Source organism: Polyergus mexicanus, unplaced genomic scaffold, assembly GCF_030449975.1.
Source record: "Polyergus mexicanus isolate NDT 795.1 unplaced genomic scaffold, iyPolMexi1.0 SCAF_16, whole genome shotgun sequence".
NCBI lineage: Eukaryota > Metazoa > Arthropoda > Insecta > Hymenoptera > Formicidae > Polyergus > Polyergus mexicanus.
The window spans coordinates 2,994,505-3,051,520 of NW_027223336.1; the positions used below are offsets into that span (position 1 = coordinate 2,994,505).

General features: G+C 33.8%; 4 protein-coding genes across 5 annotated transcripts; 2 read left to right on the top strand and 2 right to left on the bottom strand.

Annotated features, from left to right (window-relative positions):
• Window positions 1-10,324: 10,324 nt before the first annotated feature.
• Window positions 10,325-44,701, bottom strand: Hbn (aristaless related homeobox homeobrain). Of its 2 annotated transcripts, XM_070308657.1 has the most exons (5): window positions 44,624-44,701; window positions 44,271-44,318; window positions 16,957-17,222; window positions 12,798-12,885; window positions 10,325-11,601 (listed from the first exon to the last, which is right to left on the bottom strand). In XM_070308657.1, the coding sequence occupies exons 1-5, from the start codon at window positions 44,625-44,627 to the stop codon at window positions 11,135-11,137; spliced, it is 873 nt and encodes a 290-aa protein (XP_070164758.1). In that variant the 5' UTR covers window positions 44,628-44,701; the 3' UTR covers window positions 10,325-11,134. The 2 variants fall into 2 exon arrangements, with proteins under 2 accessions (XP_070164758.1, XP_070164757.1); XM_070308656.1 differs by lacking the exons at window positions 44,271-44,318; window positions 44,624-44,701 and adding an exon at window positions 26,547-26,961.
• Window positions 44,702-49,823: 5,122 nt separating this feature from the next.
• On the top strand, window positions 49,824-51,827 carry LOC138940087 (proline-rich protein PRCC). Its single transcript, XM_070308620.1, has 4 exons — window positions 49,824-50,023; window positions 50,105-50,311; window positions 50,393-50,452; window positions 50,531-51,827. Exons 1-4 carry the CDS (start codon window positions 49,970-49,972, stop codon window positions 51,398-51,400), a joined length of 1,191 nt encoding a protein of 396 aa, XP_070164721.1. The 5' UTR covers window positions 49,824-49,969; the 3' UTR covers window positions 51,401-51,827.
• LOC138940088 (putative vacuolar protein sorting-associated protein 60) lies at window positions 51,484-52,607 on the bottom strand. Its single transcript, XM_070308621.1, has 2 exons — window positions 52,484-52,607; window positions 51,484-52,327 (listed from the first exon to the last, which is right to left on the bottom strand). Exons 1-2 carry the CDS (start codon window positions 52,538-52,540, stop codon window positions 51,566-51,568), a joined length of 819 nt encoding a protein of 272 aa, XP_070164722.1. The 5' UTR covers window positions 52,541-52,607; the 3' UTR covers window positions 51,484-51,565.
• A 403-nt stretch (window positions 52,608-53,010) lies between these two features.
• Nup107 (nuclear pore complex protein Nup107) lies at window positions 53,011-56,548 on the top strand. The gene is given in 8 exon segments (XM_070308801.1): window positions 53,011-53,310; window positions 53,452-53,855; window positions 53,858-53,938; window positions 54,112-54,319; window positions 54,594-55,447; window positions 55,582-55,899; window positions 55,962-56,213; window positions 56,307-56,548. Coding segments are annotated over 8 exon segments (2,445 nt in total). The 5' UTR covers window positions 53,011-53,084; the 3' UTR covers window positions 56,409-56,548.
• Window positions 56,549-57,016: the final 468 nt, after the last annotated feature.

Below are 57,016 nucleotides of genomic sequence, written 5' to 3' on the forward strand. Positions count from 1 at the left end.
AAGCAGTGGTATCAACGCAGAGTACTATCCGTTTCTAAGACTCGTGATTCAGAGTGATAGATTTCACTCGTCCGTCAAATTGGCAGGAAGCGGAGCGTCGACTAATACGCGCGACGGGTCTCATAAAGTCGTGCTAATTAAATAAAAGGACGAGGCCGACGTGGAAAACGGAGGAGAGCGCCGTCCGCAGCCACGTGTCGCCACGTGCTTTCGTCGGGCCGGCCCACGTTCCGGCAATGCTTTAGCATAATGTATTATTAGCTCGTGGAAAGCATCATATTAGTCCAATGCCGTGAACGGGATTCGGGAATCAATTAAATAACAATGCCAGCTCGTTAATCTATCCGCGAGACCGCAGGCTGCGGCTCCGAACGATTCGACCAATTCTCGCGGGGTTCCTCCGTGTTTTCCGACGAGCATTGCACATCGTAAACTATTTTGAAGCATAATTACAATGTTTCTTGTTGGATCGAAAAAAATTAATATTAATAAAATTTACAAATTTATATAATATCACGATATACAATTAACAACTAATTAATAAATAAATTATCCATGGATTATGCATATATTCAAATATCTAATATTAAAAATATAAAAGTGAAAAGTATAAAATATATAATTGTCTATGAGATAGATATGTAAATGCATAGATGATGATGCAATTATATAGAGTGATCATATATATATATATATATATATATATATATATATATTATATATATAATATATATGGTAAGTAATTATATAAACAAATTTAATTTTTGTGCAATTAATGCAGTATAATTATCACTTTCTCTGCAGTTTTTTTTTTTTTTAAATTTCTCTTAATTTAGCTTTATATAAATCTTCGTCGAAAGATCAAATAATGCTCACTCCCATTTAAAATATTGAAATGTTGTTGTGTGCGTGTGTATGTTTCGGAACCAGTTTTGACAGATACAAAAAAAAAAACGTAAGAGAGATAATAATTGTGCTGATAGACCAGCGTGATTCGAATTGGATCCTCTCTCATTCTTCCTCTCTCTCTAGACTACACACTAGGCGGATAAGCAGGATTTGAGGATCGTAGACTTCTATTGTTTCATTCGATTTACACCCGTGCTCTGTACCCGTAATACAGAACCTGCAATTTACAGGAGAATGAAAAGTTAAGCCCGTGCAGGGAGGCTCAGGGGTGGCGTGCAGACAATAGGCCCTGGCTTTAAAATCTCTACGGCAAACAAATGGGAAAGCCCGGATCAAAACGTAATTGAGATATTGAGATCTGATTAAGATGAAATCAATAACACATCCGATGCCGTCGTGCAGTTTTCCTCGTCTCGTATAATTCAGTCCTTGGCGCGAAAGAGATACGATCGCGTTTAAAACTGTCACGACAGAATTATTTAAGTATATCTAACTAAATCATAAAAGTCGATAATTAAAAGTAAATATCATGATTATAAGTTAATATAAAATTTTAAAAAAAGAAATAGATATTATAAAGATTATATTGATTGTAAATATAAATCATGCTTTTAAAGCTGACATAAATGATAATAATTTGCTATTAAATATATTGCTATTTCTAGAATCTAATATTATTGGAATTTCCATCTATTTTTACTACATTTGATTAAACGCGTTATATATATATACATCTATATAATAATAAAATATTATTATCGATAAAATTAAATTAAATTCGTACTTTCAAGAGAAAAAAAAGAGTTTAGAATGCAATTACATGAGAACAATATTTCACAATATTAAATTTGCTATTCGCGCTACAAGCTCAACCGTAATCAATTGATCCGAATATTGATTTTTATCTCCACGTTTCGAGCCTGTCAGACACGTCGAGTGTCCAGAAGCACTGGATAGCCTGGTAGCGTGTGGCCCGCGCACCAGAAGCAGTCTCGTAAACTTGTAAGCTTACACCTCTCTCTCTTTCTCTTTCTTTCTATCTCTCTGGGACACCCGCCCTCCATGGGACCGGAGAAAAAAATCACAATAAAAGATACTTCTGTGGCCAAACATGGCCACGAGATTATTATTCGGCGCGGCGCTATATAAATGGTGTATACCGGGTGTCCGCATCTGCCTGCGGTCACCGCGGGAGGTCGGCGGAGACTATTCTCGATGGAAAAACCGGGGACCCTCGAGAAAGAGAGAGAGAGAGAGAGAGAGAAAGAGTCTCTCCTTCGGGGTCCCCGGGACCGCTTCCGTGCGGCCGAATTCGTTGTGTAGCCATATCCGGGATAGGTATTGCATCGAGCCCGAATACGTAGCCAATGGGCTATTCGGTCTCGCCCTTAGACGACCAATAGTCTGGTCGTTACTGTCGGCGTATACCGCGCATACCCCATCGCGTTTAATCGTGTAACCGACCCCCTTTGTCGCGGCTTTTCACACCGAGAGACGCGCGCGTTACACACTGCGACGACGGCGACGAGGCGGCGACGGGCTTCTCCTTTTTTTCCGTACCGACCCGCTAATTATCCACCGAAATCCCCTTAAACGGCCATTAAACCCACCCTTCCGAATGCCGGCCGTGAAAGCACTTTAGGGCTAAACGGATACGACGGCGGTGGCGACGGCTGGCATCAACTCCTTGCCTTTTTTCGGATTGCGAGAACGGTTTGATAATCACCTTCTTCAGCCTTCACCGCCCGAGATTCCTTTGTGACGTGCGATGACGTGATTTCCGAATCTGAAATTAATGACCGGGATAAGTAGTACGTGGACACAAATGCAGTAACCTTAGCTGCAAATTTAAAACATGATCACATTATTTTTCCGATTGAAAAAAATATCTCATCAAATGTAAGGAGATGTGCGATATATATTTTATATAAACATTCATGAAAATTTAAGTTTATTGTTTATTTTCTTAGATAAGTTAATTAATCTCTTATAAGATAAGCTTTATTTTATTTTATTATATATATATATATATATATATATATATATATATATATATATATATATTATAATATAAAATTATTCTTATATAAAGAGATTATATATAATTATTAGGAAATTATATTTTACATTCATGCACGTTTATCTGAATGTTATTTAGCTAAATATAAAATATAATTTTTTAAATGACACTTTACTTCTGACTTTCTAAATTGCTAGAAGAAGATGTACACAGGTGGCTAGTTTCCAGAACTGAAAGAGTACACAAGCACGCGAGATATAGATAATCAGCTTAATATAATGTAATATTAGACGAGGCAAAGCATATGGAAAGAGGCCGGCTGGTTGTGTTTTATCAAAGGCGGTTACAGTCTTTCATGTCTCACGCTTTATTAGATTATATCGATAGAACAAAATTAATTGTATGTTTAATTTATGATCAGTTCGTTCAAGTGAAACTGATCACGATCGAAACTTTTTCGCTTAAGGAAAGAAATTAAATATTTACGATCTACGTCATCATTAACATTTAGAACAAGTTCTATCATCTCTAATCTTTTGTTAATTTTTCCTTTAACGTTATTTTAGAGCTCGTATACATATATATGTATATATATTAAATTAATTCTTCTAATTTTATTTTATACAAGTATTTAGTCTTATACGCGAATGCGTATCAGAAAAATACAAAATAAAATTAATAGGTAGATAAAATTGCTTTAAAAGTATAATTTGCAAAATATATAATGTATATATATATATAATAGCAAATGTCAGGTAATAAAACTGACGCTTAAAATTGAAACAATTAAATATATATACAATATCAAAACCAAAAAAGTTCAATCTGCCAGCAACCAGACATATTAATCAATAAATATACAGGAAAAATTTTACATTTATTAATTGTTAATAAAGTTATCATTGTGATGTTAAAACTTTTACATATTTTTAAATTCTATAATATATATTGGTTGCAAATAAAAATTATAAATATTTCTGAGATGTAAAAAAATGACGATGGTGACAATTTAATCTCTTTCATCTAATCGTATTTGATATTTTCATAAATGATACATATGAGTGATATTACAATAGTTATTTCATAATTATAGAAAAGAATACTGTGTATTTATTTCTTGACCAGAAAAAGAAGACTTTTCTCTTTCTATAAAAAATTGAGGAATATCAGTTTTTATCTCCCGTTTACAAAATTTTCTCTTGAGGGGACTCTTGACCTCGCGCAAAATCACACTCCCGATGCCCGTCATATACGCGAAATACACCTTAATGCATCTTTTATCCCACGAAAACCGCTTCATTCGAGAAAATTGATCGAGTGTGAAAGGCCTCGTTCTATGATCCATTAGAATTCCATGCGCTTTGATCTTTTCAACGAGCCGGAGTGTATCCGATCGCTCCCCGCTATCCTTCTTTTTTTATGAAAAGAGCTTTTTGCGGGAATCAATCAAACGCGAGTACAATAAAATTAAATCGCCAAACAACGGTTTGACACGGCTTCATTCTTCCAAACGCGTTTTTGGATTAATTTGCGCGCGATATTGCGTTATCAATTTATAAAGCGTCATCCTATCCGTGAAAGGTTTGTTAAAATTTAATTCTACGTGATTCGTTACATCTCAGCGTTATTTGTCGGTTTAATACCGATTCTTTTTTAACAATTTAGATTAATAGGCAACACAAATTGAAAAACATATATATATATGAATATATATCGTCTCACGTCAATTTTTCTCCCAACACGAGAAAATTATTTCATTTTTCGTGATCCGCATATGTTCTATATATATGTGTGTTTGTGTGTATATGTGTATGTGTGTGTGTGTGTGTGTCACAGATCGCTGTAATACGAATCCGACGAAATCGGCAAGCTGCAGGTATATCACTTTTCAAGAGAGCCGGGACTCAGAAAACCTGAGCGTAAGCCTATCAGCCTAGAAACCATTATTGTCGGTCACCCCTCGAACGGGGGGGGGGGGGGTGCTGAAAAGACGACGACGAGTAGAAAGAGATCGGTTCGAGACCGCCGATCGTCGTCTTGCTGAGCGCGCTTCTGGATGCTCTGATGCCCCCTAATAGCCTTAATGAAGTGTGTACACCTAATGTGTATATGGTATGTAGAGCCGGGCGCGGCGTGTCATAACGACACTAATTTTTAAGCATAACCGTACACCCAGCTTCACAACGTGTGAACAAGTGAGGTTCTCAAAGGTCCATGCAAGAATCGCAGAACGTATCCCTTTGCGCGGGATCCCTCCCGACTCGCAGCGGGACATTTCACGTTTTTTTTCGCTGCAAATTAGGGTGATCTTGAAATCGGGCGTCCGAACCGGTTAATTTCGAGTAGCGCAATTTCTGATGTTATAAATACGAAAGATAAAAATTATTACGTTGTCACATTTTCACGAATAAGCAAACTGTTTGTTAATGCACTAAAGCACAGAATTATTTTAACTCTATTTAATTTACATAATTATTATACATCCATTCTTCTGGATTTAAGCGAAAATTTTTTTTGAAGAGATACTCGACTCTCGCAGCACAAATAACATTATATAAAATAGTTAATTTTTTTTTTAAATCCTTCAAGTATAATCTTCTATTCTGAATACTTGTTCGAGAAATTTTTTAAAAGCGAAATCCCGCGCGTGCAAAAAATACTGTTACTAAATCAAAAGCTAGATAAGTATAATATTGTAGATATATCTGAAATGATATAATACTTATACGATTCGAGCCGAATTATTTGTTATAAGTAGTACACTTATCGATTAATTACATCGTGAATTAACTGAACATTAAATAGATAAATGTTGTTAAATGCGGCGCAGCAAAGTAAAATAAATAAACTGTAATAGACATGTACTTTGTACGTTTGTTTTATTATACAATATTTCAAATGAGTTTCAGAAAATCAAGCATGCTCGCACGAGAGCGATTATTATTTCGCGGAGGCAATATTAATCTCGAATAATGACACTCGATGAATTATTAGCGTTGAAAAAAAATCACAACGCGTTTCGTCCACGCGTTTCTAAGCATTATAATATATTCTCCGCGTATACGTAAAACCATTGCGGTAAACGCGAGCTATTACGGTTGTATTACATGCGTGCTTAGGAATATTTCGACTGCGCACTCAAAGTAATCTATGGTTTTACATGAATCGTTTTACGCGAAGTTCATGTAGAAACCGTAATAATGTTTTGCTGCGACGTTTACGTGAGCGAAATGTCGGATGAAAAGAGATATTGAGTTACGCATAAATTCTATAATTATAAATTGATATGCAGATTTGTAACTCTAATATTAATGTTTAAATACTCGCGCGTAATCTCGTTTCATATATTATATCATAAAATTGGGAACAAGCAAAATTAACATTTATTTCAATCTATCTGATTTTGATCGTACAGAATTTTATCGCGCTTATCACACGTTTTAAATTTAAATTAGACAAATGAGACTGCAGATTTTTTAATAGTAGCATTTAATTGGTGAATGCGTAGAAAAATTGCGGACGATCTCGGGAGAAAGATAAGCATCAATGATAACGGATATAAATGATGGCGGTCGTTATCTCGGCAGATGGACTAATAGACGTCGATTTGGACTGTATCATTAACGATAGTTTTCGTACGTGTATTACCGCGAGTAATTTTTGCAAGCGAAAGAGATCTTTTTAAACGACATCACACAACGTTTGTGATATTTCTATGCGAATAAATGTAGAAGAAGAAGGGAAAGGAAAAGAGGGAGAGACTTCATCGAGAGACGCAGACGGAAGCGTCGAAGAACGACGAAGAGGTAAAAGTATAAAGTGAGCATATTACTATTGAGAATAAGTACCTGGCTTCGAGACGGATACTCTACTCCGGAGAAGAGGGCGGACTGGGAATGGACGGCGGGGGTGCAAATGGGGTGGTACAATGGGCGCTAATGGATCTCAAGCCGCCGCGAGAGACGCTGCTTTTAATCTAATTGTTCTTCATAGCAACCGCGCGATCGCGATCAGTGGTATTCAACTGTGATCCTTCGTCTATGCTGCAGCATCTTGCAAAGAAAAAAAAAAAAAAAGAAACGGCCCGCGATATCCGTTGGGGCACACTTGCGCTTAAAGCCGGAAACTCCCTTTCTATTCTACCTCGGAAAATGTGGGTGTAATTTGTGTCTCGTGCAGATGAGAAATATTTCCGAGAAACATCGACTCTCCACGACTATTTTAAGATAAATATGCAAAACTCGATAATTGGCTTCTAATTTTGTCTTAATACATATACAACATATATTGATTAATTATAACAAATATATTTTAAAATAGAATAGGTAATTTAGGGAAACATCTCGACATATTGATGTAAAAATTACAGAAAATTATATATATATTGATGAAAAATAATATAATTTTATATTAACTAATAAATATTTTAATATTTTACAAACTGAAATAGATATACTTTTTTTTTTTTAATTTTTATTTTATATGTGTATACTGAAGATCAATGAAACATTAAAAATAAATGTGCTTGATGATCATTTTCTACTTTATCTCATCTTATTACATTAAGGAATTATATGACATTGTGAGAAAAATTCAGGCATTTTGTATAACATTGAAATAATATAGATAATATCCCTCTTTAAAAATAAAAAATGAAATAAAAATATTATTGTATGAATAAATAATAAATAAAATTATCAATGAATGAAAAACCATTTAAATACAATTATCATACTTAATGTACGTTATACTTTTTGTCAAACTTTTCCTTAAAATTATTTTTAACATTCTCTACAATATGCATTCAATTTTGTCATAATAATAATAACACTTTACAATAATTATTAATATATTTTTGAAATCCAAGCTTTTGCAACCATGCAAAATTATATAAAAAGTATCATCCTAATTTACGAAATAAAAAGATATTTGAAAGAGATAGACATTTTTGTTATAAATTATTCTAATAACGTTCGTCTTCTAAACATCTTCTTTATTCTGCCTTCTCCTCTGAAAACGATGTCAAAAGATTATAGGACCGAAATCGAAATTTAGCAATACGGTGAAACGAACGAAATCGGAGCGAAGTGGACGACGAGCGTTTCTTTCTACATCTAATGGTTCCATTTAGCACGGCGTCTACTTTGCGGCATTATGCGATACGGTCGTTGAGCTAAAACGCAAGCGTTTCGAAAGCGTACGCGTACTTGTCCTAATGTGGCAATGCGAAATGTCTGCGCCCCAACTCTGACTTTCTTTGCCTAAAAACTCACGAAAATATATACACCCGTTCCGTAGGTTGGCATTCGCGTCTCTGTCGGTCTCTCTCCCTCTCTCTCCCTTTCTATATATATATATTCTCCTTTGTTTTTAGCTCCGTATAAATTATTAAAAAGCAGCGTTCGAATAAACGCGTCAATAAAATTTCACCTGTAAGACTCCATGAATTGCTTTGTGAAATGAAATATCATTCGTCCGGTCTATACGTTATCCGTGCGTTTTATCGAGACCGCCAAGCACAGGTGGTGCAATAATTACCTTCCCGCGCGATAACGTCAACGATAACGATAATTCTCGCGTTCGCTGTGCGGCCTTCGCCCTTCGCGCGACAGATAAATTTCTGATAACGCGGATAAATTGGCCGGATTGTAATTGCCGTTGTGCGTGTTACCGGCGTTCACGCCGGGATGCGCCTGGTCCCGGGCAACACCCTCTCTCCCGCTCCCCCCCTCCTTCCCTCTCACCCTTCACTCTTCCCGAACGAAATTCACTTTCGTCGACGGAAAATGCGTGCAGTCCGGTGGGAAGAAGGAGAGGAGGGGGGGGGGGAAGGGGCGCGCGATTAAACGCGCGGGCGTTTAGGATCCGTGGGAATTCGGGGTCCGTGCGGGTGCACTGCCAGCTGTGCGCAGAATTCAGGAAATCGTCGTAATGACGCGGCCGATACGCCAAATCTTTTCATGATTAATGACGCGGAAGCGATTTTGTAGTACGCCCTCTACCCCCTCTACCCCTTGTGAATTGCCTTCGAATTAGGGTAGCTCGTGCACGGGTGCGAAAATAGCACCTGCGGCTTATTAACCGTGATACGTAAGCAAAGACCACTAATATGCTACGAAATATTTAGATATCGAAAAATGATCGCGTGCATGTGTTAGTGGCGTTTCCTGATGATTCCCGAGCTCTTTTTACACTTTACTTGCTCATTTGTCAAAATCGTTTTTTAATTAATTTCAAATATTTAATGTATCAACTAATCTTTTTGTTTTATTTTATTTAAAAGAGATTACGTTAATAATTATCCGAGATTCTTATGTGTTAACTTTTTAAGATTTATTTTAAGAGAACTGTCAGTGTTTGTGCTGGCAAGCAGTATTAGTTTCGGAAAAAATACAGTTCCGCATGATTCTTCGTAAGTGCAATATATTTCTTTAACTTAATGAATAGCCTACATATTTACACAAAGTCTATAGCTGATATATATGGTACATATGTATATATAACATGCCTAATGTTAATATAATACATATATTTTACAAAAGTTTCTCTCGCGCGTGGTACACTTCACCTGATACAATACATACACAGGCGAGATTCTGTATAACATTTGGAAGGAATTCTACATGGTTGTATTCGCGTCTACCTTTTTACATCGAGGATAAAGAAAATTGTGACACAGGATAAATATGACATTTCGTAATATTTTCCTAATCAAATCAAATTAAATTGAATATATTAATCTCTTATTGATTTCTATTAATAAATAATAACGCACTTAATTAAATAGCGTTTAATTAAATAAGTAGGAAAAGTTGTCTCACTTTTAAAATTTTATAAATTATTTATTACACATTAAATAATATATATTCTAGTGTCATATTTTTAGCCCAGCGTAACAATTAGCCTGATTCATCTAGAGGAACGAGTTTTTGATATCGATGAAACAGATTGTTATATCATCGTCGAGTAACAACGTGAGCAGTATTAAATAATTAGAATAACGATGTACAATATCATATAACGTTACGCTATATGTGCGACACTATATTTCTGAAATTTCATTTCAATGTTTCGCGGAAACGCTGACGGAATCAATGAATTAATTTTATCGAAAACTGACGATGTTTTCGATAAAATTAACAGCTGGCCGAATAGCGAGAAAAAGTGATAGATGCATATGTGTTTAATTAGAATTACAAATTTTAAAAGGAAAAAAACCTAGATACTTTTTCTTCGTAAACTGCTTGTGGTTTCTGTAATTCCTCAATTTTATTAATCGCATTTATTCTCTGAAGAGAGTATAAATAATATTATACGTAATATAATAAAGTTTCTAATTTATTTTTGTAAATTATAACTTGCAAATCAAATGGATATTCTCTTTTTTGTGCTTAATTAAAAATTATACTGACATAAGTTATTTTATTATCAAGATTTGAATTTAATTTTCAAGGAGGAGATATTATTTATTTTCCTGTTTCAGATTTATTTAAGATCTGTTTTATCACACATTATTGATATTATTCAAGATTATATATTTTTGTTTTGAGATTGGTACATTAAATAATAATTTTGAATCATACGATGAACAAGATGATCGGGTTCCTCGACTCGTTTCATCTTTAGATCCGCAAAGCACGTGTATTTGATCAGCAGCTAATTAAAATATTGATATTAATATATTATATATATAATAAACTTATGATTTCGTCTTACACAGATTGCTAATTAAAATTGAAGCGTACAAATCGATCAACAATATCCAGCTATGCTGATCAAATATGTTTAAAATTAACATCATCAAATCGTTTACCTTCTCGTTTACCTTCTGCTCGAACATGTGCTACTCGATTCCTAGATGTTGCGATCGTACAGAGAATTCCGAATGCGAGTGCAAACATAAATTATTGATAAATTCTTTGTCAAAGTACCAAAAGTCTTGATGTTCTTTTTTTCACAATTTACTTTAAAATCGAAAGTAAATGCGTTTTCTTCGGGAACATTTTGTATATTAGCCTGATAATAACGAAGAGAATTCTTTTCGCGCAGGCCGCAGGTATTTATGCCGCGTGCGAAACATTTACGTTGGTATCAAATACGTGGGTGAGATTCCCGGGAACACACACGCGCGCACACACACACACACACACATACACACACGGACAAGTTCCTCATATTTACAAAAGTCTGTAAGAGCTCTCACAGTTAATTGTCCGCCTTGCGTAGCGCCTCCTCCGCCTTCACTCTCAGCACTTCCGCGCTCTGCTTCCTGATCTCGTCGTCGGACGACACCGAGTCCTCGTCCTTGTCGTTCTTCGAGCTCAGGTTCTGCGGTATGCTCTGCACCCCCAGATTCAGGGGATGCCCGCCGTGTAGATGGCCGCCCAGCGAGTGGCCGTTCACGTTATTGTGGTTCAACGACGAGCTCGGATTCAGGCAGTTAACCGGCAGTATGGTACCGAGCGATGCCAGATTCTGCGACAACGGCATGATGTATTGCGACAGGATGGCGTGTAACGGCGGCAACTTGGGAGCGCTCGTGGGCCAGTGTGGCGGGAAAACCGGCGGGATGAACCAGGGAAATGCGCCGGTCGGCGGACCGGAGGAATCCGCGCCCGAAACACCGCCAGCCGTTTGTAGGAGCCGCGCGTGAAGGGACAATTCGTTTACACCTGCGAACATAACTTTGTGACGGATATTGCATCGGATTCTTCTGCGGATAAAATTGCTTTAACCCTCTGCACTCCCAGTATTTTTGCCAAACGTTGATAAATTATATTCATTTTTATATTCAATATAATATTAAAGATATAATTTATTTATTTACATTTATATATTTGTGAAAAACGTTATATTTTAATAATCTAATTATCACTGCACATTTTAATTTTTTCTCTCTTTTATATATTAAATATAAATCAATTAAATTACTAAAACTCCGAAACTTTTTAAAGAAACTCCAAAGTACATTCATTAATAACACAAAGAGTTCACTTATTTCTTTTAAGTATACCTATGTTTATTTTTAATTTTAAACAAATTAATTATCTGCCTTTCCATCTTCTTTCTAATTCTTTTCCTTTTTTATCAAAATAATATGAATGCGACATATACATTGTCCCTTTCTTTTTTATTTAAGCATTCGATTAACATCGCAAACATACGAATTAACACAAGGAAAAAAATTCTGGAATTTTTGCGGTTAAATATAATTAATGAAATTGATTAAAGATGTCATATAGGGTCGCGAAGTCATTAGTAGAGTTTTTTTTTCGTCACCAATCCGGCTCACCGTGTACAAGCTTTATATCCACAGAGCGTTTCATGAAAAATTAATCAGCCAGGTTTCTATTCTATATCATTCGCGCGTGATGGCTGCGACGGCCGACACTGAAATTAGACGTAATTGTCGCCGATTGCATCTACCCTTCGTAATTCCGGGCTTCGTCGCCCTTCTCTTGCACGTATTAGCGACGTAACACGCGCGTTACTACGTTACACCGAACGGAGCAAGCAAATGGATGAAAACGAGCCTTCGCGATTGATCCGCCAAAAATCAGTCCATTATCGTAGATACTAAACAGTTTTTTATATATACGAATAATCCAAAGAAATAAATTTTTTTTTATCTAAAGCTCGGCACATATCATGCCTAAATTACAAAATAACGAACGATGTTACAAACCATATCTTACCCGCAATAATTTTGTCAAATAAAATATCTAATATAATCAACAATTGCGTATAAAATTGTTTGTTCTATTAAAATTTCTTTTCTTTTTTATTTGTATAGGAAGCAAAATTCATTTATTCCACAATGTAAATTATTCAATTAATCAATCTAAATTATTATTCTTCATAAACTCACCGCCTTGCTCGACGTGCATGAAACTGGTATCTCTGCCCAACGCTTTTTCCTTCTTGCGCCACTTTGCGCGTCGATTTTGAAACCAGACCTGAAACAAGAAAAGACATTTCACACGATCAACACAATTTCATTATGTGTGTTTATTGACATTAAAAAAATATTATATAGCCATTGCAAAATAATCTATTACGATACTGCATAAAAAATTATAATCGTTAGTATATTAGTTCAATTAGTCTGTTGAGAGACTAAAGTTTGTCATCATTGTTAATGAGAAATTATCGGAATATCAAGACATTCATCACAAAAATTTGTAATCGACAGAAAAGGGACGCGCATGAGAACCCCAGGCGCGCGTATCAGAGCGGCCAACAAAAGCTTGCTCTCGAGGTTGATTAAGCTAATTGTTAACAATTATCCTGATTTCCTTCGTACCCCTGAGTGCCAGCAACCCCTGCCTTCGATTCTATCCTCATCTACCCCCGGCGACCCTATCGCTGGTCCGGTTGCCGTATAAATGCTTTCGCTTTCCGCTCGAGCTGTTCCGATTTTTCGTGGGTACCAGGAGAAGCAGCGGAACAGAAAAAAAGAGAGAGAAAGATGAAGGGAGAAAAAGAGATTTTTTTATTACATCTTGGTCGATAAAGATTTGATAATAGATATGTTTAAAAAATATAAAAGAGAACAAATATTTAAAGAAAACATTGAAAGATATATATATATATATATAGATTTGCATAAATATACAATATAATAATATTCGAACATAGTATTGAATAATTAATATTATAATTAAATAAAAAAGCCGTATATACAAAAATAGACTTATTAATAATAAAAAGGAGAATAAAATTTTGATATTATTTTCTCTATATCTGCATAATTTATTAGTTTTTTTTTTTTTATAAAAGACGCAAAAGATTACGATTCATTGTATACGAAAACATTAACTATAATTGACTTAAAAAATCGAATGAAGCTGTGACTTACAGCCAATTTGAACGAAACAGATTAGCAAGTTAGTTGGATCGGATAGCAGAATAAAATCAAGCGACGTGGGAAAATCGAGAATGTAAGCTGAGAGAAGCAAATGGCATCGAGGAGAAAGAGAGGAATAACTTGAAGCGAGGGAAAGGGGTCAACGTTGCGAGACGAAGGCGGGAAATTTAATTGCCTAATTGCTGTTAATTATTTAATCGCTTCTGAATAGCCTTTAACGCCTAAGTGCTCGCAAACCTTGCGCTATTTAAGCGACCCACCGCGAACTCGAAAGTTTGCAATGCCGACGCGTTTCCATAACTGCTCTATTAATCTCTTCAATCACGATCGGCATTTACCATGACGATCGATAAAGCTTCCACATTTTACACATCGATCTGAGAATTCTTTAAATCGTCAAATTTAGAATTCCCAAGTATAAATATGCTTTTTTTAAATTAAAACCCTTTAAATTGTAATTTGCTTTTATTTGTCTCTGAATTAATATATTATCTTTCAGATATAAATTCTTTTACTGTAATGAGAAGAATGAATGCATCGTTTAATAAAAAAGATATCCGATTAATAATGCTTAGAAAGGATCACGAAAAATATATATTTCCTGAACCTTTCGAATCGTGATAAATTAATATGTATTGTTTGATAAAAGCCAATCCGCCCTCCTAGTTTGATTCAAAAATATTAAATAACAGAAAAGTAAATTTTTTCCACAGTATATTGCGGAGTGTATAGATATAACGTACAGCGAAAAGTAATTCGTAAAAATTTCATAAAATCGCGCCGCGATGTTCATAAAAGCTCGTGAAAATTCCCTCAGAACGTCCGATCGCGAATCGCCTGTCAGGGTATAGGAAACGTCAGAAACGACTCGCGATTGCATTACCATACGTGCGATCGTCGATATATCGGCCAGCGGAGTTAATACCGAAAAATGGGGTAATTTTGCATCTAGAATCGACGCGAGGGAGAAAGAGAGATAGGGGGAGGACGGAGGGAAAGGGGGAGGGAAACAGTAGGATTTCCTAGATTGAAATAAAGTGGCCGTGGCACACCGGCTGCGCCGCGGCGGATCATTTAGCGGTTTTGTCGAGCGACGGCCAATTGCCGGCATTGTCGCTTCGCTGTACCACAATGGGCCAATCGGAATGCTCTCTATCTCTTTTCAGCATCATCGCCACCCTTCCGCTAGCAGCCCCACGCACAACCCTTCGCACTCTCTCTTTCTCTCTCGCTCTCTCTTTTATCCATATGGATATATATATATACAATATATATGGATGGATACATATATACAATATATATATATATATATATATATATATATATATATATATATATATAAAATATACATCATATACACACGTGCAGAAATGCGTATGAACAAGTGTGCGCCTCCTCTCAAAATTGTGTGTCGACAGTTTCTTTGTCGCACATGAGAATCAAACAATTGAATCGGGCGATTCCAAGGACGCACTGATTCGAGGATATTGGTTCTTTGAGGAAATCAATAAGAGGTTCTTTTCTTATCCAACATCTGTCAAGAATCGTTACCGCATCATATAATGTACGCTCATTTCTCTTTATGTAGATACTATTCTCCAATATGATTAATAATTTAACTCAAACAAATTATGGTTATTACGTTGAAAATATAATAATTATTATATATGGTATATAATTTATTTATTAAACTCTTTCAGTGATTTCTATTTGCAAACAAGAATGTTTCTTGCATAATTATTTATATCCATACGTATGTAATCACGAAAATTAATTTATTTTTAAGATAATATATATTCGAAAAAAAAATAGAGAGAGAGAGAGAGAGGGAGAGAGAAAGAATGTAATTCTCTGCGCATATATATAGAAAAGATGTCTACCAGTTATTGTGAATTGTAATACACCCCAGCGCTGCGATGTACTTGAATTTTCAAGGATGCTGCTTTAAAGTAATTCCAAAGCAGATTACACTGCTTTCTATATGCGGAGTAACCCCCCTTTCTGTGGAATTAATCATTGATGGATTCGAAGCGTAGCGTGTGTTTCGCAAAATTACAGATGAAAAACGGTAACGGGAAATTTTGTGATACAATAGTCGCTAATTAGTTAAGCGACTCGCGCCTTGAAGCTGAGTCGTCCAATCACAATCCTACAAATATTCGAGGATGCTCGACGCTCGTCAGAATCCTTCTTGCTTCGTAATATCCGTACAGGAATTAATTCGCATAACGATTACTGCATGCGAAAATCAGTTTATCAGATATGTTTACTGCATTATATCTATATAACTAATCGCGATATAATGTTAGGATAATATTATATTTATTCATACAAAGCAAATTTATATCTATAATTATAAATAATAACATATTAACAATGGCTATTCAAATAAGTTTTGTTATAAATATTATTGATATACATTAGCACATTAAATATTATTGAGACACTTAGCACATTATATTGCGCTTCGCCGATTTTTCTTTTTCAGTATTCTCTATATTTAACACGAAATTTATGTACGAGCTCGCGCAAATAGCCTTTTAAAGTGTATACGTGCTGGCCGAATCTAAATCTCGTCATTCAAACTCCTTACAAAACTTGCCAATACCACTATCAAATGCGTGAGATTCAGCGACACACGCGTGCCTTTGGGGCTTTGTGAAATTCGTCGAGCCAAAGCGGTGAAAGGTTAATTATGCTTCTGCAACTGTCTCGTCGTTTGGCAAAATCTGGCCTGACTTCTTTCCCTCTTTCTCTTCAAGCCGCATTTGAAATATTCAAGCCGATCATTGCGCGGAAATGTAAGCTAATCTTTTGAAAGTACTCGGCGATCGGGAATATCGAGACTATATATTTTACTCTCATAAAACAGGATATTTAATAAGGACAAAAAAAAGATAATATGGATACAGATATTCGTTGTTCTAATATTAGACAATCTGATATTATATTGCACATTTATTATATTTTTTATGGCTCCTATAATTTATTTAAATATTTTTATTATATTTTATTTGAAAAATATTAAAACTGCCGCGTAAGCCACGAATCTCTGACTTACTTTATGTTTCGAAACATTTGTAAGAACTTTTCTCATTTCTACAAAATATCTTCTTTTACGCATTCCTTCTACAATAATTAAATAGCTCATCAAAAATACCTGTACTCTCGCCTCCGAGAGATCCAATCTCATTGCCAATTCTTCCCTGGTGAACACGTCCGGGTACTGCGTGTTTCCGAAAGCCTTCTCGAGTTCGTGTAATTGATAGGTCGTGAAAGTCGTGCGGGATCTTCGCACCTTGCGCGGTCGATCGGATTCACCCAGGTTCAAGGGATCGTGCAATCCATCGTTGATCTGATGATCGCTCAAATGACCGAGCTCCGTGTCACCGCCATCAACGACGGCGTCAGATGATGTCGCGTGATCTAAAATTAATGATACACAACTTTGAAAGTGCGATATCATCCACTTATTTTATTTGATACGATTTTCCCAAAATACAATCTAAAAAATTAATTATTATCATCTAATCATAATAAATAGTAACTTGAAGTAAACAAGCATTAATAAAAGCTTTACATTAAATTTGTGTGTGTTCGTTTGAATAGACTTAGATTAATTTAATAAAATAATTAAAAGATTTATGCCACGTAAACTTTGCTTTATTTTACAAAAATCCAATTAATATGGATATACCATACAATAGATCTTATTTCATAATAAGTAAATGCGATTTTCTTGCGTATGTGTTTGTTACCTTTATTAGTTTTCTTTCTATTAATGGAATCTGTTTGCATTTGATTTTTTATAATTTATATCATTGCGTTGAAATATAATTATGTACTATGTAATAATAATTTTCGATTCGCAAGAATTGAATAACGTACATAAAAGAAAATTTTATTGCTATTTTTCTATCAATTCAATTCCCTCATAAGCTATCCAGGGGAGCTATTATTTATTTGTCTAAAATTATTTTGAGTTGGAGCGACTCCGATTTTCGTCACTTAAGCTATTATAAACACGCGAATGATATCCGAAACGATCGGAATATTTCCAACATCTCGTAAACGAATAGAAACTCAATTCCAACTAGAATAAGATTACGAAAATTATCGTTGGCAACCGAAGTGTGATTGGCTCGGATTCGTTCGAATCTCGACAAGATTCATTCATTCGCCTCAAGAAACGAACAAAATCGCGATGGAATTTGTCAGAAAATTCGAAAACTCACGTTTTCTCATCGAAATCATAAATAGTTACATATGGTAATAGTTCCCCAGGATAGAATTTCTAAAACGCGCATTTTTTCTGTACTATAGATTCATATGTCAAACGCGATTAATATAAGCTTTTAAGATCGTTTTTGTGATAAAAGCGAAGAATCATTCATAACTGACTCAAACTTTTCGCCTCGTAAGACGCGAGAAAATTTCCAATCCTTTACATTTATCGGCGCATTTCCACTTGTTAAATACGTCAAATACGTCAAACAGTACCTTCGATACTTAAGCGCGCGGGGAGACGATCGAGGCGATTAAACCATATCGTTTCGCGTTGCCAAAACGAAATTGTCGTTTTGCCTGATATACCGATTCTGGCGGCGGCGGCGGCGGCGGCGGCAACAGCGGGGAGATACGGGCGCAATTTCATTTTTAAGCCGCACAACGACCGGTACCGATATAACCGATACGCCGATGACGTCCGATCGGCGGATTTGCCAATTTTTAAGCCTCGCTTCATCTTTTTTCTCTTTTTTTTTTTTTTTTTTTGTTTCACCGCTCCATACATCCACCCGCGCGTACACGCGTGTACACGCCCGCGAAATACCCTACAAATGTAAGTGCGCACATTATACGTATGTGCTCGACAGTACTTAAAAGCCGTCGCTGTCAGTGATTAGCAAATATCACGAGTGCACACACTCTGCCCACCCTTCTTCCACCTTCTCCTCCTCTTTTCCCTGTCACGATACAGCAACAACTTTGCTGTATAACCCCTGTGCAACACATGCCCTTCCAGGCGATCGCATCCCACCTAGTCCTCCCTCAGTCATATTTTTTACCATGACCACTCGTTCTGCCCTTGCGCGAACATCGACGAGGGCTTAAAGCCCTATTAGAGTAAACTGTACGTAGAAAAGATATGTATTTCGTTCGATTCGTGTTAGGCGAGAAATGAAATCTCGCCGTATGTCGATTTCATAACGGGAATCTTTCGCGATCATCGTCAATTAATCGCACATAAAATGGCTTAAAAATTTGTGAATAAGACGATGGAATGAGTAATCTCGCAATAAGACAATAGAATCTTTGCGGAGAAGCGATTATTGACGAGTTATATATTGTAGTTTATATAACATTTTTATTTATATACTTATTATTGTGTATTTATTGTATGTATTTTTTTACATTCATTTTAAAAATTTAAATAATTGACGATTAATGTGTGGCGATTATTCTTCAACAACTTTGTTATAAAACTGACGACTCTACAACATCGGATCGATACGCGCAAAAATGTTTGAAAAATCGCTCGTGCAATTCGTGCGAGATATTGTGCGAACGTACAAATAATAACAATTCGGTTGATCTGCATGTAATTTCAAAAGGCACTTGACGCGTTAAAAATAAATCCATCGAGTTTAACGAGTTTAAAACGAAACAAAAAAAAAGACGCAGCAAGAACGAACCATCACACTTGATGCGCTTAACGAGATGTCGCAAGGATGTCACCGATTTGCGCGAGCGAAAAGTAGCAGAAATACCTCTCGGATTTCATAAAAATGCATTGCGGTAAAAATGCCACGGCAAAACTTGACGGGTGATAAAAATCGAGCATCGCGACAAACCTTGTTACATCTCTTTGACGCCTGTAAGAAGTTATATATACACACGTCACAAATTGCCGCTACGATTTATTATTCCCCTTTGAATCTTTTGTCGCGTCGGTAATCCTGAAAGCGATACGAGCGATCTTCCTTTCTCAGACTTTCTCATCTTTTGCAAAAAGCAGCTTTCTATAGGTCTCTAACAAAAGCATCGAGCTTTTCATGCGGTCAAACTCGTTACCGAAAACTTCAAGTGGGATGAAATTAATACGTTTTCCTATTTTTAACAAATTATTGGTTACGATTTAAGAATATTTGAATTTTTCTTATTAGATATACATATCTCTTACTGCGTACCTTAAATATATTTTTATATAAAAAATTTAAAAAGAAGTATCAATAGAATTGTTAAAGAAAAAAATTTATATGTAAAGTTATAAAAAAAAAAAGCTATTAGAGAAATAAAATATTTAAGAAAATTATATATTATAATCATATATGTGCATCACAATAGAATAATTTTTAAGTAATACTAAAAAAAGTAATGGGAAATAAAGTCTAAGACATTTCAATATAAACCGATAGAAGAGAAACTACAAATATGACGTACATTGCAAATATTTATTGCTTATTGAGATATGATTAGATTTATATTGATGTTTACAATCACAATGCTCACTGATCTATTGATAACATTGACGTGAATTGTATCCTCATTAATATCACGAATTAGGCTAATTAAGCTCAACTAACTGCACATCGCGCTTTAGATTAATGCATATAAATTGGATAAGAACCCGAGGCCGAAGCAGCAATTACAAAGTTACAACGGTTCGCTACGACGTCTACATCCGCTTATGCGCATACGCCCCGACTAATTTCACATTAAATTATAATCTGCCTCAAGAGTACGTTTCCGCGAAATCGCTTCATATTATATTGTACTATGCCACATCTTCTAGGAAATAGTATCTAGCTTAATAGACGTAATTTATTTAATTTCTATGTATGCATGCTACAAAGTAGTTCTAATAATTTTTCATTTACCAAGAAGCCATTTGGCACTAAAAATATTACTATTCTAAAACAGTTCGTTTATTTACAATAGCATAAACCTTTAATGCTGTCTGATCTAACAATAAATATAGTCTACCTAAGAAAATATTTTCTTCATCCCTTTTCGGTGAAGAACATTTGTCAAAATCACCAGCTCAGATCTTACTTCAGATATTTAAATTTCTGAGAAGGGAAGAGCCAATGAGTCACATTAACAGCTGGAGCGTATCCGGATCAGGTATGTTAGTTTCTCCAGTTTTTCATTAGCTCAATTTTTTTTTTTTTTTTTTTTTACTTGTAATTCAAATTTATCATTTAGATTTAATCGTTCTGAGAGTCTTAATTTATTTGATCAGCAATATGTGGTAACCATCTCGAATGATCGTAAGATTACAAATTATCCATCCCTGTGGCATATACACATCCCGTCCAGCGCGTCTCCACTCGGGCTAATTAGACAAGCATTTACTACTCGTGCGTAATAATGCTAATCCTACTTTTCGGTGTCGATACACAGCGAGCGGTTGCGATAGGATGAACCGAGAGAAACGATTGGAAACGTAAGCGTGCACATTGCCCGGCGGCGCACGTTATACGCACGTTACGTCTGTATGCACGCACGGGCTTTCGCACGCATACGCGCACCGAGAGAGATAGAGAGAGAGAGAGAGAGAGAGAGAGAGGAAAAGAAAGAGAGAGAGGCATCGTCGTACTAATCCAAGCTGAATAGAGAGATTTCAATGTTTTTATGCCGAGGCACAATGGAGTACCCACTTGATGCTTAGCTCTCCACTGCTTTTTATTAAATCTACGGTGCGCCGACGCCTGATGTGGACCAAGGCCCAAAGCAGGATAGGGTAGGTAGGGATAGACGAGAGGGTGACTCTCGTAGCAGCGAAATTAAAAATTTATTTACCGTGTCAATCGCGCGGGCACATGTAGCCAATCATCCCGTTATGACGGAGTCGAGAAAATCATCGAGAAAATTGATTAGCGGTAAGAATCTTTAGGTAATTTATTAGGTAATCTATAAGGACAATTAGAGCATAATTCAGCATAATTTATAAAAAGCAATTTATAAATATAAATTAATAACTATAACGGAACACTATACTAATCATGAAAATAATAATAATGAGCAGTGAATGTAATGCATCCCCATTTTACGACAAGGCTTTTCATTTTGCGTTATAGTGGATACTTCATATTTCTTTAAACTTTCTCGCCTACGCCCACGCGCTTTTTCCTAGAAAATTATATTATTTTAAAGTGTCATTCTCATTACGGTATAATGTTTATAAGCGTTCAAGCATTTATGATGTGTGATAATTTTATGGATGATTCAAATTCTCTCTTCTATGAAAAAAGATCATTATAATATAAGAAATTAAAGGAAATAGATATTATGACATAACTATATCAATTATTTATATATTTTATCTAAACCATATTGCGTATAATGCAAAAAAAAAAGCTAAAGATACCAAACAAATAATGCAGCTAAGAATATCGAAAAAGAACAAAAAGCAACATTGTCATTTTGATGCGTTCGACGTACTATATCTAACAAAGTTTCTCGATATTATTCGAAATTTCTTGCAATAAAATTTCCTACGAGATCTTTTCGAAATCACACCTCTGCTGACGCAAATACAGTTAAAGTCTCGGCGCAACTCTAAGTAGTCAATCTCGTCGTTTCCCCTCGAAAAGTTTCCCCTATGAAAGTAATCAATGTTGCAAAAAATAAAAAGTCTTTCTCTCAATAGTTTCCTCTGACGCGTATATATACGAATCAGCAAATTCAGCTTATTTTTGCAATAATTAAAATATATATAATAAAAATATTTTTCAAATTTTGCATCCAGAGTTCCAATTCTTGAGCATGTACGAACAATCTTTGTATGTAAAAACAATGTTTATTCAAATAGGAATCGCATACGAAAATTGTTCATACTTACATGTTCAAGAATTGGGACCCAGGTCGCTCCAGAAATGATCGTTTTTCCGGTAAGGCGCCTGTGCGCCTATACGGATTATGCGTCTAAGCGTTAAGCGTTAAAAAGGATTTGCGATCTGTCCAGTCGGCGAAATATACTTTAGTGAGACAGGAGCGGATTACAAGTAGCCGAGGACTTTACGCTGAAAATCTAATAAAATCCTTAAAAGGACTTACGTTAATACGGCAGCCGCGTATTCCACGGGATGAAATGTGACGAGATCACGTTTCAAAAAAATGTTGCGGAGAACGCGCGTTTATAAAAATTTATAAAATACAAGCTCCATAAAAGAGAAATATTCTCTCTCTATCTTATGTATAAAAATACATACTAAAATATAAATTTATTATAAATATTTTTTATATAGACTAGAAAGAGAGATATAATTATATAAACACACTTCATTGTTCAAATATATATGTATATCTCAATTTTTTTTTCAATAACAAAAAGAAAGAGGCAGTTATGTAATATAAAATATATTATATTATTAATATTTAGTAATGTCCTTTCGATTCTAAGATTTAATTAGATAATTTGATTTGGATATTATTTTGTAAAGGTATATCGGATGTCATTATTATTATTAATAATAAAAAGAAAAAAGTAATAGAAAAATAAAATATTTACGATTGCACAAAATTCCCATATAATCATTACGGCAAGTATAAATTATATAATGCTGCTATGCTCTTTTAAAGCTAATTATAATAATTGAATTATAATAGATATATTTGTTGGAGAAAAAAATATACAAACATTGCAAATATATATAAATTATATTTCAAATAATTTATATATTTATGATAGCCGTGAAAGCAACACATTGTTCATACGATTTCCAACGTCACGTCTAGCATTTCTATATTTGTACATTGCACACGCATACAAAGAGACAATGTACATCTGATGTATGCGCGCAATTTTGCACGTCGTAACTTCGTGCCGTAAATTCACGTTACAGCAGTTATCACTGATCGCATATAAATTAAAGACTAAGTAAATCCTCATTTTATATAAAATGTATTTTTTTATAAAAAAAGAAAAAAACACGAGCAATTCAAGATAAAAGCATCGTTGAGCCGATTATTTCAGATTATAACATTGAAACCAATGCTATTTTTCAATCATTGCAGTTGACAATCTAAAAATAACGTACTTGCATGACATATACGAGTAGTTGTATACGCATACAGACCTAACGTGTGAGAGACTTTTTGTTTGTATCTGTATACTTTGACGTGTTTAAAGTCAACTTGGTTTTAATAAAAATGTCAAGGGAGATCATTATGTATCTTAATTATTTCTTTCATAAATACCTTTCTAATTAATCTTAAATCTTTGATTAATTGTAGATGTAATTAAAAATAATTAAGATAATTTTAGTTCTCTTATACTTATATAAAGCTTAATATCTAAATAGCATTTTTAATCGGTTGTAAATTAAATTATTGACCTTTCGAGGAATATGTGTTTTAATGATTAAGATAATATGACTTTTAAAATATGGTAATTCAGCAGATTTAGGGACAAATTCTATTCTACAAAAATACATTATAACTTATAAATATGTTATTACAAATACATAATTTGAAATTATTGAAGTCTGTTTTATTTAATTACAATGCGTACTTAATGAAGTCCCTAATTTTGAGAGAAAGAGAAACCAGATAGAAAGTGAGTTATACATATTGATATCTCAATATCTAATTCATTTCTTATCACAAGATCCTGTTTTAAGCTCAAATCGATAAATACGTAAGCAAGACAGAAAAGTTGGTTCGTGCGTTTAATAAAATCATGAGATAGTAATCGCCACGTTGTTCTGTTTGCCTATAAGCTACGGTTGTAAGCCAGCTGGTAGCGAGTACACGTAATAACGTAGTTCTTTATAAACTCGATAACACGATTTATCATACCGCGACGATTCTGCAAAGCGCATGCAACGAAATAATCCGCCTCTTCGTGCGCCTCTCTCCGCAGCCTAACCGCGCGCATGTCGCACTCGCGTGTCGCACAACACCGTATAATAAATTCACGTTACACCGATCGTCGCCACAGATTCTGTAACCTACGACGACCTAATTGCGTTACGTTACCTTTAATCGTGCAATCCTAAAATTCGCAATGTGAGCCTAAGATATAAAACTCTTTTTCACATCGTTAAAATTTCTAACTTTTTTATAAAATATGATTCTCAATTTTTTTAAATTTGAATGAAAGTATATTTGTGTATATTTATGTTTTTATTTATTATTATCTTTTTATAAACAACAAAATTTCAGAAAAATATAAATATCAGTTTTTAATTTTTTCCGCGAGTTTAAATCTCTTTTTATCAAAAAAATAATTTTAAAAAATTTGAACAATTTATGGATTTTAAAAATTTAGAAATTTATAACTTGTAATTAGAACAGATACGCACATATCTTAATAATCTATATTAGTATATTATAAATTAATATATAATGTTTTTAACTTATATCTTTTTCTTTTTTATAAATTTTTGAAGAAAATAAAAAATTTTCTATTAAACTTTAATAAACTAAGAACCCGTAAAGACTTCGTATTTACGAAGCGGATATTTACGAATAGATATCAAAATTAACGATTAGTCATCCTTAATGACTTCGAAAACGCGATTGGCTGTCATTTGGGAAATCATCGACATGAATCTTATCAGATAATGCTCGCATTTTATTCGCGATACATTATCTTGAAATAAATATACATTGAGCAAATAAACAACTAACGAGAACTGTGTATAAATGCAAAAATAAATTTATTTAAAACTTCCTTTGTGTGTATGAGTGCGTGTAACGTATATTGCCTCGTGTGAGCAAAATTGAATCTTAATCAATATTCTTTTGCATTCGTTGTAACGTAAGCATATCTTAAAACTTTAACGGTGAAAATTTACTGCTCGCTCGTTGTTCGTTTGCTCAAGTTTCTAGAAACTTACTTTTTTATAGTAAGAAGAAAAGAGAGTACGCCCGTGTCGCTATCGCAATGCGATCGATCTGTATCAAGGTAATAAAAATTTTAACAGATTTCTTATCGCGATCAGATAATCATTATACAATTGCATACGATTGTTCCGTGAGCGAGGATATAATTGTTTCATTATATTAAGCATTGTATTGATGTGTGTATATATAATTTAATAAATTATTTAAAAGAGAAATATTTAATTTATAAATCAAAAGTTGATTTTGTCCAATACGGTACGATGAACGCGATAAAGTAAAAGAGAGTTATAATAAAATATATCGTAGTAAATTGAATAACTTTTTGGATCTTGTAATCTTATTATCACTATACAAGTAATTCGCATATAATATAAGTTCATTATTAAAAATGTATAATATGATAAATTTATAATAAGAAATAATAAATCTATAACAAATATATTTATGTAATTATCACTACTAAAGCAATAATTATCAAAGATGATCGTATTAAGCTTTTCATATTAAACTTTTCTTAAATGAAGAAAGTTAATGTTATATGTCAAATCACAATTAAATTTAAGGTCCACTAAACAGACGTTTACATATTTATCTAAATTATTATACTTAATATTCTTTTTGTATCTTAAAGTTTGTCACACTATATCATATATAGCAGTAATACAATAGAATATTTATTAAATATTTTTCAATTTTAATTTGTAAATATATCTAAAGTAGATTGAAATTACGCGTTTATGTGCATTTATTCGTCACATTTTAATAACATAGATATTAATATCTCTATAATTGAGAAAATTATAGTTATACGCACAGATACTCTCCTAAAAATGTCTAAAACTCTATCAGCTGACGAGAATTTAAAAAAAAAAAAAAAAAAAAAACTGTTTATCGTACCTTCATCTTTGGCATGACCCAATATCTGATCGATGCTGTACACATTTCTCTTCTGATTATAAGTCTGAGCCATTCTAAGAAAGTCTTTCTCCACGAAAATCACTGACGTAAAGTTTCGCGATATTCGCAAACAAATACGAAACAGTCCTCGATCCACGAAAATCACTGACAAATCATAAATTGTCTCCCGAGTGGAGGGGGAGGGGGGGAGGGGGGGGGTGAGAGGGTACAGGTACGCGCGCAAATTGAATCTCCCGCCGAGTCGCGTGTGCCTGCGAATGTCGGTCTAGCCGGAAGAAAGTACGTGAAAAAAGAAAGCGACGAAAATCTAACAGAAGGATGGAGAATGAGGAGAGACACAGGAAGTTGTCGAACGCTCCACGCTTCGTTCTCCACCTTCTCGACGGAAAATGCGTCAATCGACGGCGCACCACGAACTGGCTCGTCGGACATGAAAGCAGCCCTTAATATCGCGTACACCCGCCCCACCTTGCAACCCCTAACACCGCCATATTAGCCCCTCGACCAATGATAGCGCGTGCTTTTCACCCAAAGCCACCCCGTAATCGGAGGCTGAATGAAGCCTGGGCGGGGAATATTTTGCCCTTTCCGCGTAAATCCCCGGATTTTTTCTGGCTCCCCTACCCGTCTCTCTCTCTCTCTCCCTCTCTATCCGCCCGCCCTCTTACCGTCTCTTTTTGCTCTTCTGACTGTTTTCTGTTCCTCTACATTCGATCCATCGACCTATGTGCATCTTCTTCATTCCTTCCTTCCCTTCTTTCTTTATCCCTTGCGTTCTCCATATCACATTCTTTCTATTCCTCGTCTTTTCTTACATTCGTTAGATAGTTCTCTTTACATTTTTTTTTCTTTAGAGAGCGAATTCCGACGATTACGAATAATTCGACAACAATGATGTTATTGTATAATTTGACTTTTTCAAAAATCTTGAATTTTAGTTTTATTTAATGTTGCGATATAAATTTGTCACTCGTGTGATAAAATCTGCATGACACACGTTGCTTTACTTATTAATTCAGAATTATATGACAATTAAAAAATAATTTTACTAGTAAATTGTTCTTTATAAAAGCAAATTAGGAAGAAACAATTAATGCATCATTTATTCTTTTGTTCATGTATTGTGTGATTTGTTTATTAATTAAATGACAAGAAGACGATATAGTTAATAAAATATATAGTTTTGAAAAATGTAAAAAAATACAATATCGCTAATATACTTCTCAATTTAATCTTTCTCGATTCTTATATTATATCACGTATTTTCTCAAAGTTTAGAAAAAAAAAAGTTTCGAACGACTATAATAGGTAATACAATATTATTGACACAAATTCTTAAAGATACGTCAAATTGTATCAATAATATAGATCCGAAAAGATTGCACGCATATGCGAGGAAAATACTTAAAGAATTTTCTTTTCGAGAAAAAACAATTCATGACAAACAGGATGTTAGATACATTTTTGCATACAATAAAGAGCCTCGTTAATGCACTAACGATTGTCCTGCTAATTCCAAAACACCACTTTTATGGATATGCAGAGAGATCCTAAATCAATATTCTAATCTTAAAACCATTTTACACAATGACTACAGTCTCGTCCTTTTTAAGCCGCTAATCCGAAAAGACGTTAACAGCCGACGTTAACTGACAGTTATTACCTATCCAATTACTTATACAATAGAATACAATTCATTCGTAATCGTATTCTATAATTGATTTAGGATTATTAAGGTAACGTTAATTTCTTGAGTTTATTCGTTAGGCATTCGTTAGACATTCGTTTGCAATATATTACCCGTCGTATGATAGATTTATGAATGGTGTCTCTCTAGACATATACAATTTTTAAAGTTAATTTAAAAGTATTTTTCAGTAATTTAAAAAAAAAAACTTTAAAATGATAAAATCATATTTTTTTATCAGCTTTATAATTATATTAAGTTGCTTTAATAAAATCTTAATTTAAAACTTTGTCACAGAACAAGATAATGTCAAATACTGAAGACGATCTTAATATATGATGATATGTTCGCTAAAAAAAAAATAATTTCACAATCAACCAGAAAAATGATTTAAAAAAGATCTAATGGTTTTGAGATATGTCTTGTATAATATAAAAGAGATATTACTTTTGATTTTGTGTGTATGTGTGTGTTAAATATTAAAGAAAAATATCATATAATTATTTTATTTTATTATAAAAATTTTATTTTAATATTATTAATTTGAAAAAAGAAAGAGTTTTGCATCCCTTTAAGATTCACAAATTACAAATTATTATTTTTTTTTTAATCACACATTATAATATAATATAATATATGACAAATTTTTTGCCTTCTCGAGCAATTATTGACTTATGCCCCATTAGCAGAATTTAATTCTCAAGAAATGGTAAAGGTTGTTATATAAATAAAATTATTAGAGCATACAATTCTCTCTTGCAACATTGACATTTTTGTTTAAATATATATAGCGATATAATTCGCGTTTCATTGTTCACACACATGCGATATAAGTTTATGCGACTTAATTGCCCGATAAAACGAGATGTCGAATCTCTGCATTGATGTGATCGTACAAAATATTCGTCGCCATCTGTATAAAAGCGTGGATGTTTGATCTCATCTCCGCTTGCCTCATACTCGGCTTTATCATGCAAATATAGTATCGATACTCGGTTGTTGTGACGATAAAAAATAAATAGATTTCTCAAAGTGCTACTTCCTGATATGTCGAATAAAATCAGAAAAAGAAGTGATAAGAAAAATACAATATCTCGAAAGGAAAAATATATCCTTTTCAAGTATGATACCAAAATATACAAATACATATGTATGCATGAATATATAAAAAACAATTTATTTTACAAAAAAGAATTATGCAGAAATTCAATTATGTATTTCTTTTAAGATATTTATATTTATTATTATATAAAAAGATATTTTTATCTTTTTATAAATCATGCTAAACTAAGAACAGAGAATGCCAGAGAATATGTTGGAGAGGATTACAGTAGACAATAATTTGTACTAAGAAAAGAATTTCAAAAACACAGAACGGTATGGATAAACGATGAATCAGATCAGTGAAATGTTCACATCTAAAAAAGCAGGTAGAGAAAAATAAAAAAAAAGAAAAAGCTTATAAAAAAAGGATTGTATAAATAGATAAGAAGGAACTAATGCTGTGGAGACATTGACATTAGCCTGTGGTACTAATAGTTTCGAGAAATTTGGATAATAATTGATTATAAATCCCACTATTAAGCATTCCGTTAATAGAGCTTATTATCCGTGCGTGAGAGATTTTCTATTACCAGAAAATTGTTTTAAGATGAGTATAGAAGGGAACAATGAGAAAAAAATGCAAATTTCCGCCGTTTAGAATTTCAGAAACTGTATGCTATAACAAAATGCGAACAGAATGTTCCTTAACACTCGATTCGCATTCCTCCGATAAACTTATGAAATAATTTCTTTTATTAAACATCAAGAATGATTTTAGACAAATTTTATTGTGTGTAAGTGCATAATTATATTACAAAGCGGCGGGAGTTATATATATATATATTTATATAGTGAAATTTAAGTAATTTATAGAAAAAAATAAAGTATAAATTTTAAAAAGCGAACTACAGAGAAACGTAAAAGAAAAGCGCAAAAGAGTCATATAAAGAGAGAATATAAGTTTGAAATACCGATGTGTAATTTTGACTTTTCCCAGATAAATGTAAAAATTTTAAATGCATAATTTTATGTTTGTACGCCACACTGAGATTAAGACGTATGTTCGCAAAATACAATAAATCTCCCAAATCCCAATTTTCCTATCGAAATTTTTTTAATCTATGCGAATAGAATGATTATGATTATTGGACATCGATTTGTTTCCGTACCGATTAATTACTATACATTAATATACAGGTGTATATATACAAAGGATTCTTATCCGCTCCTTGCCATTTTTATTTTCATTTCAAAAATGACGATTTTAATATTTATGCAATCCATACTCATACACATAATGAAGAATTCATTAAATAGAGAAAAAATTGAAAAAAGCAGCGCGTTTTCATCTTTCACGTCAAAAATTATTACAGTCATTCAACGCCGCGTCTCGAAAATATACATCCGCTTATGTTTCAAAATTTCCGAAATATATCGTCTTGAGGCGTCGGCTTTCAAAAATAGAATTGGATGTAATGGCGCTTTTAGGCGACCAGTGTTATGAATAACGCTTAAGAACATAAAGAAAAAGTAAGAAGAAAAAAATAAAGAGAGAGAAAGAAAACATCGAATTTATCACAACGTGAACAAATCTCACCGCGAAATTAATTTCCAATAGCAGAAAAAAATTATTTAAAAAATTTCTGTTATGTTTATATATACATATACATAAGCGTAATAGAAATGGTTTCTATAATATATATATATATAAATGCTTCCTTAAGAAGTTATCGCTCAAAAACCTCTGAAATCGAAATTATTTTACACATTTTTCCAAACATCATGGAAAATGTGCGTCTTTTATGAAAAAGTAAAAAGCAAATGTTGTAGAAAATTAAATTATCTTTCAAATGAGATCAAAATGATTGTTGTACGTTCCATAGATTTTGATATATGGAACCAGTTTCAAACGTACAAAAAGTGCTTTTGTTACTTATTGTTAGATCGATTAAAATTGAATCAGGAGGAAATCCGTAAAGCGACTAGATCGGTCATTACTCGATGCCGAAAGTGTATTGGAGCTAGGGAGGGACATTTTGAGAACAGTTAGTTCTTTCACGTCTTTATTCATTTTCTACTATTACGTGCTATTTTAGTTCAAAAAAATTAATTTTATTTTCATAAAAGAAAAAGATTTTTATTTTTTATTTTTATCGTTTTTTTCAAGAAATTTATTAAGTTTCATTTTCTTTTCACCTTCTGCTCTTCCTTTGCATCAGAGGTTTTTGAGCGATAACTTCTTAAAAAAGCATTTTTCGACTCATGTTTATAGGAAATTTTTTGTTCAGAATTAAATTTCCTATAAGATCTCAAGTCTGGCTGGAACGTTCGGAGCCATCCTGTATATTGGCGCAAGAGAAATAGTCTTTACTTCGTTTATCCTATAAAACTCAGCAATTCTTAGGGTTCGGTTTATCCGGCGCACGGTATGCCAGTCGACAAAGCCAGGTTGCGCCTGGGGGGCCAATAACGCGACGCCCCTGATATACAACCACGAAAGAGCGGCGCAAACCCCTTCGCCACCCCTTGTCGCCGTCGCGTGGCGATTTTCCCGTGTCTGTTAAATTACGTCGTTGTCATCTCCGAAAAAGATCCATCCTCGTAGAAACCGGAAAAAGAGTGATGATCCACTCACTGGAAATTTATGTTATCGCGAAAATCGTTATCAGAAGAATTTTTTGAAAAATTTGAACTGTATTATTTCAATCGTTCTAATCTGCTGTAGTAATTTTCAAAAAAATATATTAGAATGGACACGTTATCAATCGCACGCGAATCGACGTACTTAAATTAAATTAGAGAGATTATCAAATTTCATATGTAATTTATAATTTTAGAAAAATACTTTTTTGTATATAAATTTTCTCTCACATTATATAATTATATGTTCTACAACGTTATGTATGTAGAAAAAAAATATATATAATTAGCATTTTTATTTCCTCTGTGTGTCATCCACTTACGTGTATAATCTTAAGATTCTTTATTCCCTTTGACCGTCAAAATTCAAACCATACGGATTACTCGCACGGCATTCGCCTCGTTTATCTCATAAAATTCAGTGATTCTTCGTTTTATCCGGCGATAACAATACGCGGTATGGCCTCAGGGGCCAATAACGACGTCCTTGGATACCCCGTCCTCCCTTAGAGAATCAGCGTTGAGAGATTCATTCCCCTTTATGTTGTTGAGAGGAAGCTCGCGTCAATTTGAGGCATTATCTCGTCGCGTTACACCGTCGGGGATTAATTTTGCCGTTTGACTCATATGTCTCAATCGATCATATAATGCCCGGGAACATATTAGACAATCCGATTGAAACAATATAAAAAAATATTTGTTAAAATTTTATAATTTACGCTCATGTTTAACTCTGAAAAATGTATTTAAACTATTTATCTAACCTTCGCGGATTGTCAAACTGTTTTTATATAATTAACTATTGTTATAGAATTTGAATCTGGAATTAAAAAATGTAGAGAGAAAAGAAAACATGATATATGAGATATCTATTACAAAAAAATATATTCATAAATCCGTTTTTCGCATTCTTTTATATTCTCGAGATCTAAATTATATCTTTTTATATTATAAATATATTTCATCGGTGATAAAAGAGATAAATGTAGAACGTCGTAGCCTTTCGCGGCACGCGCTCCGTCGTCGAGCGACAAGACTGAACGCAAATACAGACGCACGAAGTGATCTAACTTTTAACACTCGTCGTTTCACGTGAGTTATGGACGTCAGTAATTCCCGTTGGGGGTAGCGTTTGATCTCCGCGCCGGTTCGCCGAGTCTATTGTGAATTGTATCTGCTTCCTTTGCGCCTGAATTCCGGCTCCAGCTCGTCGCTTTCCGCGCCGCGAGCACAGCGAGCCACCTCTCTTTTGCAGATTTAATGCCGTCTATTGTAAGGCTACCGGTGGTACCTTGCATATCTTTCTCGTCTCCTTCCTCTACCTCGAGTCTCTTCTCTCTTTCGATCCGTCCTTTCGTGGAGTACCGCTTATTCGTCCTCCACGGATCCATGATGTAACAATTACGCCCACGAGTTATCACCCTAGCGCCAAGATCATTGCCGTCAAAGGGACACCTTCTCTTTCCCTCGTGCTCACGCCTACTCGGCTAAGCGAACGAAAATAATGTCACTCGGAAGCGATTTGTCAACGCTTCTTCATATGAAAATAATTTTTTAAGCGAAATACGTTAAAATATAAAATGATTTAACACGCACGGACGTGTAACAAGTGCCTTAATAATAAACGGATGAAAAGCCAATATTTTAATAATTTATATAGAGTCGAATGAGTATCTCTCTTCCCTTCTTCTTTATCTATTCGAAAATATCACGTCTTTTACTTATTTCCTTTATTCTACAGCTCATCCGTTTTAATTAGTATATAATTAAACTTAAAAGAGAGGATTACCTATAAGATAAAAGCACTAAACGGGATAAAATAAGTAATAATGATACGCGAAGTGTCTGTGTATTTCAAAAATATAAAATATAGATTCACATGTGCAAAAGGATTTCGAAGGAAACACGCGGATAGATACACAAGGATCGGCAAAGAGAAGAGAGATCGGGACGCAACGAATGACGACTACGCCGCTGCTAAATAAACTGAAGCCTCCTCTCTGTACAGCAATCCGGGGTTGACAGGAGAGGGTTGCAAAGAGGAGGGACGGCGGTTGGGGGAGTTACTGCACACCCCGGCGTGACTGCGGGGATTTTATTAACTTCTGCACAACAGCGGCGCGCCGCACATTTCGCTTCGGAGTAGAGAGAAAACGGAGCAGACCTCGACCCCGACAAACAGCCAAATAAAGAGATAGTAATTATTATGTTTGTGCCCGGTTTATTTCTTCGCTGCTGGCTCGTCCCTCGAAACCATCCATCCCTCATCCCGTCCCACCTTTACTGCCTTCTTCTCGCCTCGCGACACCCAATCTTTATCAGACTACCGTGCCGTCACCTCGCAAAACATTAAAGTAATTTTTTTCATTTTTCATCTATTTAGCTTTAGACACAGAATTCGCTTCAACGAGATAAGATTAATTCGATTTAAAGCTTAATCGTCGAAATAAAATTTATTATTAAAAATTAAGAAATCGTAAAAGAAAAAAATGACATACGCGATTAAATCTTATAATTAGTAGAGAGAAACTCGATTATAAATTCAATGAGGACTCTGTATAGCCGAAAGATTTTTTTATTTACCAGAATTAATCATCGAAGATCGTCGTAAATCGATCAGAAATATTAGATATTAACGGAACGTTCGAAAGTCCGATCGTCTTTGATCTCTTACGCGGATATAGCGTATATCTCGCACGTGGCTGAACGCTCTCCCTATTTCTGGCGCACCGCGCCGCCGCTCTCTTCAACGTTCTCTTCGCCTCTCTTCAAAACCACCCGCTTCCCCTCCTCCCTTCGCATTCACGGGGAATTTCAAATGATCGCGAAATAACCGCTCACTTATATCAATTCACTGTCTGTTCTTTATAAAGGCGCATTCACGCGTGCCATCCCGCGATTCTGCCCCTACGCACGTCAAGAACTCGCTCTCTTCGCCCCTTCGTCCAGTGACGGATTACCGAACAAAATCATGGGGGAGGAGCCTGGTCTCGTAACTCGTACGAGACTTAAGGTATGACAAAACTCTAGATCTTTATTTCTCGAAATCCTATTAATTGTTGAAAAATAATAATATTTTACGTTCTTTTTATTTAAGATTTTCAACAATTTCTTTAGTAGAAAAGTCTAAAATTAATTTGCGCTTTTGGGTCACTAAATGCCTTAATCCGTCACTGCTTTCACCGTCTCTTCCTTCTGCTCTTTTGGTGGATAGACGGTCCTTCTCTCTTCTTTCGGGGCGTAATCCCCGAAATGATCAAGCCCTCTCGACGACTATCATCCACCCCGTATGCCATGCTACTCCCCTTTTTTTCTGTACTCGTCCGGTCTCCTTTTAGTCGCGTGGAGTAACAACGAATCATCATCCTAGTTAATTATCTCGAACGCGTCCGACGGCGTTCTCTCTATTGTCGCGTGCTAATTGCGCTTTGAGGTATGCGAAATTGTCACGGTAAGTCCTATTAGATTACAAAAACGATATGGAGAACGATATATGCGAATTGCTCGATTCGGCACTCTCGAAAAATCAATGTGTGTGTGTGTGTGTGTGTGTGTGTATGTCGCATAAAAAAATGTAAAGTAGCGAAAATTTTTAATCAATGAAAGCTGTTTTATCAATTATATTATAATTTCAAAGAAAGCCGCAATGTTGACGCAAACCGTAATAAAAACGATACGTTTTAAAATAATAAAAAAGTATATTAAAAATTTAATAATAAAAATTTTTTAATCATAAAATTTTTCATGTTTTTGCGGTAATAAATATATATTTTTTTGAAACTTTGGAGTTAAAGAGATATGGTTGTAGATTTAGAGAATATATCAAGAAAATGGTAAGTGGTTCATAAAATTTTAATCATTGAAGAGAGACATGTGTCTTTGAAAACCGGTATGTATGTCTAACCACCTTGCTTACGATAGAACAGATAATTTTATAAAATTGTTCGATATACCTTTTAGCGGCTTAATCGGACAGGATAGAGACAAAATCCGCAGACACGCATTTGAGCTAGCCGATAGAGGAAGCAGAAGGCAGAGGATCGGCTTCCAGGAGAGGAGATGATCGTTCTCTCGAAGGGATTTCTCTGGTGGGTGACGCCGCAGCGTGCGATTCAGGAGACAATGGTTGGAGGAACGGGAAGGAAATATAATTGAGCGATTTGAGACGCCGCCTTATGGGAGAGGGGAAAAAGAGGCGGAGAGACAGGAAGGGAGAGACAGATCCGGCCCGATAAAGTATAATTATTTTCCGATAGAGTGGAAATTATTCGGGAACGAGCGTCGAGCTATTGACGATATTCATACTTTTATTAAACGACTCTCTTTCTCCCTTTTTCTGACTGAGTATATACCCCCTTATCCTCGCCCCCTGCTCCATTTGTCCTCGTCTTCGAATACTTTTCCGTTCCAACACTTACTTTCGAGATGCAATCAGGAGATACGATAGTGTCGTGCACTAAATCACGCGCGACAACAACAAAATGAATCATATACATACATATGGCCCGTTCAGAGTCGATCGATGTTATATACATATATATAAATATATATGTATGTATATGTAAGCTAATCCGGATTCGTCAATCGATGGTCAATATATTAATAAATCGCGATACATGCTTAAGAATATATGTATCTCGATGATTTTTTTATTAATCCGCGAGAATATTAGAACAAATATGATTACTCATCGATTAATCCGCATGAATTAATATATACATATATATATATATATATATATATATATATATATATATATATATTAATAATAATTCTTTATTGTTAGTCAAAACGTTATTATTTATTTCCATGGCAGCGCCAAGTTATGATTCATTTCTTAATTAGAGCACGTGTTAAAAATCACTCAAATCGTAACAAGGGAAACATAACAAGGAAACTATATAAGCGGATTAAAAGAATGCACTTTTCAAAATAACGAAGAAATAAATACACATATCGGAGAGATTTTTCCTTGCAAAGGACGGCCATAAGATATCTCGCGAGAATGTGCCTCTTGCATCGGTTTTGTAGTATCTTACTTTATGAAAGTAGAAGGACCCCGCCCTGCTGATGACACGTTGATAATGATACTCCGCAGCTATTCACGAGCGAGTAACATTGTTAACTTTGCAATACGGTGGAGAAGGGGGCGACGCGGGGGCGGTGAGGCAGGACGGCGCGGATGGAGAATGGTAGGAAGGGGGATAAAGCGACGCCAGAGAGAAAGCGAGATCTCACCCATTGTAAGGCAGGGGATGATAATAGGTTGACATCTGCACTCAGCAGCTCCGGTTCCAGCAGCTCGTTGGAAACGCAATTAATATTCGTAATTATGCCACATCCCCACCCGCCGCCCTTAGTCGCCCCTTCTCCCTCATCCCTCTCCCGCCTTGACCGGGGCATGTTTCTTGCCCCCTTCGTTACTTTCCTCCTGTCGAAGAACGAGATTTAACGAGATAAGTTGTCATCGCGATATCTATCTTTCTTCTCCTTTCTTTTTCGTTTTGTCAACTGCTAAAAAATAATCCGCCGACGATTCCGTATTGAACGAAGCGAGTTTATGCCAGACAGCGCTTGATGATTACGAATGTAAAAGTTATTAAGATAAACACAAAATACATCAAAAAATTAATTTTCCGACGTGCCTGTTTAGAAACAAAGCAGGTAATGGATTTAATTTCAATAGAATTTAATAGTAGCTCATTATTAACTCATTATTATTATTAGTCTCATCATTAACTTATATCAATTTTCTGTAAGGAGAAAATGTGTAGTTAACACATTTAATGGTATAGTAGGACAATTTAAAAGTATTAATTCACGATACCATATATTTAATAGAGAAGAGAAATATAATTTAAAAAGTATTTCAAAATATCCTGATCACAATTATGAAAGTACCAACTATCGCTCATAATAATATGTATGTGGAATTTATGTGCGGTATTGTGGTTACCCTCCATTCCTCCCCTTCCAAAAACTGTCATATTCAGTATACCACCTGCCGCCTAGCCTAATGACGGATGACTAAAATCCTAAAGACGGATGCGAAAAATAAGCGTCGAAATGTCAAACACTCGAAATCCTAGTCTTCGACTTTGTAACTATAACTCGGCATATAATAATATTTCGAAAAAAATAATAAAATTTTTTTTTTTTTTTTTACATATTTTACGTCATATTATACTTACAGTTGTATATAATTCAGAAAGCTTATTTATCTTTCTCCAGTGTTTAATATCACGATTTTAATTCGTATGTTTGCGCGAGGAGCATTATTAAATTTATGCGTCAAATGATAGCATGATGCTTTTACGGAAAGCAAATGTAAGTAGAGAAAAAGCACGAACGCGACGAAGCGACGAAGAAGCCTCTCGTGGAGTAGAAATAATTGTAGTCACAGTTTTTCGCTCCCGCCAGCAGGGAAATTGGACATACGTTCCGCTTTTTGCGTTATTCTGTTGCTGCAAAATATATAATCTCGCACTGAAGAGAGAGAGAGAGAGAGAGAGAGGGGGGGGAGAGGTGATTCAATGGGGCGGAAATTACGCAACGGAATTTGCGACTTCTCGTCCACCGTAAGCCCCCGCTGTCCAAATAGAAAATGGATTAAGAGCATCGAGGTACAGTTTCGAAGCGCAGTCGTAGATATTATCGGTAATAGCGCAATTATGATAATGGCGGGTAATTCTGCACAAAATTCAGACAGGGAGAAAGATAGAGCAGGAGAAACCGAGGAGAGGAGAGACCAGGTTGCGAGGGACGAGGGGGAGTGTTGTAGAAAGACCGAGAGAGACAAGGGGATAAACGGGCGAACTGAGACTGCTAATGAAGGAAACAGTTAGATTCAAACGGCCTCCAATAATTATCCTGCCAGCCATCCATATTATAGTCTCGACAATGCACGAAATTGTTCACACTTCCCTTGACAGTACATCTAACGCTCCGTAGTTCCTGAACGCCGGGTGAAAAAGGGCGGCTAAGAAGGGGAAGCCGTGTTACTATATTTGGATTCTTACGACATGATCGCAGATATTATGCGTCTATTGGTGTAATTTTTAATCACTAATCGAATCTCTAAAAAATATAAAAATACAAATATCGAATTTAAGTTCATAGAGCTAAATGTAGATAAATATGTCAGATATATCCATTTTTTTGAACGCGTAATCAGTTACCATTTTATTACAATTTGGCGCATGTATCACACTCTAACTTTGCTGAACAGTTTTAACAGTATTTAATCTGTTGGGAAATTGACGTAAGGAATTTTAATTTTTAATACAAAATAGCAAACGGTGTGATTTGAGTTTTCTTAAATTATTCTGGAAAAATATTATCCGCTTAATTATCCGCGTTATAAATTCTGAAGAAGGATAAGAAAGAAAGCTGGGAACGATCAGAATCAATCGTTGCGGATCGACTAACTCGCGTTGGTGAAAATTAAAACGCACGGCGGTTGACAGTCACTATATTACGTTTCGACTCGCAGTCACATGACTGTGCACATTCTCTCTTAGGGGATATAGTCGCGATGAATGCACGTCGAACGATCGTACGGATCGACAAATTCATGTCATTTAGAATTGAACCTCGAAGCCAGAGGCCCGGGTCTCGCGGCGTTGATGTGTTGATATTAGTAGAGCTAATTTGATAGTTTAATCAATTTCCGTAAGCCGACGAGAGTTTAATAGTGATGTCATCATTTTCAACGGGGCACAATGAGGTTAATCTCGCTCGACGAGCTAATATTCGGAGAGTTAATAGAGTTTCAAATGCAGGCAGGACCGTTATTTGCCCGCATCCGTTCGCGAGCGTATACGTACATCGAGGTATCGAGGCAATGAAAAAAGGATAAACCTGATCGCGCCGAGGGAGAAGATCTCTCTCACAAGTCGCAATAATAAATCGCGACGCGATCTACGATGATTCGCCGCGTTAAATGATATTTTGCAGAGATTATAGTAGAGAAAGAAGACTGACTTGACGGTACGCCTTCCCCATTTTTCATGAAACAATTACAAATTTTAAGCAATGAAAAAACATATTAAATCAACGAGATCGCAGAATGAAATCGATCTCATAAACATACAACCTTTTGTAAAAAAATTTATCGACAACGGTAATTTTGACAAAGTAAAATTAATCTGACGAGGAAAAATATATGCATATGTAAAGAAGAAAGAAACTAGTAGCACAATGCGAAAAAAAAAAATATTTAATATGATTTCTCTCTCGTCACAAACAGTCAAACTCTACGCGGCAGAAGTGGCTTTATAAAGTCGGCGGATTACGCGGGCGGAATTAAAGATTCGCGAATGTGTTTCGCAGTTTTCGTTCGGAGGCGGCCCTGAAGTCGAATCCCCAAGCGGGTATATTAGGTGGAGGTACGCAGTTAGGCAATAACCGCTGTCAATAGTACCCGGCCTCTCCTTCTCTCTCTTCCTGAAGTGGCCCCCACTTGAAAATGCTACTCGCTAAATTAGGTAGGTTATATGGGTTTCGTTTCATTTGCGAGCAAACTTTAATAAACGCTAAAATTGCGTAAAAGAGCAAGGTTTTCAGACGAGCGAATCAGGGTCGGGCTGATTTCCTGTACCTCGACGTAGACAGTGTATACAAATATCCAGTGAGCGGCTAAAAACCGCACCGGAATATTTGTTCGCGATTATTATATTTTATTAAATAGCAAATATAAATATATAAAAAGATAGTCTTGTGGAAGATATTTGTGGAGATATTTTTATCATATAAACACAATAAGATCATCAAAACAATAATTTATTATATATATATATATATATATAAGTGCAATATATTATATATATTTTATTTTAAAATAAAAAAAAAAGATACTCAAATTGCAAATATCTTCTATGACAAATATTTTATAAGAATCTGCTATTATATATTTCTTTCTTTACTTACTCTTTATATATATTATATTTTTCTGTATAATAGTATGTGTATACTATTTATTTATAAAAAAGACATTGCATCAAATTTTATAAATTTTGATTAGCAGAATTAATATTTAATAACCTGTTTGTTCAAGATAGATGCGTGTGATTTGTATATTTCATAAAATATTACATATATTGTAAATAAAGATACTTTTTACCTTTTATGACTTTTTCCTCTTTTCCGAAAGTGTTCTTCTTTGCATCCTCCCAATTATTCATTCGATAAAAAATTTTTCTTTAACCCGATTCGAGAGCTGTGAAATTTTTACACAGTAAGTAACGAGGGATATAGCACCTGTCTTCACAACCATTGGATCGTAAAAACAGTCGGAAACTTCACGGTTGCCCGAAACTTTACACCAAGCAAGTGATATATGTGTGTCCTGAACGCGCGCCAAAACCGCTCTCTTATCCATTTCATGCTGTTTGAATATCAATCTGCTGCCATCTAGTATCAAGCTTGCGAAATAAATTTTGAAAGAATTTTAAATAAATACTTGTTTTCGTACTTCAAATACATTATAATCTATCCATTCAATTTTCCAATAATCAATTAATCAGAACGGTATATTATTGATTTGATGACACGCATTTCAATTGGAAACTGAAATTTCTGATTAAATATTATTAAGTCTATTATCAGAAAGAAGTTTGAGAGAGGTCACACCGCGTGACGTAAATCGCTTTTTCTAGCTGATGCAGTAGCGCCAGCTGAATCCATTTTAGAGCTGGCGAACTACATGGCTAAATTGGCTAAATCCATAATTGTGGATCAAAATTGCAATAAAATATTATGGATTTATTAATAAATATATATATATATATATACGCGTATGTAAAATAAAATAAATTATTTTAAATTAATTTTCTTAATAACTTTTTTCCTTATTTTTAAATATGACATGTAGAAGATATTTACAATAAATTGCTTTCATTTTTTTCTTATTCTTGAAACAAAAATATTAGGCATTTTAAGCATTATCAACTCATTTTAATTTATATAGCTTTTTATTATTAATTTTTTTTTTTTTAACAATCATATTCAGGACACACATATTATTCAATTAATTTTTTAATTTATGGATTCAGCTGAATGCACTTGCGCACCGATGCACATTAAGAAGATATTATATGCAAATTTATATATGCATAATTAATTATATTTTCCTATAATTTTAACCGTGTTGTATTGTTCTTTTAAGGAATTTCAATTTTTGATAGTGTTAATTAATTCTTTTAACGTTTATATGATCGTCGATGATACTATCAGCTGTCAAATTTTTGCAAAATGTCATAAAGTATCAAAAAATCGCGATATCTTATGCAATATTGTTCTTTTAACAAATATCAAATATATAGTGTTTTTTTCTATCTTGTGGAATTCACTCAGAATTTTACTTAAAAGGTTGGAAATACGATAATAATACTTTTCTCGGGAGATTTAAATATGTATTTATATGATATTAATTTCAAAAACGACTAAAGCTAGCTTTTCTCTATTATTGTCTTTTTAATAGTTTTAACCGTTAGTTTAACATCGAATCTGCATACTCTTATCCAATATTTTTTATATTTAATATCAAAGAATTATTCTATTTGTAAAATTTGTAAAGTTTGAAATATATATATAATATATATATAAAGTTTCCCGATTTTATTAATGACTTTTTGGTATCAAAACACGATTAAATTTATCTGAGAGAATATTTTTACAATATATACTTCAGAGACAAATATATGTATATATAGTAATTAAATGAATTTCTATATATTATCATTATACGTGTTCTTTCGGTAATTTTTCGTGTAATTTACAAAATAATATTTCATATAATTTACACACAATTATAAATACAATTACAATTACAATATTAGATAATAATTAAAATACAATTATAAATTTACAAATTGATGATACATTATCAGTATCAAATAAATATATCCAATTTAGTCAAATATTTAAAAATGCAAATAATTTGATACTAAAAGCATTAACAGCATTAACTTAAACTTATAAACATGTATATTATAAGTTGCATAATATATATATTTGTAAAATTTTTAACATAAAATAAACAATATGTTATAGTATTTTGTAATGTTATTGTCTTTTTTTTTTTTTATTTTGCTAAAAATGAATAAATTGGGGAGATATTATTATTATATATTATAATCTTATTCCTAGCTTTTTCCTTAATGTCCTAATGGTCTCTATAGCCTTAACAATTCTATTTGCAAGGTGAACCAGCGGAGATTTAAAGAATGTATTCTTAACCGCGTTCTCTAAACGCGTTCCCTAACCGTATGTCCTAACCGCGCGCCCTATTTGCGTGCCCTAATGGTATATCCTAATCATATCTTATGTATTTCTCGCTATGTATTTTGGCCAGTATTGGCCGCCTATTTTGCGTAGCCTACATCCATTCTTCGGGCCAATTGGACCTACCTTTCGTTGTTCCTGGCCATTTTCTGGATCGATCTCTAATCAGAGATAAAAAAAGAAGATACACACTCCTTTTAGCGCCGGCTATTTATTATCGCCGGCGAATAAGCGCAAGATTTTTCTTGCACTGATAAAGAGATAAACTCCTTCTTTTTCCGGGTAATTATTGCCGCCAGCAGATGAACGTAAACATTTTACGCTCGTTGACGATCGTGCGATTTTATGATCGTTCGTTAGACCTTCATAACTTTATTTTAACTGAGACAAAGCCAAGTTATCAATCAAAATTTCGATTAAAAAATTATGATGAATTATAATAAATATATAAATTTAATAAAAATTTCTATATTAATATATAATTTATGTAATAATATAATAATATATAGAATAATAATATATAATATCAATTTATATAATAAAATATAATTAATAATAAAATAAAATAAATTTATAAATGACATAACATTTATGCCATTTATTATTATGTTACAAATAATTTAATTTATTAATTATTTGGTCTTATATCAGTTAAAATAAAGTTTAAGAAGAGTATATAGAAACAAATTCTACGAGATGGATGAGCTATAAGAAGTAAGGGTGAGATAAGCGCGCTTTATAAGAATAAGTTACTATTATACGTATATAATTGATAAAATTATTAGCATTCTTCTCAATAAATTAGATAAAATCTGACAAATGGAAGACAAATGTTTTGTATAATCTTCCTTCTTTAATTTAGACTTTAATTTACTTTTGCGATAGATGCAATGCATATCAAAAAAACTTATTAAAAGTTATTCAACTGAATCTATTTTAGCTCATCCATTAAAAAGTAACGGATTTATTTACAATCTATAATCTACAATCTACATCTACAACCTCTACAAATCCGTTACTTTAAAGTTAAATAAAAGTTTGTCACTCACCGGCACTGATGCGCAATAGCGGAGTTGTCGATCTTGAGATTACGTTGTCTGTAACATACAAATATGAAATTCAAATTATAGCAACGCCCAAAATATAATTAATATTTCAAAAAATTATTCTTTTACATGCCGAATTTTATATCCTATGCGTATAATAATAAGCAAATACATAAATATGAAACAATATTATAAATTCTAAAAGGACTATTTTTTTTAATAATAAAAATATTTATCGAATTTATATAAAAGTCTTTCTTTCTAATTTTCTCTTGTTTAATTCATTCAAATAATGAAACCGAATTAATGCGCGCACGCGATTTTTAACAACTAATATATAAATAATAAATACTCACCCATGGGTTGCTCCGCCGGTGCAGGATGCCTCTCCTTGGCCTCCTCCTCCTCTCAGAATGTCAAAGTCACTAAGTTGCTCTGTAACATGCAAATAGAAGATCCAAATTGTAGCAGCGTTCAAAATAATTAATATTTAAAAAAATTTATTATACGCATTGAATTTTATATTCGATGCGTATAGTAATATGCAAATTAATAAAATTTTATAAATTTTGAAAAAGAAACTACTACTAATAATTCTATATAAAAAAGCTATAATTTAAAAGTAGAAACTTTTACAAGATTATAGCTTTTATATAAAAATCTTTTTCTCTAATTCTCTCTTGTCTAAATCATGTAAATAAAAAGCCAAATTTCCGCGATTAATTATTTAAATTAAATTATATGTAAATTGTACGCAATTAATAAATAATTAATATACAAATAACAAATTACTTACCACAGGGTTGTTCCATCGGTGCCCGATGCCTCTCCTAGGCCTCCTCCTCCTCTCAGGTTGATTTACACACGCGATACTTAAACGGCATTCCCGCACTTTTATTAAAAGATTACTTCCGCACTTGTACGCGCGATACTTTAAACGACACTCCCGCACTTTCGAATTTCGGCACGATCGAATCCCGCTTCACGTGAGAATCACACTTCGAGTCGACAAGTCGGGAATTCACCGATTACTTCGAGCAAAGGTTAAGCGGAAGCGGAAGAAGACGAAATCGATTGATGGAATAATCGCGAATGGGGTTCGCTCGACTCTTGACCCGCGCCTGCTCCCATCGAGGGCCGACTAGAACATCGTTAGGAACGATTTCATACGAACCACCAAGTCTCTATCATACAGACTGAGCCGGGTTTATCGTAAGGCTGGTAGACGGGTCGAGAATGAAGATACCCACCTTCTACGTGCTAACAATCTAGCATTTCGAAAGCGGGAGATCAACTTCTCTAGCGAGCGAAAATCGAACCTAATTAGAACAGCCGACTCCTCAGATGCCAAACATGTTAGTATTTCTACAATGTGCTGTTAGACGGTACAAGAGAAGGGACCCATTAACGACGATTCCAAAACAATCGACCGAACTCTAACCGATTCGGGCCGAACCGTTCGTCGGAGCAGAACGTGCCCTCAACAGCCGATTCTCGAACCGAAGTTCAAGATTAACCGCGCGAACATGCATCTATACTATGCACGAACATACGTTGCTACGCGGCCGGCATTCACCTCAGCCGCGATACTGAGGCGTTTTAACGTTGCGCCTACATTAATATATTAAATTTATTAATACATAAATATTTATATAATATATAATATTAATATAATATTAATATTAACTGATATTAATATAAAATTAATTATATTAATAGGTATTAATATATTAACGATTGCAACGCTGAGAGACATCCCATTTAGTCGGCAACAAAGTATGATCCTCGGTGACAATCGTGAAAACGAGATAAAAGTCCAACGCGAAGACGCGACGACGCGAAAACGCGATACCGCGACAACGCGACGCATCGTTGCTCGTACGGCACGATGACGGCAACGACGACGCACTAATGTGCGTTCAACGCACAAATGCGCGTGCCACATATGAGCCATTGTGCGACTCGTGGCAATGCTGTACGGACACGCGACGCGAAAGACGCGAAAGCCGTCCGCGACACGATGACGGTACCGACGACGCGACAAGCCGTCCGCGGCACGATGACAGCACCAACGATACGACGAGCCATCCGCGGCACGATGACAGCAACGACGACGCTGGGTACTTGGTTTCCCCTTCACAGTAAACCTTGAGGACACTTAGGACCTTAAGGCATACCGTCCAGGTACTGAAGCCACTCCACCACGTCAAGGTGTACCCATGGAGGGTTATTTTATACAATAATTTTGTAATATAATATATAACTTAAGAGAGAGGAAAAATATATTTTATAATTGAAAGATTAACTATATCGCAGATACCCTTTTTTTTCCTCGATTAAAAGAGATGCGATGTAGATATGTTTTGAAAAAACAAGCAATACATGTATAATATTATACGATAATTTAGATTGGATCTCATACATTATTAAAGAAACGAAAAAAGAACGAGCAACAATTAAGTTTTGAGACTCGCTTCGCATTTCCGTTCGTTTGATCCGTTTGTGCTGCCATTTTAAAGGGTTATTTACAACTCGATGCTCAACACGTGGTGCAAGTTTTAAATTATTTGATTCAATAATTAATGAGATACAGTTATGCAAAGTAGTGTTAAAAATTTGTTTAAAAATCGGTGTAATGGAAGGAACGCTTGACAATACACCAACATTAAATTCTGTGCTAAATTAGAGAAGTCTCTAACAGAAATGTTACAAATGATTCAACAAGCCTACGAAGAGTCAGCTATGCATAAGAGTAACGTTTCGGAGATATAGATGACATAAAAAAAACGTAAATCACATTTTAAAAGGGCTTGCTTCAGAAAATTAGGCTTGCTGAATCATTTGTAACGGTTCTGTTAGAGACTTGATTAATTTAACGCAGAATTTAATGTTGGCGCGTTGTCAAGCGTTCTTTCCATTACACCGATTTTTAAATAAAATTATATTAACACAACTTTGCGTAATTGTATCTCATTAACTATTGATTTAAATAATTTAAAACTTACACCACATGTCGAGTATTGAGTTGCGAATAACCCCCTAAAATGGCAGCACGAATCAAACATTCGGAAATGCGAAGCGAATCTCGAAACTTAATTGTTCGGCCGTAATATATTTTGAAAATGATATAGATGGTAAATAAAAATATAAATTACTTATCGCACGCTGACACGCGACGCGAAAGACGCGAAAGCCGTCCGCGGCACCGACGACGCGCTGCTACTTTATTGCTCGAGTATCGCCGCGCGAATGATAATAAATACGTATGAAAGGAATTTGAGCGTCTCGCCCCACTACAGTTTTATTCGCGTGTCTTTATATAAACGATAACAATACCGTGAAATATAAACAATGTTTACGCGCGTCAATGTTTACGCCGCCAAGGCCAAGTACCATGTTAGGTATTGTCCTAATTCGCTCCGAAATATTTTATGTACTATAAAATATATACACGAAATAATAATTAAATAAGAATTAAATTATATAAGTATTTTAAATTATAGATCAATTATTTATTGAACGATTAATGTGTCACGGAGCTTATCGTTATGTTAATTAATTGATTGTGCGATTCGATCGTTTTATAGCACGTTTTTAATCAAAATTATATCTAGATCGTCGAAAAGTCAAATGATATAGCATCGTGAACAAAATATATTTAATTCTATTTGTTGTTAAAGAAGTAATTATTGTCCGTAAAGATCGCACAATAAAACGATAATTTATAATTTGGTTTTGTATTATTTTAATTCTTATTTGATTAATGAATAAATTACGAAATATGCGATTATAACAGAGTCGAGATTCGAGATTCGAGATACGTAAAGATATAAATAATAACGTGCCAATATTTACACCGCGCCGCCAAGGCTAAACATATGGTTGTTGATATTTCATTGCCAAAATATTTTACATACTATGACTATAGATATAATATATAGTATATAGACCGAGTATTAGGAGAGAGGGTCGTCAAATATATATATATATATATATATATATATATATATATATATGCAAAATATTAAATTATAGAAGTATCTTAATTTATAGATTAATTATTTATTTAATGGTTAACGTATTACGAAGTTTTTCGTTATGCTAATTACTCGATCCTGCGCGCGATGCTATTCTTTAATTATGCGTTTTCAATCCAAATTATATTTAAATAATCGAAAAGTTGTACGAGAGAGATAGAGCATAGGACAAAATATCTTTACTTTAGGTATCAATAGAAAAATAATTATTGTTCGTAAGTATTGCAACAAAACGATAATTTATAATTTATATTTCCGTCACTTCGATTCTTACTTTAAGAAAGATTCTTATTTGCATTTTATCGGTTTGAGAATAATTTTAATAAATTAATAAGATTTTTTTAATTAAAATGACATCAAACACAATATAAATCAGATAACTTTTAGTTGAACTAATAATAAAAATTTTGGTCACAAATTTAACTAAAAATTATCCGTTTATGTCGTGTTTGGTATCATTTTAATCACAAAAAATCATTAATCCATTAAAAATATTTTTAAACAGGTATAATATAAAAGTTTCATTTTCTATGATAATATGACACATATATACTCGTGAAATACTATACCTATATAAAAGAGTAAGCCCCTCGCGTATAAGACTTCGAAACTCTTTAACGATACGTCATCTCGCTTGCTATTATTTATTCGTTTTCGCTCTCACTTTCGATGACATCTCGGAGACCTTTACTTATCTATAATCATAAATCATATGTAATAAATTCAAAAATCATATGTAATAAAAAATAAAATATTTATGTTTTATTTTAGAAAGTAATTTTTTGAAAATAATTTTAATGAGTTAATAAGATTTTTAAAATTCAAACATGATATAATTCGAATAATTTTTACTTATTGTTAGATAAGGAAAAAAAGAGTTTTATCTAATGTTCCAATTTGTATCTAATTAAAATTCATCCGAATAATATTGCATTTTTGCTAATATCTTAATAATCAAGTAAAATTACGATCAAAATATAAAAAATATAAAAATTTTATATAAAAGTTTTTATAAAATAAATGCACTCCGTTAAACACTATTTTCGCTCCGAAGCGTTTAGTGGACAAGCGTTAAAAATTTGATAAAAAGTTATTAAGAAAATTGATTGAAGAAAATTTATTTCATTTTTCACATACGTATAATATATGCATAAAAATACTTCAATGATAACTTATTATCGCTGTCTGTAGTTTATACTAGAATAAAAAATATGCGCAGCTAATAAAACATTAATAAATCCATAACATTTCATTGCAATTTTGATTTATAAATTTTAATTTAACACGACATGTATCAATCGGCCGTTTTACCGTGGTGGTATCGAAAAGTGAACCTAGCCATATAGTTTCGTCGACTCTAAAATGTATCTAGTTGACGCTACTGTACCAGTTAGAAAAAGCATCTTTCAAAAAACGGCGGCGTGACAGTATCATTCTTCACACATAATAAGTATCGATAGTAGATAACCGAATATGTCGGTAAAATATGCTCTTTTTAATCAATTTCGATGTACATATGCACAATCATTGACACAAACGAAATATGGATCAGTAACTTGAGTGATCTGGAATCTCTTCGAGCATTGAGTATCTCCTCGACAGTGCATGTGAATGTACACAAGCAAGTGTAAATCATATTAATAATATATTAATATATAATTGAAGATGAGCCTCGTAGCGTATGATAGCAGTGATGAGGAATCCGAAAACGAGGGGAAGGTATTTGTACAGAACACACAGAAAATATAAATTATTTTTTTTATAAGTATTACATCTCTACTATTTAATAAACTGTGCTAGTTTAAGGATAAGAAAGAAGAAAACGACGATACAGAACATAACATGAAAGATTTACTCAATATGCTACCAAAACCCATAAATTCAAGTTCCGTAAAGGATATTGAAGAGAACGAGGATGATATCTTGTTGAAAAATAAAACGGAAAATCAGTTTAAAAAGCCAACAAAAAAGCAGACCGTGAAAATATCAGTGCCTTCTTTATCAGAGGTATACATACAAGACATATACAAAGACATATACAAAATATATTCTTTTATTAAATTACATCTATATTATTTGATGTATTAGTTTAAGGATCTTGAGGAAGAGAGGGAAGAGAAACCTGCTAGGATTATACAATCATCACAAGTAAGTTTAAAAAAAAAATATATATATATATAACTTCAAATGATGAGATTAATATTCATGAATTGCTTATTATTTTAGAAAGGCTGCGGATTATTTGCAATCTTAGGATCACCAAAACACGAGACTACAAGAAAATCTTTAATACCTCATACTGTCAAGAATGCAGCAGCACGAGCAAATATTCAACAGTCAGCAATAACAAGGAAATCTGGTATGAATCAGAATGATTCTAAAATGGAAAAACAAACTTTAGATAAATCGAATAATTTTGACGATGATGAAGAAGATACATCAGTAGATTTCTTTGGATTAGATACAAATAAAGATATATCAGACAACTCTGTGTCAGCATTACTAGATCTAGAATTGTCTTCAGATGACCTTATATATAAATCAAGTACTACAGAAGCTTCACTTGTAAAACATATAGATCGCACAACACATAATTCTTCGTCCATTAATTCTGATATTTTAACAAACGATCAATCGAGTAATTCAAGCAAAACGTTAACAAGTAATGTTATAAATTTACCCAAGGAAGAAATATTATTGAAAAACAAAGCAGAAGTTGGTCCAAAACTACCTGTCCCTGAGCAAGAATATAATGTTGATATGCAAGGTAATGTAGCCTTTGATGAAAAAGCAATAGAATATCTTTGTGGAAAACGAGGTACAAAACGCAAGGAGATGACAAAAGCAGATATTATCGAAATAAATGGTGAAGATATAAAACCAGATCAAAGAGAGTGGTTGGTAAAGGCATTGACAGAGGAGCCTGTGCAGAGGCCAATATCTATGCAAAGCTGCGGAATTAACTCTCAATCCAAGAAGAAACATCAAATAACTTATCTAGCACATCAAGCAAAAGCTATGGAACTAGAACTGAAAAATCAATGGTCTCAGAATAGAATGGCACGAAAACAAACAAAGTCAAAATATGGCTTCTAAAAATAAAAAAAGTTTTTATAAAATTTCTTTATAATTATGTGTACATGTATAATTTTTTATTTATAACATACATTAGTAATTATGAAGTGATAATCTATGAAAAGAAAAAAAATATATATTGAAGATATTAGAATATACAAATAAGTTTAAGATCAAAAATCAAAATCACTGGGTTTTTTCTAAAAACAGTTGTTCCAAATTTTTATACTCTTTTCTTTTGTTTTCTAGTAATAATTTAGCCTGTAATAAATTAGGCGGTAAATCACTATATTGAGCAAGCGATTGATCAACATCTGCCAATTTGCTTGTACTTTCTAAGTATAATTTATATTTATTTAATATCTTCTCGGGATAAAGTTCATCAACCTGCATATCATTTAAATCTGTTTCTAATTTCTCCACAGCTTGTTTATAATCTTTCAATTTTGTAGATAATAAAACCTTGTTACAATATAAAGTGTCCTTATCTTTCTCTGTAGTGTCAATAGTATTCTGGAGAGAATCAACTGCATCTTGCAGATGATCGAGCTTTGTCTGTAATCTCATAGAACTTCTAAGTAATTTGTCATATATTACTGACATCCGCTTCTCCTCTCGTTGCTGCCTTTTCTCCTCTATAATCTTACGTTCTCTAATTACACGTAACGCAGTTTCATCAAATTCAAATAACTTCTCAGCATTTAAAATCAAAGACAATCTCTCCAAACTTTCTTTCACATCATTAGGCAGCATCTCGACTTCAAGATGTAATTTGGATAATAAACTGGTAATCTCCTTTGTAAATGTAATATTCTCCTCCGCTGTCTCCGATATGCTTCTCTGCAAGTGTCGAAGCAGCAAGCCCTCTTCAGCAGACACATTCCCATTCTGACACTTTATGACACCAGTTGCGGTAGAAATTGAGTCATTGTATGAAAGTGATGCTGCCTATTTTTAATATAATTAATGCATTATCTTACAAAACTATCATATCTAATAATAATAGCTATTGATAATTTATATCATTAACAATTAATAATAAAATTGATAGCATTATTTTATTCTCAATATTAAAGAAGTAACCCTTGTCAAAAATTAATTTACCTTATTATTGTTATCCATCATTGTTATCCAATTGTTTTGATCCGACCTTACTGACATAACTACCACCGTTACTGTCAAACAGTCAAACACTATCAAAATAAATTGTCAAAGTTGAATTTGAATAGCGTATCAGAAAACAGAAAGAGAGATGTCGTGTCTGCTGCGCTTTAGGCCGATATTACATTTGTCGTACGACAAACTTTTTAAGCGCATTGATTGGCTGCAAAATAAAAACTTTCTGGAGTCTCTAGAAATTAGCTAATCAATGCGCTTGAAAAGTTTGTCGTACGACAAATGTAATATCGGCCTTAGAATTCTATTACATTTGTCGTCTGGTTTGTCGATTGGCTATTAGATAGAGAATTTCTATGGCTTCGAAAGTTTCTCGCAACGACAGCCAATCAATATGTCCAGCAAAGCTTGTCGTAAGACAAATGTAAAAACACCATTACTTGCATTACATTGTGGCGCATGCGTGAAAAGTTTTGCTCCAACAACAATATTTCGTTGAAACGCGCGCACCGACACCGGCTGACTGGCTGTATAGATATGATCTTATGAATGATTGCATTTCCATCACGAGGTTAACGAAATTCGCGATATGATGGCACGCTCGGAAAAAAATGATATCACTATCAGGGAAATGATGGATGATAGTGCAGCGACTGGAGCAATTTTGAAAGCGAATGAACCGTGGCGAGAAGCTAAAGCGAAACTCTACTATGATTTCTTGCAGAGTATGCAAGCACACTTTTCTGAAACACAGATCTTTGACACGATCGCAGATTTTATACAGAATTGTGCAGACACATTGGATATAATGAGAGGTAAATATATATATATATATATATATATATATATATATATATATATATATATATATATATTTTATATTATAATAATTATAGCAAATGTTTGTATGTATGTTAAAAACTTTATTGAAACAATGTTACCGTTTATCTTGACAGATATGCAATCAAAAGTTGAAAATATGGAAATAGCTCAAGAGGAAATTTCTTTGGAGAGCGAGAGAAATACATGGAGACTAATATATTGCCTTTATCAAAACCGTATAAGTAGTGCCGGTTTGTCTACTCAAATGGAACATGATGGACATATGAATAATAATTATATCTCTGAAAAGAATATTATAGAAAATTTGTATAAATCTGAGAGCTACATTAGGGAATATCAATTGATTATTGACTGGTTAGAGAAGAATGCTCTAGATCAAGCAGATAGATATCCATCTGTAGAACTTTTCACCGATAAGACAGTGGCTTGGGAAAATACAGTTCATCAATTGCACAATCAAAATTTAGGAATTGCATTTAGCTCATCCAGACCACTAATATCATTTCTTGATCCTGATATGCACCGATAAGAGAAGGTAGACAATTACATGATCTAGACAAAGAAGATGATGCCAGACTCGAAAAAAGAATGTTTATAGAGGTATAAATAAACTGTATTTTCTCTTATATAACTGAAGTTATAACAAAAATTTACACACAAATCTTTTAACAAATATATAAAGTCATAAATATAATTTGGCTATAAATAAAAAGAAGAAATAAAGTATAATCCAATAATAATAGTCTTGTATTTCAAGAAATTATCTATCGTAGGTACGTTGTGGACGTCTTCAAAAAGCACAAGCATTAGCTATGCATTGTGGTCAACCTTGGAGAGCTGCTTGTTTATTGGGTTGGATTCCTAATCATGATCCAAATTACAATAATCCATCAACAGACACTAAATTACCAATTGAAGGAAATCCTAATAGGAGTCTATGGAAGATGTGTGCTTGGGAATTGTCTCAAGATAAACGCGTAGGTAATGATCTCTTTAATACTTTGACTGCTATACTATATTTGCCTATGAAAGTCCTACCATGGCATGCTTATGTATATCATTGTGTAATTGTATGCATTAAAAAATGACAAATTAATAATATAAAAATTATTAACAATTAAATAAAGCTATTATTATAGAGATTTACTCAAAACATTTTTTGATATATACACCAATTTATGATGCATTTTATAAATTTAATTACGTATTTACTTATATAAAACCTGAATATAAATAAAAAATTTCTACTATACAGGTATATTTTATCGTGCCATATTTGCAAGTCTTTGTGGCAATGTCCAACTACTACTACAGATAGCATCATCTTGGCAAGATGCATTGTGGGCATACGTGAAGACCCTTCTAGACACCAAAGTTGAATCAGCACTGAGATTAATGATGATGAAAATGTATAGCCCTATGCCAGAAGAATATTGGAAAAATGAAATCTCGTTAGAGGACGCATTCAAGAAATTGCATGCATCGAAAAATCCAATAATACGTGCCCAATCTAATAAACCTGATCATTTAATACAAAAATATATAATATTGGATCAAATACCAAAACTAATGGAGGAAATTGAAACTATGATTGATGTTGGCGTTTGCGATTCGCAGTTTCTCAGATTCCTGGCACATCTAATATTATTCTTCAGACAAATCGGGAGAAGTACAAAGGATAAAGTAGAGGACAAAGTATTACTGGCGTACGTTCGTGTTCTTATAGAGATAGGCGATCCGACTTTAATCGCGTTCTATACAGCTACACTACCTCAAGAGGAACAAATAACTAATTATGCCCGTTACTTAGAGGATGTTAAAGAGTATGAACAGCGCAAAAGATGTTTACGCGCGGCAGAAGATGCAAATTTGAACATAGAAGCGATCACGAAATTGGTGGTGGAAAATATACGTAAGAAAAATACAGAATCCGATCCAACGGATCTGAAAGGAAGTATGACCGACGCAGATATGGAAAAGATTAATGCATTAGATTGGCTGATTTTCTATCAAAATCAGAGAGAAGAAGCTTTACGGCAAACAAACGCGCTCATTAGATACTTTCTAACTAAGGAGAAGCTCGATGCGGCGCGGAAAACATTTAACAAAGTACACACTAAGAAATAACCCATTGTTATAGCTTCTACATTGAAAAAATTTAGCATAATCTGTAAACATACAACACTATATAAATTGCTTTGATTAATTTATAGTTAAATGATATCTGTTTTTATATGTTATAGATCCCGTCAGATTCGATTGAATCGGTTATGGCCGAATATTCTGGTATGGAATGCACACTTACGAATCTTACAATAACTAATAATATGTCTAAACAAGCGGCTGCTTTGATAAGAGAGTACCTCTGTTATAAGACGTACCTTGACGCCCAGGAAGGTTTCGACGAATGGTTTACTCACTATCATCATGGTAAACCTGTGCCACCAGAGGAATTGTCAACATATGCCACTTTCACGGAAAAAGTTGCATATGATCATAGAAAGACACAATATAATCAAGAATTGGAAAGATGGAAATCTACGATGCAACATCACACAAAGGTAAGAAATATTAAGACGAAATATAAGAGAAACGAAAAATATCCATGGATATCCATTTTCAGGCTGTGAAACAGTTATTATTTAACGTTCTGTTGTTCCCCGATGGCGGTTGGCTCATCGATTCCAAAAACAATAACGACGAATCGTGCATATCCGAGAGCGAACTCAGAGAACATCAGTTGGAAAAGCTGCGTGAGCTTTGCATTCCTAAAGTCACGCTTTTACTACATTCGGTTATGTCAGAAATGAACGAGCATGACGGCTGTATTCAACTCGCAGATATACTTGCCTCCGAGCAACATCAACTATATAAAGTATGTATTAACAACAAAATATAAACATTGCAAATATATTTATATATGAACTTTACAAAAATACACATGTATTAACTCGTCCTATCTTTCTAGGTATTCTCAAAAGGAAGATTACGCGAAATATTCAGAAAGATCTGTGAATCCTCTCTCATCCTAATGGATCAAAAGAAAGATCCTTGGGGATATCCAAAATAGATTTTAAATATATAGTATATTTTGTCTAATACATTTACTGTATAAAAAAAAAAAAAAACTATATGTGTACAGTGATATGTTATTTATATTATAGAACATTTTTATAGCCATCGTGCATTAAACAGACATATTAAATACAATCTCTTCATCCTTTTTCTTTTTTATAAAACCAGTTTATTGTCAACCACAAGAAGTGAATATAAAATTTGATATAATGTTCAATAATTCATAATCATAATATATCATATACGTCGTGATTACTTATATATGCTCCTTTTACCCAATAATATTAATAAATATAGCTCTATCAAAGCCATTAAGATTAATGTATGAAATGTGACGAAACTTATAGTTGATAAAAGAGCAGAAACATCCTGAGATACATTTTGCAGCAACACTTAAAACTCGATGACAGTTGATGGACACTTCCAATACATTTTATATCCTGATGAAATTGCACAATATCATCGAATATAGAGATTCACACGCGACAACGAATTAACATAATCAATACAATATAAGAATAATATTCTGAAATAAATAATTACATTTCATATAAATCTAAATGAATGTTGTCTTTGTATGTCAAAGAGTCGTTAATTAAATGG

Bases quoted from the DNA above. Each gene is read 5' to 3' on its own strand.
- LOC138940088 (XM_070308621.1), bottom strand. From the start codon at position 52,540: ATGTCAGTAAGGTCGGATCAAAACAATTGGATAACAATGATGGATAAC. The intron at 52,328-52,483 runs GTAAATTAATTT...TATTAAAAATAG, and splicing joins TGATGGATAACAATAATAAG to GCAGCATCACTTTCATACAA.
- LOC138940087 (XM_070308620.1), top strand. From the start codon at position 49,970: ATGAGCCTCGTAGCGTATGATAGCAGTGATGAGGAATCCGAAAACGAG. The intron at 50,312-50,392 runs GTATACATACAA...TTGATGTATTAG, and splicing joins CAGTGCCTTCTTTATCAGAG to TTTAAGGATCTTGAGGAAGA. The intron at 50,453-50,530 runs GTAAGTTTAAAA...TTATTATTTTAG, and splicing joins GGATTATACAATCATCACAA to AAAGGCTGCGGATTATTTGC.
- Hbn (XM_070308656.1), bottom strand. From the start codon at position 26,619: ATGGCTCAGACTTATAATCAGAAGAGAAATGTGTACAGCATCGATCAG. The intron at 17,223-26,546 runs GTACGATAAACA...CATTAATTTTAG, and splicing joins GGGTCATGCCAAAGATGAAG to ATCACGCGACATCATCTGAC. The intron at 11,602-12,797 runs GTGAGTTTATGA...TTATGTTCGCAG, and splicing joins CATGCACGTCGAGCAAGGCG to GTGTAAACGAATTGTCCCTT.